Below are 72089 nucleotides of genomic sequence, written 5' to 3' on the forward strand. Positions count from 1 at the left end.
AAGAAGCTGGAGGGTCTTGTCTTGAAATTGTTCTGATTCCTCATCCAAGTTTTTATCAAAAAGAACTCGGATATTGCTTGGTCTGGGTTCTTTTTGACATGAGTCCTTGAAGTTGTTTGTCTTGAAGAAATCTTCTTGGTGACGTGCGCTTTTTTTCAAGGAAAAAAGTGCACTCACTGAGTGTAGCCCCCGAGCCTCTTGCTATTTGGGACAAGGAGCTGGAGGGTCTCGCATCTTATGTTGTTCAAAAGAGCTAAAAAACCTCTTCTGTTGTAGCCCCCGAGTGTATATCCGGGTTCTTTTACCCAAAAAGAACTCGGGTGTAGGGTCTTGGCATATTCTCTGGTAGTCTGCTGTTGTCAGATGTGGTTGTATGGTAGTGGTTGAGTGTAAATGCCGTTTGCTCACGAGTTGTACAGTGTTGGTATATCCTTTCGAAGATGCTTGTCCTTGAGTACTGTTCCTTCATGCTTGAGTTCTCTTTCATTGAATTCTGTCTTTTCACTGTGCCCTTTGTTAGGTTTGTTCCATTGGTGCTCCTGGTCCATGTGCATCGCTTCTTTGGTCTATAAATACCCTCCTGGTGTGCTATTTTGATTCATCGAGCATTTTGTTGAGTGGTCTAAAATCTTCGTAGCCATGAATATGATAGTTTCTGAAGTAGAGCAGCCCCCGGGCGTATCTCGTAGTTCTTGTATATCTTGTCGTAGCTAGAGGGAGTCTTGTGATAGAGATTAGAGGTAGACTAATCTCGCAGCGGCATTGTACCAGGAGGTACATTGCGGTAGTTGGAGGAAGTCTTGTGATGTGGGATACGTTCCTTCATCCAGCAGTTCTAGGTAAATCCCCCTTGCCTGCCCTGCGACTATCCGGTGTAGATCAATGCCTGATCTGTTGTCACATCGGACTTGGGTAGACAGATGCCTGCTGGGCTTCCCTGTTCCATGTTGTCCTGCCATGCTGCTGACTTCCGCCTCGGATGTTATGTATCCGTCCTTTGAAGAAAACAGTGTAGCCGAGTGCGGTTTGTTCTACCGAGTAGCGATTTGGAACACGTAGTCGTTCTAGAGCCTAGTTGTGCCTGGGTTCCTTTTTGCTACCTTGCTCATCGTAGTACCGAGTTTGTTGGGTCTTGTAAGATGTGTAATCTTGTAATTTTTGAAGTCATTTATAATGGAAAGAATACTATCTTCTGGGTTGTCATTCTTTTCTCTGCTGATTTCTTGGTTGTTTGTGAGATTCCCGAGTTCTTTCTATAAGATCTGAGTTCTTTTGTTCCTTGTTTGGCGACCCTTCATTGCTTCATTGTTGATGAGTTTTTTTGTAGCCATATGAAAACTATGCCTTGGTGCGGGATGGATAAGTCTGAAATCTGCCCGTTGAACTATACCGTTGTGTAGAAGTGTGCCGTCCATCATTTCAGCTTTATCAGTTGTGTTGGGAAATGAACCATTGTGCTCACATGCCGTGTTAAAATAGGCCTAATGGGCCGCATTTTTATTGCTGTAAAAATCTATTTAAAGGCCTTCTTTCTTCTTTTTCTTTACTGCCCTGCCTTTGCCTTGAAACCCTAGTTCTTACTCCGTCGTCGCCATTGTCGCTGTCATCTAAGCGCCGCCACCTGACCGTTGTCATTTCTCAGTTCCTTATTGCTTTCGCTAGTATATGGGTAGGAAGAAATCCACGAGCAAGTCCCAGGCAACCTTTGTAGATGAGGAGGCATCACTTTCTGTGATTGAAAATCAAGAATTCATGGCCATGAGGGCTGCTCAGAAGGTGTGGCCAGCTCTGACTACCACTGAGGATCAGTTGCATGAGCTGGTCAATGATTGCCTGATCTAGGACAAGGAGATTGCTGAGTGGAGAGCTCCAGGCCAGCATCGGGTTCCAACCTTAGGCTCTGGTGAGATTGTTCTTTTTGTCTCCTTTATCCGTGCTGGTCTTTGCCTTCTTGCCTCTGCTTTTCTTCATCGCTTTCTCAATTATTTTGGGATTAGCCTAAACCATCTTACTCCCAATGCTGTCCTTCATCTTTTTGTCTTTGTTCATCTTTGTGAAACTTTTCTTGGAGTTCCTCCTTCTCTTTCTCTCTTTTGTTACTTCTTCCGTCTGAAGCCCAACCTCACAGCGATGACACCCATGTTCTTGGTGGCTGTGGGATTCAGTTTCATCAGGGTCGTAAGATTAGATTCTTTGATTATGATTTGGTTGATTCTATGAGGGATTGACGTGCCGACTGGTTTTATGCCGCCAATATTATCCCTCCTCTTGCTGTCCATTCTTCTTCTGGTCCCGTGGTTAACGACCGATGGGAGGAGAATCCTATGATGGTGGATGAGCTCCAGGCAATCAAGCCATTTTTGGAGAGGATATGTGCTCTGAAATAGCAAGGCTTGACCAGCTTTGGCATCGTCTCCAGTTTCCTTCGCCGCCGTGTTCAACCTCTGAAGGAGCGAGAAAACTATGGTTTTGAATACTCTGGAGTGGAGGACCCTTCTTGTATGGTCCCTGCCCTTGAGCTGACCGGTGAGGAGGTGCTCGAGCTCCTTCAGAAGATGTTGAAGGGAGTAAGCGTCGTCCCGCATACTGTCTTTGAGTATTGTGCTAACAACCCGCCTCCTGCTGTGAGTTGTTTTTTCTTGTGCTAGTACTTTTCTTATTTCCTTTGCTATCTCCAATTTCACTTAATATTTCTTGTCTGGTTGCTTTACTCTTTTATAGGAATTGGGGCGTAACTTTGTTGACCCGATCCCCCTTGACGACTGCCCCGCTATTGTGGAGCTTGGGGAGAATCTTGCTGGGGCATCTTTAACCAGTAAGTTTCAAACCACTATGATGTTTCCTGGTGTTTCTTCCGCCATTCTTGACACATATGTAGAGTATGTTCCTCATCTAGTTCCTTGAGCTCCCCACAGTGTCGGAAAAAGGGGGCGAGCAGATTGTTCTTCTTCCGGATTGTCTGCCACCAAGAAGTTTATGGTGTCCGTCAACTTTTTGTATTCTTCTTAGTACTAGATCTCTGATTTGGAGTGATCGAGGTTTGGTATTCTTGTTGTAGTGGCGTCTTAAACCTTGGAGGTATCTGGCTAATTGAAGGGTAGCATTTACTCTAACTTCTTTCGTACTATCGAGTTCTAATCTCTGGGTGTGTTCTGCTTCTCCTTCGTCGTATTGTTCTATCCTTGGTGACATCCAGATTAAGTCAGCCAGTAGTACTGCTTCTGATCCATAAACTAGGAAGAAGGGTGAGTATCCGGTGGCTCTGCTTATTTGAGTCCATAGCCCCCATACTACTTTGGGCAATTCTTCAATCCATTTGGATCCATAGTCCACTAGCTCTTCGTATAATCTTGGTTTTAATCTGGCTAGTATAAGTCCATTAGCCCTTTCTACCTGTCCGTTGGCTTCTGGATGTGCGACTAATGCGTAATCTATGCCAAAACTGCAATCCTATGCCCAACTTTGGAATTCTATAGCTATAAAGGGAGAACCCAAATCTATGATGATTCGATTTGGCATGCCGAAGTGGTGCATAATGTCTTAGATGAACTCGACTGCTTTGGCTGCGCTGTATTTTGTGAGTGGTTTGTATTCAATCCACTTGGTGAACTTGTCGATTGCTACAAAGATGTACTCGAAACTGCCCTTTGCTTTCTTGAGAGGTCCTACTTGATCCAGCCCCCAGCAGGAGAAAGGCCAAGCGGGAGGGATGCAGATGAGATTGTGGGCTGGTACATGAGCTTGTCTTGCGAACATTTGACAACCTTTGCATTTTCTGACGAGTTCTTCTACGTCTTTCAAAGCGGTTGGCCAGTAGAATCCAGTGTGGAATGCTTTGCCAACTAGTGTTCTTGAAGCGGCATGATTCCCACAGCACCCTGAGTGTATTTCAATTAAGATCTCTTTGCCTTCTTCAAACGAGACACATTTTAGGAGTACTCCTTATGATGTGGCTCTTTTGTATAGCTTGTCCCCTACTAGGACGTAGTTCTTGCTTCTGCGAACAACTCTGGTAGCTTCTGCTTTATCTGTCGGTAACTTATTCTCTTTGATATAATCGATAAAAACCTGGGTCCATGAGGTGGTGATTACCAAAATCTAGGTGCCTTTTGCTGGGAGTTCAGGGGTTATCTCACTGGGTTGTTTTATAGAGGGAGCTGATAACTCCTCTATGAATACGCCGGGTGGGACCTTTGCCCTGTCTGATCCGAGCTTGACGAGTACATCTGCTGCAATATTAGAATCGTGCAGGACATGTAGAATTTCCAATCCTTGAAAATGTTTTTCGAGCTTTCGTATTTCAGCACAGTAAGCGCCCATGTTTTCTTTGGTGCAGTCCCAATCTTTGTAGACTTGGTTGACGACTACCGCCGAATCACCATATATGAGTAATCGCTTGATTCCGAGGGTAATTGCTACTCGGAGTCCATGGATGAGGGCTTTGTATTCTACTTCATTATTTGCAGCTTGCCATAGTATCTGAAGGACATACTTGAGTTGTTTTCCGTCTGGAGAAATGAAGAGAACGCCTGCACCGGCTCCACCTAGCTTGAGCAATCCATCAAAGTACATCTTCCAATGGTCAAGGATGGTATTTGGCATGGGTTGTTGAATCTCTGTCCACTCGGCCACAAAATCGGCAAGGGCTTAAGATTTGATTGCCTTCCGTGGGGTGAAATCGATATTCAGAGCACCAAGTTCAACTGCCCACTTAGATACGCGCCCTGTTGCATCTTTATTGTGTAGGATGTCTCCGAGTGGGAAATATGTCACCACGGTAATCTTGTGGCTTTCAAAATAGTGGCGAAGCTTGCGTGAAGTGATTAGGAGGGCGTAGAGTAGTTTTTGCACATGCGGGTACCGGATTTTTGATTCTGACAGTACCTCGCTGATATAGTATACGGGTCGTTGTACTTTATATACGCGCCCTTCTTCTTCTCTTTCTACGGCTATCGCTGTGCTGATCATAGTAGAAGTTGCCGCAATGTATAGCATCATGTCCTCGTGTTTCTTTGGAGGCGTGAGAACGGGTGAGGTTGTGAGGTACATCTTGAGTCTTTTGAAAGCTTCGTTGGCTTCTTCTGTCCACTCGAACTTGTCTGTCTTCTTTAGTAGTTTAAAGAAAGGTAACCCTTTTTTGCCGAGTCTTGATATGAAGCGATTGAGGGCCGCCATGCAGCCTGTTAGTTTCTGCACATCCTTGACACTTCGAGGAGGGCCCATCTCTATTATGGCTCAAATTTGCTTGGCGCTGGCTTCGATTCCACGATGACTAACCAAGAATCCTAGTAGTTGTCCTGAAGGAACTCCGAATACACACTTGCTTGGGTTCAATTTCCACCTCCACCTCTTCAGGTTTTCGAAGGTTTGCCTTAAGTCTTCAATTAGTGTGTCCGGGTTCTTTGTTTTTACTACTACGTCATCCACATATGCTTCTATGTTTTCGCCAATCTGATCACCAAGGCACGTTTGGATAGCTCTTTGGTATGTGGCACCAGCATTCTTGAGTCCAAACGACATGGTCTTGTAGCAGTAGGCGCCGAACGGAGTGATGAAAGATGTCTTGCTCTGGTCTTGTTCTTTTAATGCAATCTGGTGATATCCTGAATAGCAATCATGGAAGGATAGGGCAGATCCTACTGTCGAATCAACTATTTGGTCAATGCGTGGTAGCCCGAATGGATCTTTTGGGCAGTGTTTGTTGAGATCTGTGTAGTCTATGCACATGTGCCACTCGTCCGTGTTCTTTTTTTGTACTAGAACTGGGTTTGCCAGCCAATCTGGATGAAGGATTTCTCTGATGAATCCGGCTGCCATTAGCTTTGTGATTTCCTTTTTAATAGCCGCCTTCTTGTCGGGTGAGAATCATCATAGCCGTTGCTTCACAGGCTTTGAGCCTTCATTGACATTGATTCTGTGCTCAGCCAACTCCCTTGGGACACCTGGCATGTCGGCCGGCTTCCAAGCGAAGATATCTTTGTTGTCCCGAAGAAAGTTGGTGAGCGCGAGTTCCTATTTTGCCGAGAGGTGGGCGCTGATGGTTGCCATTCTGGAGGGATCACCGGTGCCCAGGTCAATTTGCTTGACGTCGGCTTCTTTTGGTGGTGCGAGTATGCTGGGCTTTTTAGCTGGTATCTCTAGTTCTTCTGGGCTCATTTCTACGGCAATAGTGGCTATTTCTTTTCTACCATCGGCGGCTTGTGCCTTGGCTGCAATTTGAATTGCCTAAACGTCGCAGTCAAAAGCGCGCTTCAAATCACTTCAAATGGAAAGGACACCGTTAGGCCCTGACATCTTAAGCAACAGGTACGGGTAATGCGGTATTGCCACGAATTTTGCTAGTGCTGGGCGCCCGAGGATTGTATGATATGATGAATCGAAGTCTGCAACTTCAAACTTGACGAACTATGTTCGGTAGTTTGAGGGAGTGCCAAAAGTGACCGGTAGGGTGATTTGTCCTAGTGGCATAGCTGCCTTGCCGGGTACTATTCCATAAAAAAGGGTGCTTGTTGGTGTAATCATCTCATCGAGTTGTAGTCCCATCTTCCTTAGCGTCTCTGAAAAGATAATGTTGAGTCCGGCTCCCCCATTGATTAGTACTTTAGTGACAGTCATGCCAACGATAGTTGGATCTAAAACTAGTGGGTAATGGCCCACATTTCCTACGCTAGTCCATTGGTCTTCTCTTGAAAATTGGATTGGATATTGTGACCAATTGAGATATCTTGGAGTAGCCAGTTCTGCTGCAATGATGGTTCATAGAGCTAGCTTTTCTTGATGTTTACTTCTGGAAGCTAGGGCTCCAGCGAAGATTACTGCTACTGTCCCCCTAGATTTTTGGAATCCTTTGCCTTCGTGGTTGTCTTCATCTTTTTTCTGATTGTCTTCCTTAGTGTTTACCTTATTATCTTTTCTCGTGTATCACTCGTTGAATGTGTAGCAATTTCCAGTGGTGTGATTTCCTTTAGGATGCAAAATGCAATGCATGTTTTCAATGTCGTCATACCCTCTGGGTTTGGAAAACTTTCTTGATTTATCAGCCATCGCCACGGTGTTGTCTGGTCCACGTTTTCTTTCCTGATGTCTGATGTTTTGATGATTTTGCTTGTCCGGGTTGTCTTGGTTGTTTTTATCCGGGAACCTTTCTCGCGTCTTCTCCTCTGCAGTAATCATCTTTTCTACTGTGCGTCTGAATTCTTCATTGCTTCTCAGGTTTTCTTTGCAGAAGTCTTGAAATTGCCACCTAGCCATAATTCCGTGAGAGAAAGCTTCGATTACTTCCCGTTCTGTGATGTCATGTACTTGAGCGCGTAGTTCGCCAAATCGTCGATAGTAATTTCTGAGAGTTTCGCCTCCTTTCAAATTGAGTCCTTTTAATTCTGCGTGGGTGATGGGGTGCGTAATGATACCCATGAAATTCCCACAGAAAACTCTTTACAAGTCTTCCCAATTTCTGATTGACCCTGGATTTAATTTGTCGAACCATTGGAGGGGCATGGTTTTTAGTGCCATGGGAAAAAATAAGGTCTTGATATCGTCGTCTCCTCCGGCTAGTTCAATCGACTGCGAGTAAATTCTGAGCCACTGCCTTGGTTCGGTCTTGCCATCATATTTAGAGTGGTTGGATGGCCTGAACTTGTGAGGCAGTCGTATTGAAGCAAGTCTGTTTGCAAAACAGGGGAATCTATCGTGCGTTCTGGCTTCTTTGTGTTCTGATTCGGCACCTCCTTCCTTCCAACTGTCGTTTTGGTGAGAGTAGTTTAGTGGGGATGTCTAAATAGGTATTTTGCTTCTGATCTTCCTTGGTTGTTCGATTCGGTAATTTTGACTGTGGTCCCTTCTATTTTCTCTGTTGTGGCTTTCGCTTGCTCCAAGTCTCTCGAAAGCAGATTTCTTTTGAATTTGATCTTCCTTTCTATGAGATGTTGACCTGGCGGGTAGTCTTGAGCGGGCCCTTCTGTCGTGCGTCCTTAGGGCTGCTGATTGGAGGAGGTCTCGGAGCTGTTCCTGTTTTTCACTTGGAAGTGATGTTGCTCCGAGTTCTTCTAGTGCTTCTCAGATCTTATTGTAGGGTGTATTCGCCGCATGTTTTTCTTCCACTTCTTGTTCTGATTTTTTCCTATCGTACTCAGCCAGATCTGACTCATACTTGATCCAAGCTTCCTTACGCTGCCTAGCGCGATGTTGGCGTCCTTGTTTTAATTTGTTTCTTCTTTCTCTGGCTTGTTTCTGATTCTCGGTCTCACCATTGTGCCCTTGGATAAATGGTGATATGTTGGACTCAGATTCATCCGATGACCTGATGTCGGGTGCTTCTGGGGGGACCAATGGTGATCGAGGATGGTGAACCATGAATACTTCTCATGCGTGAATTGTTCTGTTATCGGTGTTGGTTTCCATACTGTCGGGGTTGTTGATGACTTTAGTAGAGGCTTCAAGGTCATAGATCGAGTCTCCTTCTTGGTAGGGTAGAATTGCCGTCGTCGTTGTGCCGACTAGTTGGGTACCGCTGTCCTCAGGAACAGAACCTGGCCAGTGGATGATGCAGTCTTGAGATGTTATAGTCAGTACGAGACCTTCTTGAGCTCCTCTTAGTGGAATTCTAAGCACCGGATCGAGGGATCCTTCGGGCCGTGCTTGATAAGATTTTGCCATGTTGTGGAGTCCGAATGGAAAAAGGACCCGACTTCTTCAAAAGACTCTGAGTGTATTTCAAGTTGTTTTCTTGATAGGCTGAGGCCGCGCTCCGGAGCCCTATCAGAAAAGAACTCGGTTTCTCGAAAGAACTCGGTAGAGATTCCATCTCGGATGCGGCGCCTGAGTTTGAGTCGGATGCGGAAATCTGCAAAATCTGAGTTGGATCAGATATCACGAGCTGTGCGAATCTTCCGGCGATTTGATCGGTTGTAGTCGCCGAAATAGAAAGGTTTTCATGGTGATCCGAATCTTTGAGGAGATGGCCTTGAATCTTGCCGTTGTCGTTCACCTCGCAGATCCATGAACCGAAGATGAAGGTTGATCCCGTCGAGAAGATCATGTTGTAGAGGTCCGTCGAGCTCTCGGATGCAAATTCGCCGAAAGCCCCTACCTGGCGCGCTAGCTGTCGATGTTTCACCACCGATAGCCTGCCCCGGGGGTACCCGGGGCAGTTTGTTCGGGCTTCAGCGTATGCAGAACTCGACGGTAAATGCAAGAGACAGTCGATTTATCCTGGTTCGGGCCCTCGACCGTGATCGAGTAATAGCCCTACGTCCAGTCGGCGTTAGACTTTGCGTTGGATTGATTGTTAGTGTTGTGATGCGTTATGTTTCGTCTCTAGGAACTCCGCCCTCCTTTATATAGTCAGGAGGCCAGAGTCCTAGTCGATTTACAATGAGGTTCCTCGTAGGATTATAGAATAATACTACTACTAAGTTTACAGGGAAAGAAATCTTAGTTAGACTAGATCTTCTCCCTGCATTATGAGGTATCCGGTGGGTCTCGTATCGCCAGCGAGTAATGTTGATTTCCCCAAATGAAGCTCCAAACATCATTCTGCTCAATGTTCCTAGAGGCCAGCTCCAGAAGGTCCAAGCTTAGTTGTAACATCTCATTATGTGCCTGCCTTGTCATTGGAATCTGAAATAGCTCAACCACATATTCCTCTTCTCTTTCTTCCTACACTGAAGTACTTTGATCTATAGCAAACACGTATAGGTTGGGATATTTCTAGGGGAAAACACACCCTAGAATAACATCTTCCCACAGACTGACTGTGTCCCCTTTGTTTGGACTACAGATAGCTATGCCTCTAAAATTAGTGTGCAACCTAAGAATGTCTTTCCACTAGAAAGACCCTTTCTAACACCTTAGATGAGGAACTCCCTCTTGGTAGTATTTATTCCAGATTAGCTTGACCTATTGCACATCTTTCTTCTTATAGAACTTATCAAGTTGCTTGAGTAGGAGGGCCTCATTCTGCAAGGTGAGGTTAATCACACCCAGTCCCTCTATCCTTTGGCTCCATCACCAGATTCCATGCAGCAAGATTGTATTCCTTTTTTAAAAAAATCAATACCTCTCTAGAGACAATTTTTCCTATATTTGTTAATGGCCTCTATAACTGCAACTAGAGGTTTGAGAGTGCACATTTAGTATGTTGGCAAGGAGGAGAGGATATAATTTACTAGATGTAGTGGACCTGCATAGGAGAGAAATTGTGCACTAGCTGAGAACCTCCTCTCAATTCTGTAGATGAGTGGAGCATAGTCCTGGACTTGGAGTTTGGTGAGACCCATGGGCAACCCAAGATAGGTAAAAAGGAAGGATCCAAGCACACAACCAAATGCGTTGGTCAAAGAGGTAGCTGCATCTCTGTTTACATTGATTGGAACTAAACAAGACTTTTGGTAGTTCACCTTCGAACCAGTGGAAACACTACTAAAGATTGACCTATTACCAACGCCTATATCATCGCTGGTATAATTGAAACCGTTAATGATAATTATCACCAACAGTTCATAATACGAACCGTTGGTGATGAGAGTATCACCGCCGGTTCGTAAGAACGTCTAGGTGGATAACTATCACCGTCGCTTTGTCTTACCAACCGGCGGTGATAGTCCATCATCACAGCCCGTTTGCACCACCAACAAGCGGTGATGATGTGCTCCTCATCACTGCCGCCTCGCCATATGAACCGGCGGTGAAGACGTTTTCACCACCAACTTGTTATATGATACGGCGGTGATAACAATGTTGCAGCATAATAAAATTCATAATTTTTTCAAATAAAGTCGGATGAAAACAAACTTTATATCAAGCGAGATCTACAACTTTGTAGTTGATGACTTTTTCATTTGAAACCATTTATGATCCAAGAATTATGTTTGAAGTGCTTAAATTTTCAAATTCAATTTTTTTTGAATTGTACAAACGACCTTAGATGGAAAAATGACCAAACCAAAGTTGAGATCTACAACTTTGTAGTTGACAACTATTTCATTAGAAATCATTTATAGTCTTAAATTTGTATCTGAAGTTTTAAAATTTTAAAAAACCAAAATTTTCAAACAACTTTGGATGGAAAATCGACCAAAACCAAAGTTGTAGATCTCGATGAGAACAACAACTTTGTAGTTGATGAGTTTTTCATTTGAAATCATTTGAGGTCCCAAAAGTCTGGCTGAGTTTGACGTTTTGAAATTTAAATTTGTCAAACAACCTCGGATGACAAAACAACCAAAATCAAAGTTGTAGATTCCGATTAGAACAATAAATTTGTAGTTTGAATTTTTCATCTAAAGCCATTTAGGGTCCTAAATATTAATTTTAAATCCTGAAAAGTGAATACAGGGGAATTTATACTATATAAACACAAGTGATCTAGGGGTGGAGTCGTTAGAGGAGCTACGTGTGATTGTGGAGCGACCGTAGAGCTGGAGTAGCTTCCTGGAACCATGAAGCTGGAGCTAGTGGGGCGGGGGAGGGGGGCTTCCCAGGATCGAAATAATTTTTTTGCTATTTTTTGGCCTATTTTTAGGATTTTTGAAAATTCAAATCACTGCCGGTTGGTAATACGAACCGACTGTGATAAGCTATTATCACCGCCGGTTGCAAAACCGACTGTGATAAGAATGTCATCACCAACGACTACTCACTGTCGAGACCGAAAAGCGTTTGTTATGGGTTTTACGAACCGCTTGTGATAGGTCTCAATGTAGTAGTGAAAGAGTGAAAGCCTGAAGCATTCCTTTTAGATTGGCTTGCTATCTTTCACGCCCTTGCATGACCAAGATGGTGTCATCCACATACTGGATTATGGGAAAGGGGGGATGTGTACTCCTTGCTCATAGACCTTATTGACAATAATCTTTGCAAAAGATCAGCAGCAATGGCAATAGCATCAATGACAACACCTTGTCTGACCCCTCGTTTGCACTTAAACTATTTGCTAGCTATACCATTCAAAAGAACTGAAGAAGTAGAACTTGAGAGGATATCTTTGATCCAGACAATCCATTTTCCAAGGAATCCCTTTGTAACCAACATCTGAATGATGACAGATTGCTCTACCAGATCAAATGCCTTCTCAAAATCAAGTTTGAGGATGATAATCTCCCTTTTGGATTGATGGCACTTATATAAATACTCAAATGCTCATCCTAGACAATCCTGAATACTCTCTCTCTTGATGAAACCATACTGGTTATCATGAACAATTTGGGGAATTACCCTTTGCAGCCTGTTTGCAAGAAGCTTGGTGATTATTTTGATAGAAGTGTTCAAAAGGGAAATGGGCCTGAAATAATTGATACACTCGGGGTTCTCTTTCTTAGCAACTAAGGTGATGTAGGAGTAGTTTAGGCTCTTGATGTCTGCCTCATGATGAAACAAATCAGTGCAAAGAGTATAAAACTCCTGCCTGATGATATGCCAAGTTTTGTTCACAAAATGACCATTGAAACTGTCTGGTCTATGAGCTTTATCATTGGGCAAATCAAGGACAATGGCAGCATCAATCTCCTCATTACTGAAGGGGAGCAGAGGAAACACACAATATACCACTTTAATGAATACATGGTCTCATCTCCTCGTTGTTCTCCCACCATGATCACATCAACCACTAGCTGCATGGTGTTCTTTGGTGTTATCTCATATCTTATGGTTATTGAAACAACATCAACCACTAGCTACATGGTGTTTCCATCCATTCGAAGTGTTTAGGATGCTTCGACTAGGATTAGGAGTGTTAGTTCATAGTCCCTCTACCAATTGTAGTGGTCCCTTCCTATAGTTTAACAAGCTCTGTATGCAACAAATCAATGCATCTGCCATGTTAAATGAGCTACAACACCATCAACAATAGGTCCAAATTATCTATTCGAACGAATCAACAATACCATCAACAATAGGTCCAAATTATCTATTCGAATGAATCAACATTACTCTCACTATTACCTTTCTAGCTACTATGTAAATATCCTAGTTGTTTCCTTTTTGGTAGTACACCATATGATCTAATAAATCACTAATCCTAGCTAATGGAATTTCATGATCATTAATATGCTTTACATCAAATTGTAGGAAGAGAGGAATAGAGAGATAATTACATACCATGTCCTGATCGATGAGGTTGATCTAGTAGCGAGGATAAAAAGGCAGTGGCAAGGGTGATGAAGCAGGTCACTATTGTAGATGAATATGATGGTAGGGACAATGTTGTGAATACAACAAAAGCCGCAACGAGGCAGATCTAGTAACAAAGGCCACAAGGTGAGTGATAACTACAAGCATATTCATGTTAGAGTTGCTAGAGGGTGTGAAAAGACAAGATACTTCATCTTCCTATGAAAAATCAAGCGAAAGGAGAATATCGAAGAAACAGGATGCACGATACCTTAGGTCAAAAGATACCCTTCGACACAAGTATGGAGAATCTAACTTTGAGATGCCAAGGGTCAGTTGCCCCTCCAAAAGAACCCCACCATGCCCAACAAAGCTTGCTAGAGGGTTCTTGGCGTTGGAATTCCAAACCCGGTGGCGACAAAACTGGTGGCGGCTGTAGTATGAGATGAGAGAAAACCCTAGGAATTAGAGAAAGGAAAGAGGGGCTTGCTATATATAGCATATGTGGTAGTTAGGTCGACTTGAGTCACAAACAAGGAGTAAGAGCAATGCTGCCCAATAACCCCTTTTATCCCTCTTTTTATCTTTTCATTTTTCCCTTCATTGTTAGTTTATTAAGTTTATGGTTGTGTTCCTGTTAACAAATTTTCTCAATAGTCATATCAATATTTTTTCATCATACTAGGACTTTCAGTCTAAAGCTTACAAATGCCCAACCTTAAATAACATAATATTCTAGCTTCACAAGAAAATATTCTAGCTTAAACAAAAAAAGTTCCATCCTTGCAACGAATATTCTAGCTTAAATTTGAATAATTCCACCTCCATGTGACACCTAGAATGAGAACAACATAATGTAGAGAAGAATATGAAAATGCCTTTCTTTGGTAGGGGTAGTCAAGCTAGATGAAGTGGAAACAGGGTTTATGTAATGTGGAATAACACTGCTAGTTCCAATAAAAAACTGGTAGTGATATTTAAATAATAGCACTGCTGGTTCTAGCAAAAAAAACTATAGTGATACATTACTAGAAGTTGTTGACTGAACCAATACTATTATCTGTTTTCACTATCAATTGTCGCCACGAAGAATACCTCACCCAATAAAAAAAAACCCAAAGGTAATGCCCTACTATTTCACTCTATCCATGCAAGTATGCAATGGCCCAAAACACTCACCAAGAATGTCATCCTAAAACCCATCTATATGTACCAACACTTGATATGATTATTATCATAACAAACAATCTTATGTAAAGGGCATAACATAGTGAAGTAGAGCATGGAGTGATATATTCAAGTAGATAGGCTATACAAGTGGTTAAGCATTATGTAATAAACCACCTAAGAACCGTACTCCCCCCCCCCCCCCCCCCCCCCCCAATCACAATTTCAAAAAAAAAATCTTCAAACATGTCTGATGATGTGTCATGTAGATCAACTAGTCTAGTTGGGCCAAGGGCTAATCAGGATCCTAGACCTTTGAACTTGCTGACTTGCATGGCATGCATCTGCATATGCTGGAATGATCAGTACTGGAACGAAAAAGCAATCATCAGCTAAATTGACTGGTATCAAAATGATCATAGTGTGGGCTGCTAAATTGAAAGGCAATCATCAGCTCCGTGTTGGTTGTGTTTTTTTTAATTGGATACGGTGTGTTAGGCTGGTCTGATACCCTTACAATCTGAGATAATAATCAAACTATAAGATAACTGACGAGCCTGAGAAACCAATGCAAACGAGAAGGCAACGTGTGAAATCTCCAGCACAATCTTTTAAATGCTCAATCGAGTGGGTTGCCTAAGCCTTGTAACTTTGGCACTTTCCTCGATGCCATCTTATCACATAATAGTTTTTCCCTAGGTGGTTTGGACAAGACAGAAAATCGACATAATTAGGTCTTTTCTTTGGAAAGGAGATAAAAACGCAAATGGAGGTCATTGCCTGGTTAATTGGCGAACGATCAATAGACCAAAAGATATTGGAGGGCTAGGAGTGACAGATCTTGCCAAGTTTGGAAGAGCTCTGTGACTTCGATGGCTTTGGCAGGATGGGTTGATGATTCTAAACCTTGGGTGGGAAGTGTGGTTCCCTTCAATGAGGGTGATCGGCTTCCCTTTAACGTGTCTACCTAGCCTCAGTGGGAAATGGAAAGAAGGCGCGGTTGTGGCAGTGTAAGTAGCTTGATGGAGAAGCTCCTAGAAACTTGGCTCGACATCTTTTTGAGGTAATAAAGAGGAAGACCAAGTTAATTGAACATGATCTTGGAAACAATGCGTGGATCTAGCCACTTTGAAACAGCATTACAACAACCGTCCAAGTAGAGGAGTTCGTGTCACTATGGATTAGACTTCATAATATACAAATTGCAACCCGAAGTTCAAGATTCCATAATTTTGATGTGGACAGATGATGGCAAGTACTCCACGCGCTCGACATGTCAGATTTAGTTCAAAGGATTGATCCTATTTGTGGTACAATCTAGGCCAAATTTGAAAGGCACATACAGAAAACAAAAGCAAGATATTCGCTTGGGCACTGATACAAAGGAAACTTCTCATAGTTAACAACTTATACTCATGGGGCTGGCTGTACCATGCGAATTGCATTTTGTGCAACGATCAGTTGGAGACTGGCCTACACCTAGAATCGTCTGGAACAAGGTGATGGTGTTAGGTTTAGTCCTACATCGGTAATTGATGGTGTGGGCTCACAACAAATAAGGCAGGGGTAGCCCTCACCTATCAGACTAGTCTTTTTTGTTGAGTTAGGCCTAATGCCTAGTATGTTGTGGGCTACGATGGACCTAGGCCCGAGGGGCGCGGGCTCGTGGGTATAGGAGCTGAGCCAGATTCAACTACGCACTCTAACAAGTGGCATTGGAGCCCATGGTCGGAAAACATGGAAAATCTCAGGGTCACATGGTGACGGGGAGCCCGTTAACATCTCAGAGGTCACACGGGTTGTGTGTGACAGGAGCATGGAACTCGGAGCCTAGTTACGTCTTCTGGAGATCACATGGGGTTGTGTGATGTGAAGAGTTGGGTCCGATGTGTGACAGGGGAGATTGTTAGGTTTAGTCCGACATCTGTAATTGATGGTGGGGGAGCACAACATATAAGGCGGGGGTATCCCTCACCTATCAGACAAGTCTATTGGGTTGAGTTAGGCCCAAGGCCTTGGTATGTTGTGGTCGGGCTTCGGTGGACCTAGGCCAGAGGGGCGCCGGCTCGTGGGTATAGCGAGTTGGGCCGGATTCCGCTGCGCACTCTAACAGATGGCATGAAAAAACTTTGGCATACCTTTAATCCAGTAAGTAGATGAACCATTGGCTATTAGCATTTGGTGGGAAGCAGCAGCCTAGTCTATCTCCAAGGAACAACGGTGACAGTTTAATGGTGTGACAACTACGTAATGTGGAACTTATGGAAGAAATGAAACCGAAGGATTTTTGAAAACAGCTTCCAATCAGCTCTACAAGTGACCTCGAGAGCCAAAGATGACATCGACCAACGAAGAGGGTGTTTCCTTCAAGCATTTGATTTTCGCTGTCGTAACTCCCACTCCCATTCCTCTTCTCTGGGTTCTTTAGGCTCAGTTTTTTTCTATCCCCAGATCATTTCTGAGGAGTTGTGTTGCTAGATCCCTTTGGGTATGGAATTAGCCTGCACTGTGTGCTTTGAACTGTCTTTTCTCTCTTAATTGAAAGACAGAGTTCCTGCTAGTTTCGTTAAAAAAATCTTCTGAGAGGCTTAAGCAGCTTGACCTCAGCAGCCAAACAAAGGTTTAGAATGTTAGTGCATGTAGAATTCGCATGTGTTTCCCTCCTATCTATGATTGTACGTTGCTCCTTGAACCCACTTATCCATGTCCATCGACACCTCAACGAAGCATTGATTTATCTCATCAACACATAAAAAACTTTTGGTCGGCATTACAAGAAAGCCAAACATACAGGATCCACCAAACATGTTCATCCATCAAGTCCGACGGCTCTAATAATCTAATCTCTGATTCTCTGTGAATTAATGAACCTATAAGCAAAGCATAGCAATTCATTACAAGTATAAATGTCCGATACTTAAGTTCACAGGTAGTAATTACTACTACAGCCGGGCTCTATTGAGGCGGCTGGCTTGCCTCTATAGAGACGGTTGGCCTAGCCGCCTCTCATATTCCGTCTCTACAAATCAATACAAAGCAGTGATTTGTAGAGGTAGTTATCCAGCAGCCTCTATAAATATCATTTATAGAGGTTAAGAAAAAAGAACTGCTTCTACAAACAGATTTTTAGAGACCGCATGGCTGTTTAGCCGCCTCTACAAATAGATTTAGCACAGGAGGCCTGGAATGAAACCCGCCTCTATAATCCCATTTGCAGAGGCGGCTGAAACTTTCTAGCCGCCTCTGGTATATTTCAGGCCAAAATTCAAACTGTGTTTCTAAATTAATATGCGTACACTTATTCAAATGTACACCACATTTGGGTGCCGATCATTCATGAAACACGCTCACTTGAATGGACGAGGACATTTGATAGTATGAGATAATACACACGTCCATAATAATTTAAATTAAGTCAGTACACAATAAAGTATTTTTAAAAGTGGTTGGTAACAACAGTCGCCTCTACATAAGCATTTGTAGAGGTGGTACAATCCGCAGCCACCTCTACAAATGCTTCTTCAGAGGTGGCTAGTTTCGGGGGCCACTGCAGAGGCGGCTCAATCAGGAACCACTGCTGCCCTAAAATGCCACCGTTGCTACGAATCGGTTCTATAGTTGTGTAATAAGTAACTAAAGAAAGCAGTGTCATCTGTTACCCTTGGGACACAAACACTAGAATACTATTACCGGAGAAGATTACTGTCTATTGGCCAGCATCACCATACCTCCGGAGCAAAGCTTCACAGGTGCAAAACCAAGGGCATGCCAAGGCTCAGTTCAAGGTCTACTTCCATAATGCTGCTGGTTCCCACCCCGGGAGCAGCCAATCCCATCTGCTCCTGCGTGACCGGGAAAAGCTCCAGGCAGGCTTGAGAAGCTACCACATCAGGCTGAGGAGGCTCACCCTCCTCATAACGCTGCTGGTGATCGGTGCCAGGGTTCAGTCCAACTCCTACTGCAGGACTGTTACCTGAGACAGAATTTGTAGTCACCATCTCTGCCGTCTTTGAGACCACCAGAGTACCTTCAGTAGCCACATCCTGGATAAGTTCCTGTGCTCTCGACGGCTTCTGGGCAATGTCTACTCCAAATCCAAACAGCTTTGCGGTTAGGGGTTCGTAGCCGGAGCAGGACTGTCCATGGCCAGTCTTCTCAGCTAAATGTGCAGCAACACTTGAGACATTTGGTTTGGTTGAAGAAGAGGTGAAGGTGTCTCCTGGCTGGCTCACTTCTTCGGGATGATGCACTGAGCAGTTTGATACCGCTTTCGGAGAGGTTGGCTGCTTAGTGCCAGACAAACTGCTGCCTGGCAAGGTCGTCAAACATTCTCCTGTAACGGTTTCCATAACCTCATCAATTTGTGCCTCGCAGGTGCTCTCAACCAGCGGTGGATTCTCACCATGACTGTCATTCATAGCACAAGTTATTTGCTCTGAAGATGCAGGTTGTGCTTCATCTACTTGGTTCAAAAGATGTTGTTCTTGTTGTCCCCCTTCATCTACGGGCACGGCACATGCTGAACCATTTTGTTCTCCACCTAGAACAACTATGTCAGAGTCCATAGCCTCATCAATTTGTGCCTCGCAGGTGCTCTCGACCAGCGGTGGATTCTCAACATGACTGTCATTCATAGCACAAGTTATTTGTTCTGAAGATGCAGGCTGAGCCTCATCTACTTGGTTCAAAAGATGTTGTGCTTGTTGTCCCCCTTCATCTTTGGGCACGGCACATGTTGAACCATTTTGTTCTCCACCTAGAACAACTTCGTCAGAAATGTCTTTCCTTCGCCTGAACAATCCCCAGAGGTAATGTTTGCCATGGTACACTAAAGAAAAAAGAGAATTGCATTAGCAACAGGCAAATAGCAACAAAATACTACATATACATATTCACTGCAAAAGCTGTTGGAGTAGGAAAAATTCATAATAACTATGCTCAACTGAACAGGATATCAGAAGGAAAAGAAATTTTATAACATAATACTTACAATGATTTTGTTCTGGCAACACAACAGATGGGAAGATCAATAGATCAGCGATAGCAGCAGTTACTTTTAGGGCACTGTCAGTCTGAATTACTTCATTCACTAGTTCGTCTGATACTTCATTTGACCTGGAGTGCATTGATAATGTTTAGTGCATCATAATTGCATCAAGCAGAAGAAAAAAGATAATAGTTCAATATTGGTAAACACACCTCGAATTAGATGGGAAGAAATACAATCCAATGCATGCATCTGTAGGTCCTGAAGACTTCCATCGCTTTGGCCAGACTTGCAACCGAGGAAGCTTCACTACTTCTAGTACTGGTTGCAATGATCTTGAACATTCCTCCACTTTCTTACATGCTTTACTTGACAAGTGTGCATCCACCTTAAGACAAGCTTCACTTATCTTGAAAATTCCACTATTGACACAGAAATAAAAAAAATCAAAATTTATACAAAAAGCAGTGTCACTTTGATTTGCAGAACGTAAAGACCATTGAACATACCTCCAAATAGGTCTGCTGCTAGCATAAAACATGACCATGGGACTAGGCTGCTTAACACTGTCCAATGCATGAACAGAGTTTTCTTCTCTATCCTGCTGGTTCACACCATCGTTGGTGGTGAGGTTACCCAATGGTGTCTTAGTTGACTTCCTTTCGCTGTGGTTCTTTCTTGAATAATACTTTCCATATCTATTAACTGCACTGTATTTCATCATGCCGTTGACATCATTCATCACACAAAAGCTCCACTGATGACCTTCAAAAACAGTTTCCTCTAAACAGTATCTGCATACTGATGAATCATAATAAGAAAAATGTTAATTGCTACTTCTATTTTGAAATCCATTTAAATATAATAATAAAGAAAAGTTGTACTAACATAATCAGAAGGTAGAACGCTTGATGTATTTTCGAAAAGGAAACAAATATATTCTTTAGTGTCCAAAGATGAGCCAAGGTTTTCCTAGACAAACTGATATTTCACATAATTCAAAAATAGATAGGCCTAGTAATCTTATTTGTGATTTTGTGAACTAAGCTTAGCTCAACTTGTTTGATTCCTTGTGATGGAATCTATCTTCCCGGGTTTAAATCCTCAGCTTGATATGGGTGCATATTTGTTTCGATTAAGGAGACATGTCAATCAATAGCGATACACCTATTATGAAATTTGTCATTCGCAAGATTTATCATCTCATTAGGATAGGGTGGCGCGTGTATGAACAACTTTTTTAATTGAAATCGTTTAGAGGCCCACATATTCGTTTGAGTTTCAGATTTTGGAATTCAAATTATTGTATCTTCAATGGCCTCATATGTTGACCTGGTCAATACCATAAATGTAGTTGATTTTTCTTTATTTGAGGTAGTTTAGAGTCAAAATATCTTTAGAAGCTTTTAGATCAATTTTATTTTTGTATCTTTTCAACAGGCCTGCTGCTTATAATTTCTCACCAAAGCTAAAAAAGGAAAGGTTATCCTATTCCAATCACTAATATGCTTTGTAATGGGATGGTAAGGAAGGCTTGCTTGCATTGAGCGTGGAGATTTTGAATTTGAATCTTAGGAAACACACATGTATATTTTTTCGAAAAGGAAAGATTTTATTAATTCACAATCATTACACACATGCGTATTTCTCATGACAAATCACACAGCATCTGACTTGCAACCACATAGTGGACTTTTCACATAATAATAAAAACTTTGTCTCTATGTTTTTGTCATTTTTTTTGTTTCCTAAAAATCATTTACAGAGGGTTACCTAAGTCATCCGCCTCTAAAATCCATTTATAGAGGAAGGCCTACCTCTGTAAATGATCACTAAAGGTAGGACTTCCTCTAGAAAAGCATCCAGTTTACAGACTTTTGAGGTGCGGTAGGTGAAAAAAACACATCTCAATATTGATTTCATCCGTCTCTATAAATATATTTTATTGTAGTGTTGTACGTAACATATCTCTTGTCAAATCCATTTTGTAGTAGTGTGCTAAGTAACGTATCCCTTGTACTCTCTACAACAAACCAGGAATCATCCAAAACCAACGTATCCACACACTCCACAAACAGTGCCAGCAAAAAGTTACAAAAGTTTTCTTCCAAATTTTCGTTTGTAGATGTATGCCAAGATACAATTGCCAAACTATTCATCTACTAGGGGTGTGTTTGGTTTGAGAAATGAGATGATCCATCTTCTTCTCACTATGAAACTCTTTTGTTTGTTGTGAAATAGAATGGGTTAATCCATCGCCACATCATTCCTCACATGCTAATAATTAGTATATGAATAAGGAATTGGTTGATTCTACCAAAATTTGTGGGCGATGATCTTATGATGCACCACCTCATGAGCATGGAGTGATGCACCACCTCATGAAGCATGGAGCGATGCACCACCTCACGAAGTATGGAGTGATTCGATAAACCAAACACACCAAATCTGCAATCTATTACTGTTTCATGCTAATTTCCTTTTTTCTGCTCACAAAATTCTATTTATTCTCAAATTTTGCATGAGCATGCATCTTTGTACCATCTACCCATCCATATTTTTGGTTTATCTTTTTATGCACATTTTGATGGATTTTTTGACGTGGGAGCATGGGAGCACCTAAGGAGGTTGGAGCACTAGATATAGGGGGTGTTTGGTTGAGCTGTGGCTGTGGGCAAAAGCTGCTGTGGGCTGTGAGCTGTGAGAAAGCTGCTGTGGCTGTGAGCTGTAGAAAAGCTGAAAGCTGTTTGGTTAAACAAGTATAAAATATATCTTCTATCTTTATCTCTCTTAAAACAACTATGGAAGAGCTTTTTATTCCACCAATTTTAAAAAGCAGAAAGCCAAAAGCCAAAAGCAGGGTCAAACCAGCTTTCAAAAATGAACTACGGAAAAGCAGCTGCTTCTGAAAAAGCAGCATCCAAAAGCACGCCCTTTGGTTGAGCTTTTGGCTTTTGGGGCCAAAAGCCAAAGCCAAAAGCTCAACCAAACACCCCCATACTCTCCTGGGCCACACAAACTCAATCAATATCTATATCTATATCTATATCTATATCTATATCTATATCTATATCTATATCTATATACTATAACAAAATTAATCCCCACTACATGTTCTATCTCTTCATGCAAGGTGTCCACATCATTCCCACTAAGTCCCCCCACTACTTTGCAATCTTTTCATGCAAACTAACTATCCATGTCATCCTTTATTAATTGAAAAAATTGCTAGGCTGGTTCTTCACCTTAGTGAATTGGACACAGGCCTACCCTAACACCTTGGTTCTCCCAATGGCTAAAATAATGTCACACCACATTCCTTGTAAGGTAATGATATAGGGACCAAGATACCAAAATCCAACATCTTCTGCTTTGAAAACTTTAAGCTAAACATGAATGGTTTATGGAAAGAAGTCCAGAACACATGGAGTCAACCATGCCATTGACCCAATGTTGTTTCTATTCTCTCTACTAATCTCAAACTCTCAGATACTCACTAAAGTCTTGGAGCAAAAGCTTGTCTAATCTCAAGCTTCTCATCACAAATTGTAATAAAGTGAATTTTTACATTGACTCACTAAAGGATAGTAGAACTTTGTTCAGCCCAGAATGGAACCTAAAGTATATAGTCAAAGAGCAGTTGACTACCCTTCTGAATACAAAAAATGTCCATTGGAAGAAGAGGTGCACAATGAACAAAATCAAGTTTGGAGATGAGTGCACTAGGTTTTTTCATGCAATGGCCACTATATCTTATAGAAAGAACTCAATCTCACAACTACTGAATCACCAAGGCATTTGGATCCAAGATCATGATGGCAAAGCATGACTCATATGAAATTCTTTCAAAACCAAAATGGGAGTAACCTCAAACTCATTAATGCATTTTGACCTCTCTGCTCTCTTCCATTCAGCCATTGATCTACAATAGTTAGTGGAACCTTTTCTAAAGGAAGAAATTGATCAAGTAGTCAAAAAAATGTCCCCTGATAAGGCACTAGGACTTGATGGTTAATTTCAATGGCCACTTCATGAAAAAATGCAGGAGTATCACAAAGAATGATTTTTATAGACTATGTGATGACTTCTATAATGAAAGTGTGAATCTTGAGAGCATTGACAGTTCACTCATCACTTTGGTCCCAAAAACAAATAGCCCTATGACACTAAAAGATTTTAGGCCAATTTATGTACTCAATGATAGCCTGAAACTTCTAAGAATCTCCTACTCGATCATCTGTAGCTAGTCATTACTAGATTAAATCATCAAAATCAATACAGTTTCATCATGACAAGATCTATCCAAGACTACCTAGTATGGTGCTTTGAACATATACATCAATGTCCACAACCAAGAAGAGAGGTAGTCATCCTCAAACTTGTTTTTGAAAAGGCTTTTGATACTGTGGAACATGGTACAATTCTTCAAGTGATGTGGCGCATAGGTCATCCAAATAAATGGATGAGTTGGATTGAATCATTGCTTTCCTGCTGAACATCCTCAGTGATCTTAAACAGAGTCCCATGTAAAAATTTTAAATGCAAAAGAGGAGTGCACTAGGGCGACCCCCTCTCCCCCTTATATTTGTCTTAGTGGCTAAAAACTATTATAGATATTTAGTAACAAAGCGTAAATCTAATCCTCATCTAAGCACCAATTCCATAGGGAACAAGAGATTTTATGATTATTAAATGATGACACACTCCTCATTTTACATGTTGATGCGGCAATTAGCTTGCCTCAAGTCTCTTCTACATACCTTCACAGAGTCCACAGGCCTAAGAGTAAATTACAAGAAGTCCCATATCCTACCTATCAATGTCTCAAGGGAGAAAATGAGTATTCTAGCGAACACATTTGACTTTCAAATTGGTAAAATACCCTTCACCTACTTGGGCCTCCTGATAGGAACAACCAAGCCATGCATGGAAGACCTAACTCCTTTTTGATGGATACAATTAAATGCCATCTCACTGCAAATGATCAACTCCATCATCACCCAACGGTGACTTATGCCTTAAGCTCCCTCAATCTACATTTAGTGGTAATAGATAATATTAATAGATCTCAAAAGCAATGCCTATGGAGAGGAAATGATACTAGCAAAGAAGTAGGGAATATGGATGCCTGGCCATTAGTCTGATGGTTTGTGCCATGACATGGCAATGGTATAGGGTGTAGGGGCCTCCTTTTCCTATACACTTAAATTGAAAACAAAGTGCTAAGGGGACCTCCCCCATAGTTTTTTACTTCAAGAAAGTGATATGGGGAGTATCATTGTTGGGTTAGGCTACAACTCGGCAATGGTATTCCTCTGATGGTTCATGCCTTGTTTTGGCAACAGCTAGCAAGACCCATCATTGCTGAAATCCCTTTGCTAGCTCTGACTCTAGTAGTGATGTTAGGTTTAGTCCTAACAGTGATCCATGGATCTGAAGTAATGACTATCTAGAAGGCATCAACTTCTCCAAAACTTCTACTCTTGTCATCAAACAAGCCACCATCCACATTATGCCAACTTTATCCCAATCCTAGAACTTGGCTTCTCATCAATTTAATCCCAAAAAGTGTCTTCATTTATGATTTTGTTATTGAGATTGTTTACACTTAGAAACTTTGGGCTTCCTTAGGGCCTTGAGTCCATGAATGACATGAAACAAGAACCTTGTCTATAATTCAATCATTTCACCTCTCATACCTTCTCCCTTGGCTTTAACTGAGTCTAAATTTGGCACCTCCATGTTCATCCTTTTGCAAGAATTTTGATCTGACACATATGGTTGGCTTCATTATTGTCATGGTTGCCATGTCATCCCTCCTCATTAAGTTACCACCTCGTTCACTCATGAGTTCATTATGACTAATAGGAGCATGTGATTCACTTCTTTATCCACATGTACCTCACACATAGTATTGATATCTACTACCTCTCTCAATGCCATGCTAGAATGACTTCTTACAACTCATATACCACTCCTATTGACACCTAGGTCAAGCTACCTGCTTCGGATGCCCTCTATTTTTATCCTACTCAGTGTTGTAGCATCCCTAAAGCCATGTAGTATCTCACTTTCAAAATGTCCAACATTTGCTTATGTTGTACAAGTCTTGTAGCCTACACCTATGTCATACCACCCCCTATGTACTTCATTGTTTACTTAGATGTCAATTGGCTTGGTTCTTCCAAGTCAATGTCAATCTACCACATGGTGCTTAGGATACATCCATATAGACTGTTCATGATGATCCAACTAAAGTTGCGAGTGTTGGCACATGCTCTACTAGCTAGCTAGCTAAAGTGGCCCCTTCTTGCATTGGACCCATGCTGGATGGAACAAACCAATGCCTGTGGGATGCCAGAAAAGCTACAACACCACCAATGATAGGTCCACATTAACTCCTCAAACAAACCAGCAACGGTTCTCACGGTTACGTTACCATCTATTATGTAAATATCCTAGTCGTTTCCTTTTTGGTAGTACACTATATGAAATGAACTAAAATGACACCAATATCCTAGCTAATGGATGGAATTGCTAACTAGTAATACAATTCATATCAAAATATATGAAGAGACGGGTGGCAATAATAGTTACCATGTCCTGACAATGTGGATCTGACCTGGTTGTATGGGCGATGAAGTGGGTCACAATTGTAGATGAATACTATGATAGAGGCAACATAGTGGATATAGCAAATGGGCGACAAGATGGATCCGGTAGACAAGGCCACGAGGCAGCCAAAGCTGTAGGAAAATTGGCATTAGGGTTGCTAGAGAGGGTGACAAGGCCAAAATGCCTCATCTACCTATGTAAAAAGTAGGCGAAAGAAGAAGACCGGTCGTTTGTACAATACCTTAGGGAATATGGTCCCCTTCAATGCTAGTATGGAGACAGATCCAACGCAGAGGCGCCAAAGGTCAATCGCCCCTTCTAGCAAACCCCACTGTGGTTCAAGGAGCTTGGAAGAGCTCTGGACACCGAAACCCAAACCCGATGGCAACAATAGCGATGGCGGCGGCGGCAGTGGCGATCAACGATGAAAGAAACCCTAGCAGCGAGAATGGAAAGGGGTCCCTTCTATATATAGCATATAGTATGAGAGGATTTAGTCACATACCCCCAAGTGAGGCCTTTAATACGGCTGTCTACCTAATTTGGGTCGCCACATGAGGAATAAGAGCAATGCGGCCCAATAAACCCATTTATCTAGTTTTCACATTTTTCTCATCGTGGTTAATTTATTATAGCCTAAGTAACCTAATGTTCTAGTTTCATAGGAAAATATTCAAATTAAATAAACTACTTCCAACTTAGAAATCAAAACCATTCTAGCTTAAATTAAAAAGAAAAATTGGTTCTATAGTACTGAAAGAACATCGTTTTTGAAAAATACCATCGAAAGACTACCATATCATCGGGAAAAACTCTCTGGCAGAGGCTGGGCGGAAGTCGTCGCTGGGGTCGCAGCAACGCTCATGCAACTAATGGCCGTTCTCAGCATTGCGGGTACTGTAGCTTCCACAGGGCCACATGCTCCTGTGTCGTGTCCCTTCTCTCTCCGTGGAAGTCAAAGGTTCAAAAAGCAGTGTGTGAGTCCATCTCGGAGCTCCACAGCTTTCCTGTGGCACAGAATGGAGCCCGGCGGCCTGCAAAACCAGAGCTCGCGCTCGGCAGCCCACACGACCGGACGTTCCCCACGTTGTGGAGCTCGTGCCCAGCAGCAGTGTCATGCGTCCACCGCGCTGTCGAGCTCGTGCCCCGCGTCCGGTCCTTGCTCCCAGCAAAGCCCACACCGGCGGCCGGCGCTCGCACTTGGTGGAGCCTGCGTGCTGCAGCGCTCGCGCCCGGCAGCACACGCCCATCGAAGCTCGCTCATGGCCTCGTCAGCAAGCAGCAGCAGCCCACTGGCGCCCCAAGTGCCACCGCCTCACCCTCGTCCGCGATTCACGACAAGCTCTCCAGCCCGCCGTGGATTCTTTGCTCAAGGAAGAAGAAGGGGATTTGATTGTCTATCACGCAGCCTGGCAAAGAAGGGAAGGACGGATGACTAATCACGGTGCTATCTCCAAATGTGACGGAATGCTAGTTAACGGACTATTCTTGCAATGGTAGTTTACGTGACAGACATCTTTGTATTTTCTGAAAACGGTGTTCTTTTCGGTGCTCTAGAACCAATTTTTCCTTTCGACCCAACAGTTCTATCATATTTTGCTTTCCGTTTTTCTCCTTGTCTTTAAGTGTATTATGTTTATATCATAATCCTTTCAACATATTTTCTAATAGCTACAACAATTTTTCCCCATCCTACTAGTAATTTCAATTTAATGCTTTTGAATTGATGTAACTTAAAAAATGTCTCAGCTTTCACTAGGAAAATGTTATGCCTTAAATATGAGTATTCATGATAAATATTGTTACATCAAAAATAAAAAATGTCAGGAAAAAAATTATAATGTGGCCATGATTCAAATAATTTCATCATTAAGTTGAGTTAGATGAATACCTCTGTTTACTACTTCTATTTCGGCATCAATTTGGCATTTGTTTATTTCTCGCAAAAGTGAGGCCGAAATTGGATCATCACGAGGCAAGACTTGGCTAAGTCATAAGACACCAAAATTGGATCATCACGAGGCAAGACTTGGATTCCCCGAGTGCCCTTATTCCCATATATATGTAGTGTAGTGATTTGGCAAGTCAACTGCTTCTCCCCTTCCAACCTGGAGAAACAACTCCAGAAGGGGAATGAACATCTCGGACCATAAAGAGTTGGAGAGCAAGTCCTAATTCACCTCCCACTCAATTTTAGCCACAATCACGTGAAACAAAGCACCCCTGAATTCCCGACAAAGTTAGCAAGTACTCATACTGTATCACTCACTGCAGTCAGTTTAGCCACGCTGCGGCAGCAAGCACAAGCCTTAACATGTCAAGTTCTCAGCAAAACTATTTGTCCCAATAAAGTTAACAAACATTACGCTCAATTTCGCCCTATTGATTTCCAATTGTTGCCAAAAGGCCAGACAACAGACAAGTGCCCAAATTATAAAGAGTTCAAGTACTCATACTGAAAGCGAAGTTTCAAACAATGAACAAACGGCCTTTGCCAACATCAGACTCCCTTGCAACAAAAATCCCTACACTGCAATGCAAAATTTACAGGCCCTGGTATCAATCACTGATCAGAGAAAAACCAGTCATCATTGGGAGTTAGGGAGACAAGGCAACACAACACTACATTACTATTATGAACAAAAAGTTGCCTGCTCATGAGTCCTGTACAGAGCCTGAAACTCTGAAGCAAGTCTCAGAGCAGCGGTGGCGAGGAAGGTGCTGGCGGACGCTTGCCAAGACTCAAGTTAAGGTCCACTTCCCCACTAACTTCTGCCCTTGGGGCCCATCCAATCTGTTCCTGACGCACCGGAAACAGCTCCAGGCAGGCTTCAGAATCCACGCCAGGCTCGCCATGTCCCACGGACACGAAATCAAAGGCCTGTGAGGCCTCACACCTGGCGTCAGGGTTCAGTGCAGAAGACACAACAACAGTGCTGCTGCCTGTGACAGAATCAGTCATCGCAATCACTTCTGGCACTGGGAATAACACTGCACCTTCATTGACCATCTCCTGGATAAGTTGTTGAGATCTGGGTGTCCGGGCAGTGACAAATCCAAAAAGCTTTGTGGTGGAAGGTTCTGAGTCTGGGTGGGCTTGTTGGTTGCCATGCTCAACAGGTATAGCAGCACTTGATTGTTTGGTAATACTTGTGGCATCCCACTGAGGTGAAGAGGTGAAGTCTTCTTGCTGCTCCGCATCTCCAGGAGCATGTAATTTACACTCAGTTCTTGGATGCACAGAGCTGTTTGATCCAGCTTTTGAAGAGTCCGGCTTAGCAGGGGACCAACCGCTACTAAGTGAGGTAATGCCTTCACTCGTGGCAACTTTCATAGTGTGATTTTGTACCTCAGGGTGACCCTTCACCTGCAGCTGATCCTCAGCATCCACAACATGCTTCACATCAAAAGTTTCTTTGTCCGATACCTCATACAATGCTTCATCTTGTTGGTCCAAAAGATTATGTTCTTGATGTTGCCCTTCCCCTGTCGCATGCGCTGAACCATCTTGCTCTTCAACATGAGCACCATTGTCAAGAATATCTTTTCTTTGCCTAAACACTCCCCACAGGTAGTGCTTCCCCTGGAAAACTGAAGTTCAAAAGAATTTGATCAGTAATAGGAAAAGGTCAGCAAAATATTCCAATATAAGACAAGAAAATATCAAAAGCAATGCTGGTTCATATGAAAAGGGTTTTGTTGACAACCAAAAATGTCCATTTTGTGAAGTTGTCAAAATGTGAAACGGACTTCACCATTGCGTTCCTCTCGTCGAGACGGTCAAAAAACATATATGGAACGTCTAATTCGAAGTCCGGATGAAGAAGTTATGCCCTCGGAAAGATGCCTCGTTGTCGGAAGTTCCGACCTAAGTCGGGACTTCCAACTGTCGGAAGTTCCGACGGGTGTAGGGACTTTCGGGAAGCCTGAAGAAATTTGCTCGAGTGTCTGGGGTTATCCCTACGTCGGGAGTTCCGATAAAAGTCAGAAGTTCCGACTGTCGGGAGTTCCGACCCAACTCGGGGCTTCCGATATACCTTACAGAAAATCATGTTCGGATCTAGTCTTTTGGATTCTGATCCGAACTGTTCCAAACTCATAGGAAACTTGGAAAATAAGCCTTAGAGAGGTTTCCTACTGGGATAAGACCAACCCCCTCTATATATATGAGAGGATCATGGCCGACTGAGTTCCCATCTATCCAATCGTCAAACAAATCAATCTGCTACCTCTACTCCAACCCTTTTGCCCTCTTCTCCAACCCCCATGCTGTTCATCCCTTGATCCGACGATCAAAGATGGCGTCCTAGGCTTGCCGGCCGACCTAGGGCAACCCGACGACGTCCTTGCCCTGACGGGGTCCCTCCCGGGCGAGAGCTTCTACGGTTTCTTTGCTAGTTTGCCGGAAAACTAGCCGGTTCTTCGTCACGTAAGCACGTTGGTTATCCTTTGGTGGTTTGCTTGTAAACCTCTCCATTCTTCACCACGAAAGAGTGACATCCTCGCTGCGTTCTTCGGTCTGTAGCGGCCCGGGCGTCCAAGGCCCTATTGGTGTTTGATTTGGATCACTTCCGACGTCAACACACTTTTTGGCGACTCCGCTGGGGACGATTGGTTCGGCTATCTCTTATAGCCGATCTCTCTGACCTAGCCTTACTCCTCGTTGATCTATCTTCTTGAGCTCGCCATTACCGGTGCATCTGGCCCAAAAGGCCGATCGCATCTGGTTTTGACCCCTTGTGATCATGTTTGCGATTTTACAACAAGTTGCGCTGCTTATCGAAAAATTCAGCAAGGCGGTCAAGTTATAAATCATGAAGTACCAAGGTGTTGCATCACAATATTACTACAATCACCCTGAGGTACAACTTGCAAATGCATCTTCTGATCCTAATAGTTATTTTGCAAGTTCTATGAGCTCTCATGTTGGTGTTGCTAGCTGTAATGATACTAGATATGTTACATCAGCTAATACCTTTGTTAATGCTCCTCATCATACACATCATAATTATGAATATTATGGTCAAGAGCCAATGCATGTTGTAAATTTTCGAGTTTTGATGCTTTTAGCAACATAGAACACGTAAATTGTTATTCATCGGCTATAAGTTCACAATATGTGGTTCCACCACAAGACATGTCGATGAATGAGAGAATTGGCTATAACAATGCTAATTATTTAGCCAATTGCTCTAAAAATTCAGCACCATATGCCAATGCTCATATTCATAATTCGACTCCATATGTTACTCCCAACTCGAGCCGGATTAATGAAAATTCAGCAAGGTGTTTAAGTGCTAATACTTATGATTTGGCTTCACATGTTACTAGTAACCATAGCCGAATCCACAAAAATTAAGCACCTTATGCAAAGATCAATGCTCACAATTCGGCTTTGTATTTCGCTCATGACCATAACCGAATTAGTGAAATTTCAGTAAGGCATTCGAGTGCTAAAACTCGTGATTCGGCTCCACATATTGCTAATAATTGTAGCCGAATCAATGAAAATTCAGCAATGTGTGCACTTGCAAACAATCATGAATCGGCTTCATTTGTTGCTCTCAAATCAAGCCAAATCGATGAAGATTTAGCCCATGCTAGGAATCCATATGGTTCCTCTAAATGGAAGATACCCACTTATCATAGACCGTACCCATTATGCTATGATTACTTAAAAACTCCTAATGGTTGGTGGGTACCTAACTTTTATGAATTTAGTGGTGAAGATGATAAAACCACTATGGAACATATTAGTATATATCTCTCATAGATGGGTTTTGCTGGTAAAGAAGACTATATGAGAGTGCAAAATTTTCGTTTACCTCTCACCGATATTGCCTTTGCATGGTTTACATCTTTGCCGCGATGTACTATTGGTTCATGGTCTCAATTAGAGGAGCAATTCTATGAATACTTTGGAAAGACCAATGAGAAAAGGCCGATCACAGTTGAGTCATTGGCTAAAAGAGGATTGCTAGTGGGCATGAAAGAAATAATTGATTTGGATGTAAGCAAAGGTTCGGCTACAAAAGCCAAACAATACAATATCGTTTCCGAATCAATCACATCTCAAAAAACAAGTCTTGCTACAGAAAAGCATGGAAAACGTCAGAAACCAGTTAGACTTGATTTTTCACGAGCCAAAGGGGTTACACACTTATCTAGTGATTACCGCATCATTGATGGAGATCAAGCCCCTACAAGCAACAAAGGAGGGCTGCCTGCCTGCTCAGAATCAGCTGAGCCGATTTCAAAGTCAGTTGAGCCGATTGCTGCCTGCCCTGAGTCAGCTAGGCCGACTACCTCCGCCGCCTTCCCTGAGTCGGCTAGGCCGACTTCCCAATCAGCCAAGCCGACTGCCCCTGCTAGTGCCCAAGTCGGCCTAGCCGACTTCCAGTCGGCTAAGCCAACTTTCTCGGTCTCGGCAGCTGCCAATGCATCTTCAGATGATTCGGCACCTATTGTTGATCATTCTCTAGAGATGAAGAGCAACATCATGCAAATCAAGGACGTGCACTTTTCCAACATGATCAACAAGGTAGAAAATACAAATATTTTGCTCAAATTCCAATCTAGTCATACTATTTCAATTTCTGCATCTATTAGAGATATCCTTAGTTATTGTAATAGACCGATTGAGAATAGCAATTTATTTATTGATGATAAAATAAGTTCAGATTCTATCAGCCAAGACATTGTTCCATATGGCAAGGCCGATAGTGGTAATTCGTCAAAGCTAAAGCTTCCTGTAAGCAATAGCAAATGTGTGGCCGAATGGATTGATAGTAAATCCGATCCATTCGTTTGCCTAGCTTTAAAGCCGACTCCACAAAAGAATCGGCTAAAGAAATCAAAGTACACCTTTGACTTTACTTTTTGTGATTTGACTTTACTTTTTGTGATCATGTCTTTAATGTCTTGCTCAAGAATTATTTTATTAGAATCATTGATCACAATGCTTTGCCATCTGTTAAAAATTTAGAAGAGCTTACATATTGCAAATGGCATAATTCATCTGATCATAATACTTCTGATTGCAATGTGTTTCGTTGAGTCATCCAATCAGCCATTGATAAAGGACGATTGAGATTTTCTGAAGCTCAACACATAGACCAATTGGATTCAATTGGTCTTATGGCAAACAGGTTTCGAATCGACTTGCATTAGCCGATTCACTCAAAGCTCAAAGCTTGAACGCCCAAGAGAGAGATGTAGAGCCCTCAAGTGAAGGCAAGGTTGTTGTTGATGAATTGCAAATAGAAGATATTCCAGAGGACAACAAAGTTATCACAGTTCCAGAAGACACTGGGGGGCAGCTGAAATATCTCCAAACAAAGCAAAAGCCGATTGATCTCGTTGAGCAAGGGGAATCGGCTAAGGATCCTCCTTTGGAGCATGTCTGTCAAGATGGGGAGGAGGATGCTAGTAAAGCTAATGGAGGTAAAGGTCGTGGCAAACAAAGAAGTAAAAGGCCGAAACTTATCTTCGAGGAACTTCTAGATAAATATGAGAAGATAGGAGAAGCAAATATCACCAATCGGCCAAAGGTCTATTCATCAAAATTGCCTCCAAAGTGCAAGTCTCAAGAGTGAAATGGGCAAGGAGATAAACCTCACGCAGCAGTAACATATTCTCCTTTTAAGCAGCCAATTCCCATGTCGTATGGACCACAACCCACATATTTTCATCCTTATTTATCTTGGGGCTGGTTTGATCAAGAGGCACATGTTACATCACATTTTAGGCCACAATATCTAGAGTATGTAGCTCCTAGACATTTAAAGAGATCATCATCTTCTAAAGACCGTTTTGATCAAAATCGATCTGGAGCTCAACCAAAGAAGGTGGTAAAACAAGTTTACCATGTGAAGTATGATGACCGAAAGAAGAAAAGTTCAGATCTGAATTCAACTATTGAAAAACCGATTACATTGCTGAAAAATTCGACTATTGATGACAAAGAAGTGAGAAAATCATCTATTGATATTGTAGGTGCCAAATCTGAACAAAAGAAGGTGGGAGTGCCCAAAATTAAGATAGATTTGCCGCTGTCCAAAACAGAAATAAAACCGATATGCTCAATCGGTATACCAAAGTGGCAAGAAAACAAGCTACAAAAGCTTAGTGCTGAGAAGCTAAAAGAAAAAAGCTTGACATGGGTTCCCAAAGCAAGTATTCAAGCTCAGAAGGATGACGTTCAAGCAAGTGGTGCAACGAAGGCAAAGAAGAGAAAGAGATTGAAGAAACAATTGCCAAGTTGGAGGTTTGCACCAAATCATCAAAATCATTTGGTCATGGCATCATCCATACTCTCTGCCTATGCCTATGTGAAATTCATCCCCTGGTATGCATGGTTATCCCTCAGCTCCTTATTTTGATACTTGGTGCGGATCTTTATGTTATAGAGGGTTGCCAAATTATTTTACCTACCAATAATCGAGAGCCGAAATATTGTGTTTTGGCTATGCATATTTATGTGGATGAATTCATATGGCCGGTATTTTGATATCGCCCTTAGTGTAAAATATAGTCGATGAATGCTTGCAACCATCGTGCTATTAGAAAGCCCCCATGGAATTTACTTTGATGGCCTTAAGGCCCGGGGGGCATGATATATGCATTTTGATTTACTTCATGGATGTGACAATATGATTAGTCGGCTTGCAAATAAGGCCAAGGTGTTGGCATAATCATTATTTCTCACAATGGTGCTATTGGAGACATCAAGCCATTAAAATTATATCTGCACCAACATTTAAGCCGAATGTGAAGTTTTCTTATTCGGTTTGGTCATATTGCAATCCATGGAGTATAACATGTTGAAGCCTATGGTGATTCCTTGCTGGTGGTACAGCAAGTTGATAGTGAATTTCAATATTTAGAAGGGTCACTAAGAACTTGTCTTGATATTATTGACTATTTTGCTAAATTCTGAATTCGGCATATTCCGAGGCATGAAAATCAAAGGGCCAACATGTTAGCTCAACAAGCATCTAGCTATGATGTCAGTGGACATAATTTCCATATTCAAGATCAGCCGATGCATGAAAATTTTAATTTTTCCTGCGTAGGTACAGGCCAGTCGGCTAAGCCGACTGACCAAGTCAGCTCAGCCGACTACTCTTCTGCTATGGCCAAGTCGGCTAAGCCGACTGCCCTAGTCGGCCAAGACGACACCTCCCAATCGACTAAGCCTACCAGCCCTGTTGGCTCAGCCAACTCCCCTGTGACGAGCTCGGTCAATTCGCCCGAGAAGCTGTCAAATCAGCCCGATATAACTTCTAGTGATGTTGGGACCGATTTAGAAGATTGGAGGACTCCCTTGTTGAGATATCTACGTGATCCACGTGCCAAAATTGATAAAATTGTTCGGCGGAGCGTTTTCAAATATGTATTGCATAATGAGCTCTATCAAAGAACCGCCGAAGATTTGCTGCTTAAGTGCTTGGGATCAGATCAGGCAAGAGTGGCTATGGGAGAAGTCCATGAAGGCATCTGTGGTATGCATCAATCGGCCCCGAAGATGAAGTGGTTATTGCATAGAGCCGGTTTCTATTGGCCTACTATGATGGCCGATTGTTTTCGCTACTTCAAAGGTTGCGAAGAGTGCCAGAAGTTTGAAAATATTCAGCTTGTGCCTGCTGCTGTGCTTCATCCTATCATCAAACCAAGACTTCATTGGCCAAATATATTCCCCATTTTCGAAGGGACACCGATTTGTGTTAGTTGCTACGAATTACTTTACTAAGTGGACTGAGGGAGTTTCTTTGAAGAACATGACACACAAGGAAGTAATTGAGTTCATCACTAAGCATATTATTCATAGATTCGGCATCCCTCAAACGTTAACTACAGATCAAGGGACATCGTTTGTGTCCAAACGAGGTGAGGGAATTTGCCGAATTATATAAGATCAAGTTGCTCAATTCATCTCCATACTATGCTCAAGCCAATGGCCAAGCTGAGTCTAGTAATAAGACTTTGATCAAGCTCATCAAAAAGAAAATTGAGGAGAATCCAAGAAGATGGCATGAAGTTTTGTTTGAGGCTCTATGGACACATCACATTTCAAGGCATGGTGCTACAAAGGTTACTCATTTTAAGTTAATATATGGTCAAGAGGCCGTGTTGCATGTTGAAGTAAATTTGGATACATACAGGCTTGCTAAACAAAATGATTTATCAGCTATTGTGTATTATGATTTAATGATGGATAATATCGATGAGGTGACTGATGTGAGATTAAAAGCTCTCAAGGAAATAGAGAAAGATAAAGCCCGAGTTGCCAAAGCATACAACAAGAAAGTCAGGAGCAAATCCTTCCAAGTGGGAGAATTGATGTAGAAAACCATACTACCAATTGGATCGAAGAGCAATCAGTTTGGCAAGTGATCACCGAATTGGAAAGGTCCTTACAAAGTGGTCAAAGTTATATTCGGAAATTTATAAGTGCTAGAGACATTGCAAGGTAAACATCTCACGAGAGCATTCAACGAGAGGTATTTGAAAGGGTACTTTCCAAGTGTTTGGTAAGAAGCCTAAGTGCTCTCCAAACAATGGCCGATACATGTATCGCCCTTAGCCACTAAGCAGCCGATGAGATGAGTATCGTCGCTGTTTGGTTTTAATTTATTTGATTAAGTGTTTTCAGGTTTATGCATCATTCACCTGAAAACAGGGGCACATGTTGACAACAAAAAAATGTCCATTTTGTGAAGTTGTCAAAATGTGAAACGGACTTCACCATTGCGTTCCTCTCGTCGAGACGGTCAAAAAACATATATGAAACATCTAATTCAAAGTCCGGATGAAGAAATTATGCCCTCGGAAAAATGCCTCCTTGTCGGGAATTCCGACTGTCGGAAGTTTTGACGGGTGTCGGGACTTCCGGAAAGCCTGAAGAAATCTGCTCGGGTGTCTAGGTTATCCCTACGTCGGGAGTTCCGACAAAAGTCGAATGTTCCAACTGTCGGGAGTTCCGACCCAAGTCAGGACTTTCGACATATCTAACAAAAAATCCTGTTCAGATCTAGCCTTTTGGATTCTGATCCGAACTGTTCTAAACTCGTGGGAAACTTGAAAAATAAGACTTGGAGAGGTTTCCTACTAGGATAAGACCACCCCTCTCTATATATATGAGAGGATCATGGCCAATTGAGTTCCAATCTATCCAATCGTCAAACAAATCAATCTACTACCTCTACTCCAACCCTTTTGCCCTCTTCTCCAACCCTCATGCTGTTCATCCCTTGATCCGACGACCAAGGATGGCACCCTAGGCTTGCCGGCCGACCTAGGGCAACCCGACGACGTCCTTGCCCTGACGGGGTCCCTCCCGGAGCTTCGACGGTTTCTTTGCTAGTTTGCCAGAAAACTAGCCAGTTCTTCGTCACGTAAGCACGTTGGTTATCCTTTGGTGGTTGCTTATAAACCTCTTCGTTCTTTACCACGAAAGAGTGATATCCTCGCTGCGGTCTTCGGTTCATAGCGGTCCGGGCGTCCAAGGTCCTATTGGTGTTTGATTCGGATCACTTCCGACGTCAACAGGTTTTAAATATGAAAAGAAACGGGTGTTTGCATAGCAAAATTTTTTTTGGAGGGGGGGGAGGGGGATGGCATTCTCTAACTGCGACACTTACGATGATATTGTTCTGGCAATAGGACAGAGGGGAATATCAGTAACTCCGCAATACCAACAGTAACCTGTAAGGCATCATCACTCTTGATAATTCTGTTAAGTCTGCTTAAGTCCTCATTTTGCCTGGAATGAAATGACAATATCAGTAATCCACAATCACATTGAGTATGGGAAGAGGAAATAATTAGTGAGAAACACACATCGGACTATGTGGGAGGAAAAATAACCCAATGCTTTCATCAGTAGGTCCCGAAGATATCCATCTCTCTGGCCAGGCTTGCAACCGAGAGAGCGTCCTTACTTCAACTACTTGCTGCAACAATCCTGACAATTCATGAACTCTTTGGCACGCTTTGTTTGACAAGTGCGCATCCAACTTAAGAAACACTTCGTTGTCTATCTTAAAGACACCACTGTTCAAATTAAAAAAGAATGCATCACATTTTTTATACAAAAAAGAAGAATATCACTTTTTTCAAAGAACAAACAAATATTACTATGATTCACAGAAGAAAAAATAGTGTACAATTCATCACATGTTATACAAGAATATTACTTTGGTTCAGAGAAGAAAAAGATCATCTAACATACCTCCAAACAGGTTCATCAAGGGGTTGCAAACAAATATGATATTGTTGATCGGCACGTTCTGAATCAGGTCTGGATTGGTGACAATGGTAGGCTGCAACTGGAGTTAGTGACACCATCTTTGCACTGTCATTTGAAGACCACTTTGAGGCATTGTTCAGAGCATACTCATCACCTTCGATATCCTCTTCATCTTCATTTTCAACTATGTATCTTCTCCTCTGCTTCATTGGCCTACCATTTATGAGATTTTGGTCATTTATGTCTCCAGTTTGTACAGCCTCTTCCACATAATATTCAGTGTTTATCCGATGCTTCACCATTGGTTCATTACACTTAAGAGGTTGATGATTGACATTTTCCTGCTGGACGTCTTCAGCCTTGTCTTCTTCTTCATCTTCATCGTCATCAGTTAGAATGAGACGTCTACGCTTTTTTGGGCTGTCCTTTCTCAAGTTTTGAACAGTATCTGAAATTTCAACTTCTGTAGCACTAGCCTCATGAGCGAATTCAGTTTTTGAAGAGATCTCTAAGGATGAAGTTGAATACACTTGATCTGTTGTTAGTGATTGTGGAGTTTGCATTGATTTGCGGACTAACCCTTCCAATGGTTTCAACACATGAGATTGACCAGTGTCTCCTAATGTATAACCCAGGGCATTCATAATTACAGGGGTAGGCTGCTTAACACCTTTCGATAACGAAGCTGAGCCAACCTGTCCTATTGAGAGGTTCAACTGCTCTGTACAATTCGAAGAATGTTTAGACCTTATACCTCTTCTATTGATGCCTTTGCCTCTCATATTTGACTTGTTCCTAATGCACTTCTTTCGCAAAGACTTTGCCCTAGAAGAATGTTTTTTCTTTAGATTTGCACCTACAACCGTAGACTTCCTTTTTTGTTGTCCCGATGTCCCTACAACCGTAGCTGACTCCAGTCTCTTGGTAATTGGCTGCTGTGATGTAGAGTCAAATCGAGCATGATTTGATGGCCTTTCACTTGACACCTTCTCTAGAGACCTGCTGTGAGAACCTTCATTATGCCGTTGTTTGCATTCATCACAAAACCAGCCCTCTAAAGTTGCATGAAAGAGAACTTTGTCCAAACAGTACCTGCACCAATGATGAATTCATGAAAAGGATGGCCTATCTTTTAGATTCAGAAAAGAAAGCTAAACATGTAGTACTAACATAACTAAACTGCAGAAGTAGCGCATTTAATGTGATCTATGATAAAAACTTTCAAAAGAGAACAAATCTCTCTACTTAATGAAATGACCTGCAGTTCTCCTGCTTAGTTCGAGGGGAAAAAAAGAAGAAATCTATTGTTGACTATGCCCATTAACAAGGCAAACACAAATATTGGATTCAACAAAATATGTTCAAAGGTACAGATATGGCTTTTTATATATCAAGTGGTAATAGCACACTTCAGAAAACAGAGGTACCAGGTAATTATTTGTTCCTATTATTGCAAAGTTAATAATTAGGTATCCTTAGTATGAAAAGGCACATACTGGTGTGTATGACCTCCCTTGCAGTCACTGCAACATAACAGGAGACGTTCAAAACCAATAGCTCCACACACTTCACACACAGCATTCTGCAGAAATGCCAAGGGGTTAGTTAACAAACGATTAAACCATAAAATAGTCTGATAGCATTATCATATTTTCTGATACAACATCCAAGTTCACTAGTTATGATATACTAGATGCGTATGCCATTGATGATTAAAGACCAGTTGCAACCAATAACATTTGGATGGGTTGTTTGTGTGCAACATAAATTAAGAAACACTCAAGATAGGTGCCCTCCATTGAACCTTTTAATGGCCACATAGTTCACAAGTGCTAGAAGTTAAAGTCTCGGAAAACCATAGCCCAGTCCATTGAATCTAGCTGTGTGTATAGTAACAATTAGTTTGATCTAGTGTGAGCATAGCAGTGAGGCCATCATCTAGATAGATTTTGTTTGAGTGAGCTAGAATATAGTTACTTGTACAATCTCAAACTTAAGCAAGCTCAACACAGCAAATTTAGAAACCAAACCAGATGTAAAGACCAGGTACTCAGCCAACAAAATCTAGCTGATCTCAAGTATATCAAACCAAATATAAATAAAAAAATAGTATAGTAATAGGGACTAGAATGTTGGGAGTTAGATAAACATCACATTGAAACATTTGTCTGATACTGAATATAACCTAGTTTATAAAAACCATATGAAAATATAATAATGACTAATTTGGAAAGAAAAGATGGTTGCGCCGCTGCGGCAGTAATATGCAAAATGGAAACACTCTACCATACAAAGCTCAAAAAGATCATGAGGCCATATCAGTGTTATCAGATCGGACGACTAATCATGATTAGTCGTCCTTATTGTAACATGAGGCCAGATAAGGGTCCTCGATAATTACCTCGACTACAAAATTAGTCGTCCGACTAATGGATGACTAATCATGATTAGTCGTCCGATAAGGCCATCCAAACGACTAACTGAGTCAGCCCAAGAAATTTATATGGTGGGAAGAATTTGGCCCACCCTTAGCTGGCCCATTAGGTTTATAGTATATATGGCTCCTGTTTTTTCCACTGCGAGGGCTATTTTTATTAGGCTCTCGCTTTCGCTCGCCTCTCCCTCGTTGGCTCCTGCCCCTGCCCCCGCCTCTCGACCACCAGCGCCTCCACCACCACCTGCGCCTGGGCTCTTGGCTGCCTACAGCTCCACCCGCCTCTACCCTGTTGATGCCTCCGCCTCCGCCCGCTTCTCCCCTACCAGCGCCCTCTGCCTCTCCCCCGTCAGCCCTCATGCCTTCACCCGCCTCTGCCTGCTCCCCCGCCGGCGTCTAGAGGACCTGACCTGAAGCTACAACTTTGAGCATCCTCCACGATCATCAAGATGATCCCCCACTCTTCCATTTGCCAATTTATGATCACCTTAAATAATATTTTACTTTCCATCATAAAGCCCCTTCATTGAATTCCGTTGCAAGGGTTGGTAGGTCCCAAGCCCTGGTAAAGGAGGAGGGTTATGATAGGCGTGGCGAGCCAACGTTAAATCTAGCCATTCTAATGGAGATGAAACCCGAAAGAAAACCGTTGGGGCGTAACCCTCTTAGCGACGCGCCATATCGGAACCTGGGTATGGTGTTAAATGGGCAAGGGCCGGGTCGACACCCCCTTGGTGACGTGCCGTGTCGCGATCTGGGCATGGTGTCGAGTGAGCAAGGATCGGGTCGTCGCTTCCTTAGTGGCGCGCTACATCGGCGCTCGGGTGTAGTGAAAAATGAGCAAGGGTCTTCGCATCTGAGTACGGGTGCGAAGAGTAAGGAAGCTAGTCGAACCAACTAGGATCCGTTTAGGTAGTTGGAATGTAGGGTCGCTTACAGGTAAGTTAAGAGAATTAGTTGATACCGCGACTAGGAGGCGTGTAAATATATTATGCGTTTAAGAGACTAAATGAAAGGGTCAGAAGGCGAAGGAGGTGGACAATACAGGTTTCAAGCTTTGGTACACAGGGACAGTCACGAATAGAAATGGAGTAGGGAGTTTTGATTGATAAGAGCCTCAAGAATGGTGTGGTGGGAGTGAGAAGGCAAGGAGATAGGATTATCTTAGTCAAGCTTGTCGTAGGTGATATGGTCTTGAACGTAATTAGTGCGTATGCCCCCCAAGTAAGCCTTGACGGGAGTGCTAAGAGACAGTTCTAGGAAGAATTAGATGGCCTGATTAGAGCTGTACCTAGTAGTGAGAAGCTTTTTATAGGAGATCTTAATAGGCATGTAGGTACTACAAGCGTATGTTTCAAGGCAGTTCATAGAGGTTTTGGGTATGGTAGTAGGAATCAGGAAGGGAAGGAAGTTCTGGACTTCGTGGTAGCTTTTGACCTGATGATAGCCAACACTTTCTTTAGAAAGAGAGAATCTCATCTAGTGACCTTCAGTAGCGGACAACACTCTAGCTAGATTGACTTTGTCCTCGCAAGAAGGACAAACAAGCACGCTTGGAGGGACAAACAAGCACGCTTGGGTTGCAAGGTGATACCAGGGGATTGTGTTGTTTCTCAACATAAGCTTTTGGTGGCAGACTTTCGTTTTTAGGTGCATGCCCATAGGAATAAACAAGCTAAGATTGAAAGAACAAAGTGGTGGAAACTAAAAGGGAAGACGTCAGAGGTATTCAGGGAAAGGGTTATCAAAGAGAGCTCTTGGAAGGAAGAAGAGGACATAAACAACATGTGAGAGAAGATGGCAACCAACATTCGGAAGGTGGCCTCAAAGGTGTGTGGAGTAACCAAAGGAAGTAGAGGCGAGGCTAAAGATACTTGGTGGTGGAATGAGGAAGTCCAATGGGCTATTAAGGAGAAGAAAGAATGTTATAGACGCTTGTACCATGACAGGAGTGTGGACATCACAGAGAAGTACAAGGTGGCAAAGAAGACTGCAAAGCGAGCTATAAGTGTGGCAAAGGGTTAGAGCGTGCGAGGATCTTTACCAACATTTGAGTACGAAGGAAGGAGAGAAGGACATTTATAGGATGGCTAGGGTTCGTGAGAGAAAGACAAGGGACTTCAACCAAGCTAAGTGCATTAAGGATGAAAGGGAGCATCTCTTGGTGAAGGAGGATGAGATCCGACATTGATGGCAAAAGTATTTTGACAAACTGTTCAATGGTGAGAATACTGACACAACCTTTCAGTTGGATGACTCTTTTGATGACACCAATAGACGCTTTGTGCGTAGAATCCAAGAATCTGAGGTCAGAGAGACGTTGAAAAGGATGAAAGGAAGTAAGGCGATGGGACCGGATGGTATCCCAATCGAGGTGTGAAGATGCCTCAGGGACATAGCTATAGTATGACTAACCAAGCTTTCTACCATATTTTTCGATCGAACAAGATGCCTGACAAGTGAAGAAGTATATTGGTATTGATCTACAAGAATAAAGGGGATATTCAAAGTTGTACTAATTACCAGGGAATTAAGTTGATGAGCCATATTATGAAGCTATGGGGGAGAGTTATCGAGCATCGCTCGAGAGCAATAACGCGGGTCTCTATGAACCAATTTGGTTTCATGCCCAGAAGGTCAACCATGGAAGCCATTTTCTTAATAAGACAAGTCATGGAGCGGTATAGGAAGAAGGACCTACACATGGTTTTTATTGACTTGGAGAAGGCTTATGATAAAATACCAAGGAATGTTATGTGGTGATCTTTGGATAAACATAAAAACCCAACAAAGTACGTCAGGCTCATTAAGGACATGTACAACAATGCTGTGACTAGTGTTCGAACAAATGATGGAGACACGGATGACTTCCCGATTAGGATAGGACTACATTAAGGGTCAGTTTTGAGCCCTTATCTGTTTGCCTTAGTGATGGATGAGGTCACAAGGGACATACAAGGGGACATCCCTTGGTGTATGCTTTTCGCGGACGATGTAGTGCTAGTTGATGAAAGCCGGACATGAGTGAATCAGAAACCAGAGTTATGGCGGGAGACTTTGGAGTCCAAAGGTTTTAGACTCAGTAGAACTAAAACTGAGTACATGAGATGTGACTTCGGCACTACTACTCGGGAGGAGGAAGACATTAGTTTGAAAGGTCAAGTAGTGCCTAGGAAGGATATCTTTCGATATTTAAGATCAATGCTACAGATAGACGGGGATATTGATGAAGATGTTAGCCATAGAATCAAAGCAGGGTGAATGAAGTGGCGCCAAGCATCTGGTGTCCTATGTGACAAAAGGGTACCACAGAAGCTAAAAGGCAAATTTTACAGGACAGCGATTAGACCTGCTATGTTGTATGGTGCAGAATGTTGACCTATGAAAAGACGACATGTTCAACAGATAAGTGTCGCGGAAATGCGTATGTTGCGTTGGATTTGCGGTCATACAAGAAGGGATTGAGTTCGGAACGATGATATACGTGATAGATTAGGGGTAGCACCAATTGAAGAAAAGTTTGTCCAACACCGGTTGAGATGGTTTGGACATGTCCAACGGAGACCTCCAGATGCACCAGTGCGTAGTGGAATCCTAAGCCAGGATAGTAACGTGAAAAGAGGCAGAGAAAGACCGAAATTGACTTGGGTAGAGGCAATAAAATGAGACTTGAAAGGATGAAATATACCTAAAGACTTAGCCTTAGATAGGAGTGCTTGGAAAACAGATATTCACGTGCCTGAACCTTGATGGCTTCTGCTGGGTTTCAACTCTAGCCTACCCAACTTGTTTGGGACTTAAAGACTTTGCTGTTGTTGTTGTTGTTGATTGAATTCCGTTGCAAGTCAGATTCAAAACCACAGCCTGAAGAGCCAAACAAGACTCCAGGCACCGAAGGCTACTTTTACAGCATGGAAGTATTTATGTAACAAACAAACTATGCAACACGCACACACACAAACAAATGCCTCTTATGCCTCCCCTCTAGGGCTCGCGTAAATAAATGGCTCTCGCACATCTTCACCACCTCCTAGAGTCTCACCATCTTCTGCGCATTTACTTAGCACCTCCTTGACACCTCCTCAAAGCTTGCCTCCCTATTTAACTGACCCATCACTCTGACCTACACAAGTCCTAGTCCTTTCCCCATACTTTACCTTCTTGATACTATGAACAAAAAATAGTGATACAAACTTTTCTACAAACACATGTTGATACCTAACCTTAATCATCGGGGCTGCTATCATTAGTAACTATTAAGTACTGTTTGGTTATTTTCGACAATGAACCACTCACGTCAGTAAGCTTTCACATTTTATCAACTAAACTGTAGTCGTTTTGTGTCAGGATTTATTTTGAACAAGACCAATATGTAGAAATTAAACCATACTTCATTTGCACGCCTCACTACAAAGTTAGGAACAAAAGAAAGTTGCTCTGTTTGTTGCAAAGGTAGCACCTGATGCTCTATTGGCCCATCTGTAGGCTAATGACATGCGGAGGCATGAACTTGACTCCACTAATCATGGTTCTAATAGAGTCCACACCGAATGCATCGATGGGAAGTCGATGCCCATACTCCATAGATTCAATGCCAGAGTACAAAAACTAAAGGAATAGTACAGGACAACAATGCTCCTCCCAACAGTGACCGCCAAATCCGGGACCATCCAAATCAAGGTGGGGACCATGCTCAAATGTCCGGTGTCCACGCACAACCAGTCCGCAAGAATTCGTCTGTCGGCTCCGGGACGACATCGGCAACCAAATTCGCCCGGTCCACCATTTTTTTCGGGAAGAAGCAATAATTAACAAAGACAGGCGGAGGAACCGCGAGCGAAGGGATTGGAAACGTACCATTGTAGCCCCGACCAGCCTCTCCCCTCCGCTAACAAGCACCAGTTAGCCTCAAGACGGAATCCCCAAGAAATCGAATCCGGCGGAAACCCCAAAAGCCCGAGGGCCTAGTGGAGGCATGAAGATATTTCGAAGGCACCACCAGCTCCACCCCTCTCCGAGCGCAATGCTTCCAACGGCCAAAGATCCTCTTGAACCCTACTGCTCGGCGTCTCGGCCACTCTCTCTCTCTCTACTCGAAAGAAACCAGGAGAGGCAGACGATGGGGGAGAGGAGGAAGGCAATAATGGTGCCTCGGCGGTTTTCTTGGTTGTCAGAGGGAGAAGGGCCTCGCAGGTGGCGCAGTAATCGGAGGATTAGTAACGGGTGTGGCGGCGTGGTTAAGGCGGTGCGAGGAGACAAAGCGAGAGAGACAGGGGTGGGCGGCGTGGGGGGGTCTGGGTCGCTGGCCACCGTCGGATCCGGCGTGGGACGGTGATTACTGATTAGGGCCTTGTTTACATTCCAAGTTTTTTCACTCTCTCTATCACATTAAATCTTTGGACACAGGCATAGAGTATTAAATGTAGATAAAAAATAATTAATTACACAGTTTGATTGTAAATTACGAGACGAATCTTTTGAGCCTAGTTAGACCATGATTGAACAATATTTGTCAAATACAAACGAAAGTGCTACAGTGCCCAATACTGATTCCCAACCACCGTCTAAACAAGGCCTAGGCACGGGATATTTCCGCATTTGTGGTGGGCTCGCGATGCAATGGTTCTGGAGAGTTCGCTCCCCATCTGAAAATAATAATAAACAATTGGAGGTAGATAACGAGCGAGGAGGTTGCCCGTTTGGGAAATACGTGACCCATCTTCCTCTTTCGTGACGCCCTCTTATGTTGTCTTTCCACCGTGCTAATGTTGTCCTCTCTCTCACCCCCGCCCTAGCTTCCACCGCCCGCGCCCGTCGGCTCCCATTGCCTCGCCGCACCGCCTACCTCCTGCCACCATCCCTCCCTCCCCTAACCTCCGTAACGACGCCTCCACGTCCTCGCCCTCGCCCCCACCACTGGCGCCCGACGACTCCCGCCACCTCATCGTGCCACCCGTCTCCCGCCGCCGTGCTCTCAACCCTACCTTCCCCTAATCCCAGGGCATGTCGCTATGACCTCCACTGCGAGTCCCGCCTAACCGCCTTCTCCCGCCACCCCGACGGGCGGTGCCCCTCTCACCTCACCCAACCCCACTGTCGTCTCGCCCGCCTCCACCGTTGTGTCCCCCCCCTAAACCTCCTTCTAAGTTCGTCAACAACGGATCCCCTAACACCCCCCCCCCCGGAACCCTAACCGCCACCGTCTTCTTCTTCGTCTCCGGTGGGGCACGGCTGCGGTCCGAGCGGGGTCGAGGTGGGAGCAGGGTCGCGCCATCACGCTGTAGCACGATAGCCACGTAAATAGAAATTCCGTAAAATTTTCGTTTACCAAGCAAACAATCTTAAATTTTAAACTACTAGTAAATTTACTATGCATAATAAGTACTACTAAATTAATTTATATCTTTTTCTCTATTTCTATCTCTGCACCTAAAACACCTCTACTCATACATCTACAACATATGACCCGGGGCCATGGTGAATGCTACAGGTGATACAACCACTTGAGCACCATCTCAGTTTTGCTACGACACTAGCGGCTCCTCCACATTGATGGCAAACCGGGAGCAACCTCTTCTTCTCAACAAACCTCAAGGTTAGTTGCAGCACGAGCCCGATAGCCGCAGCACCACCACGATGAGCGTCGTGGGCAGCCCCAGCATTGCCACACACCCGGCAGTCCCGAGCCCCGAGCGGGACACGGTATGGCCACGGCGTGTCGGTCTGGCGTACGCGCAGTAGCACGAAGGCAATGAACTCGATGCGGAGAAGAGGACGCCCACCCAGCACGAGAGCTCCATTATTTTTAGAGTAGTAGGATGATTTGTATGGTTATTATTAATTAGAATGTCAACTAAGTAAAATAGCGTGTGGCTGAATTTTAAAAATAAGATGAAGAAGCGGTTCTCAGCCAACAAAATAGATTTACATGGGAGTATATCAAGAGATGTGATAGATATGTTTGAACAAAATTTATTTTTTTGAGAAAACAATCCATTGAAAATAGGGACAATTGTCTTGCGGACATCTAAAGTGATGATCATTTGCTGACGGACACCCCGTTTTGAGCAGTTTACCAAAAGACACTCTGGTTCGGTGAAATTAGGCCATAGCACACCGCGGACCGGTTGCAGCCGGTTGAGGAGAAAGAACAGCGGTGAAATGACATTCTTGCCCCTGCCGCATTCTTCTTCCTCTCTCCCTTTCTCTCTTTTTTCTGTTTCCTGTCCCCGCCACCCTCTCCGCCTCCCGCACCCGTCGTCGGACATCACGCCGTCGCGGGCGGCTGCGCCTCCGACAGCCCGCTTCGGCACCGCGCCCCAGCCTCGCGCTTCTGGTGGGCCACGCCTCTGACGTCCGTGCTCCGGCCTCGCGCCCTGCGTGCCCAGTGGTGGACGTCCTGGCCACGGTGTTCGCGGCGTCCGCCAACACCAAGTCGGAAGGGACAGCCGCCGCCGTCTGCGACGAGGCGCTCGAGGTCATCTCCTCGCTGCAGGTCCCGGAGCAGTGCCTGCATCGCGTCGCGGAGACGAACGAGGCGCTCGTCTCCGCACTGTAGTGGTCCAGCGCCATGTCCAGGGCGCGTGCGGCGCTACTCTTGGAACGCTTCACGGCCGCGCTATCGCCCAGCAAGCTGGCGTCCCTCCCGTAGCAGGTGTTCAATGAGGCCGTGGAGCTGCTCCGCGGCAGGCTGGCCGTCTCCAGGCTCGTGACAAAGGCGGTGTTGCAAGTGCTCGTGCGCACGGCGGCGTGGGGACGCAACCGCATTAAGGCGGTGGACGCGCGGCGCGGTGCTCGTGCTCGTCGACGTGCTCTTCGACGACGGGGTGGCGCGCCGCTCATGCGAGCTCGTCCTGGCGGCGCTGGACCACCTATGCGGGTGCGCGAAGGGGCGCGCTATGCATGGTGGCGAAGTCGAAGCAGTACGTTGCTGCTAACCTCGCCTCCCTCCCCCGCACGCTCAGAGGTCGGAGCTCACTGACCTCCATGGCCGCGCTCCAGCATGGCCGACGACCCAGCGCGGCTCTAAGCCTACGGCCGGAGATGGCCTCTGCTCACCATGGCTCCGCGCCCGTGGCTCATGCGCCCGCACGCACGGTCTGCTTCCCCTGCTCGCTCCTACGGCCAGAGACAACATCCGCGCCATGGCCCATGCGGCTTTGAGCCTGCGGCCAGAGATGGCCTCCGCTCGTCATGGCCTCACCCGCAAGCCCGCATGGCCGTGGCTGCGGCAGCTCGCTAGCTCGTTCGTGCGCCTGCATGGCCGGGGCTGGTCGACGGCAGTGGCTGCTGCTCATCAATGGAAGAAGAGAAGAGGAGAAGAGGAGGAAGAAGAAGATGACAGGTGGGGCTGCGCGTCAGTGAGAGGGAGAGGGGCGGACCCAACTGTGGCTCAGGGGCACCAGATGTCCAAAACGAAATTTTCTCTCTTCTCAACCGGCTGCAACCGGTCCGTGGTGTCCTGTGGCCTAATTTCACCGAACCAGAGTGTCTTTTGGCAAACTGCTCAAAACAGGGTGTCCGCTAGCGAACGACCATCACTTTAGATGTCTGTCAGACAATTTTCCCTTGAAAATATGGTTTTATGTGTAGTGTCCACATGACTTGATAATTATTTTGTATGTAGTATCCATATGACTTGATTAAGGGCATGTACAACACTCGAATAACCTAATTAGGTAACCTACCATCTACCGAATTCTGACCATATCATACACTTCCTCATGCTTCATTGTAATGAATAAGTTAGCTTTCACTACCACCTGAAAGATGAATGCATAACTGTAACGAGCCAACACTACAGATTGATTTTTTGGTAGCCTTGCATTTACTAATATTGGCATCGATGATGGTGTAATAAATATCCTCACATGTATCATGTTCCCCTTCATAATGACTTTTGGATTTTGTGCTCCATTTCCTATCTTTTTGTGAGGGTGTAGGGTATCCAGAGCAGACGAGGGGATTGCTAAAACAATGGTGATACTGGTGTTAGGTTTTGATTGCTTGCAGATGGACTTATAAAACATGGTTTGCATCGAAGTAAAAGAGGGGACATCTAGAACGTTTGACACCAAAAAGGTGGATTGCAGCTGCTTATGGATGGACTTTATTACGCAATGCGCTACTGGTGGATTGCTTTTCTTGCTAAAAGCCTTAAGGGTCAAGGTATCTATCGGGTCAAATGAGGGGATCCCTGAGACATTAGAAACCATGGTGGAGGGTTGCAACAAGTGAGGTTTGTTAAATATTGGGCTCTGTCATGTTGGATTGTGAGGTGGTTTACACTTTTTGAGTTTTGTAGCCTTCTAAGGCTCGTTTTTGTAATGACAAGAGGGTTTTTATGATGACGGGAGGAAGAAGTTGGTAGATGCAAGTGTAGTGAAGGTTGGGATCCATCTCCATAAATGAGGTTATCAATTTGTAGGATGGATGGCACATATATTCCTTTTTACGTGCAACCGATGTAACCATGATGGTGTGCTAGTGGCGGTCACATTTGTGGAGATAATCGCATCAGGCATCAACTGGCAGCATGACATCTTTCTTCTCTCCCACCAAAACAGTGGTGGAACTAGATGACTAAGGAGGATGGGAATGAAGCGAGGCCAACTCTAGAAAATAAAGGAGGAGATATATAAGGGAACTTATAAATAACAGCCAAAGACCTCGTAAGATGGGTCCTCCAAGAAGACCCTACTTGTCTTTTTTGCATTAGCACATGTCAATTGGTTTGTTTTCATGCAGTACAGAAAACATAAAATAGCACTAGAATGAATAAAATAAAACCATAATAAATGGTTAGAATATAATACCTTGAGCGGGCCCACTGCTGATGGCACCAACAATGCGAGAGGTTGCGAAAAACTAACACACTGACAATGCAGTAAAGAGAAGAGGAAAATCTTACTTACTATCATAGGGTCATGACGATGGAACTTACAAGTGAAGCCTACATGGATGAATCTCCATTAAGGGTCTTGCTAAAAAATCCCTTGAAAATATGGTCTTATATATCTGTAGTGTCCACATGACTTGATAATTATTTTGTGTGTAGTGTCCACATGACTTGATTAGTACTGAAACTATCTCACAGTTCTAGGTTACAACTGTCTTAAGGGCATGCATTGGTGGTGGGGATTGCTAGAACATTGGTGATACTGGTGGTGGGTTTTGGCTGCTTGCAGATGGACGTATAAGGCATGGTTTACATCAAAGTACAGGAGGGGACATCTAGAATGTTTGACACCACGAAGGTGTATTGCGGTTGCTTATGGATGGACTTATTACGCAAAGCACGGCTAGCGGATTGCTTTTTCTAGCTAAAAGCTTTAAGGGGCAAGCTATTTATTGGATCAAAGTAGAGGATCCTTGCTTGAAACATTAGAAACCATGGTGGTGGGTTGCGACAGGTGAGGTTTGTTAAATCTTGGGCTCTATCATGTTGGAAAGCGAGGTGGTTGACACTTTTTGATCTTAGGAGCCTTCTGAGGCTAGTTTTTGGCAATGACAAGAGGATTTTTATGATGACGGGAGGAAGAAGTTGGTAGACGCAAGCGTAGTGAAGGTTGGGTGCCACCTCCATAAATGAGGTTATCAAATTGTATGTTGGATGCACAAATATTCCTTTTTTGTGTGCAACCCATGCAACCATAATGTTGTGCTAGTGAGGTATTATTTGTGGAGATAATTGTATCGAGTATCAACTGGCAGCATGACATCCTTCTTCTCTCCCACCAAAACAATGGTGGAACTAGATGACTAAGGAGCTTGGGAATGGAGGCCAACTCTAGAAAATAAAGGAGGAGATATATAAGGGAACATATAAATGGTTCAAATATAATACCTTCAGCGGGCCCACTACCGATGGCACCAGGGATGTGAGAGGTTGCGAAGACCTACTCTCCCAATCACTGGTGCACGTTAGCTATGTAGAGAGAAGAGGAAAATCTAATTTACTATCAAAGGGTCATGACGATGGAACTTACAAGTGAAGCCTACATGGATGAATCATCTGGTAAGGGTCTTTCACGACACTCCATTGAAAATATGGTCTTATGTGTGGTGTCCACATAACTTGATAATTATTTTTGTATGTAGTGTCCACATGACTTGATTAGTCCTGAAACTTATCTCATAGTTCTAGGTTACAACTGTCTTAAGGGCATGTATTGGTGGTGGGGGTTGCTAGAACATTGGTGATACTGGTGATGGGTTTTGGCTGCTTGCAGAAGGACACATAGGCATGGTTTGCATCAAAGTACAGGAGGGGACATCTAGAACGTTTGACGTCATGAAGGTGTATTGCATGGGTTTATGGATGGACTTATTACGCAATGCGCTACTAGTGGATTGCTTTTCCTAGCTAAAAGCTGTAAGGGGCAATGTATCTATTGGATCAAAGGAGAGGATCCGTGAAACATTAGAAACCATGGTGGTGGGTTGCGATAGGTGAGGCTTGTTAAATCTTGGGCTCTATCATGTCAGATTGTGAGGTGGTTGACACTTTTTGGGCTTAGTAGCCTTTTGAGGCTTGTTTTTGGCAATGACAAGAGGGTTTTTATTTCGGGAGGAAGTTGGTAGACGCAAGCGTAGTGAAAGTTGGGATCCATCTCCATAAATGGGGTTATCAATTTGTAGGTTGGATAGCACAAATATTCCTTTTTGTGCGTGCAACCCATGCAACCACAATGCTGTGCTGGTGGCGGTATCATTTGTGGAGATAATCACATCGAGCATCAACTGGCAACTTGGCATCTTTCTTCTCTCCCACCAAAACAATGGTGGAACTAGATGACTAAGGAGGTTGGGAATGAAGCGAGGTCAACTTTAGAAAATAAAGGAGGAGATATATAAGGGAACATATAAATAATAGTCAAAGACCTCGTAAGATGGGTCCTCCAAGAAGACGCCACTTGTCTTTTTTGCATTAGCACATGTCAATTGGTTTCTTTTCATGCGATACACAATAAACCAGAATAAATGGTTAGAATATAATACTTTGAGTGGGCCCACTGCTGATGGCACCAATGATACGAGAGGTTGCAAAGACTAGCATGCTAGCAGTATAGTAGAGAGAAGAGGAAAATCTTACTTACTTTCATATGGTCATGACGATGGAACTTACAAGTGAAGCCTACATGGATGAATCTCCAGTAAGGGTCTTGCTCGACAATCCTTTGAAAATATGTTCTTATCTGTATGTCCACATGACTTCATATTTATTTTGTATGTAGTGTCCACATGACTTGATTAGTACTGAAACTGTCTCATAGTTCTAGGTTACAATTGTCTTAAGGGCATGAACTGGTGGTCGGAATTGCTAGAACCTTGGTGATACTGGTGGTGGGTTTTGGCTGCTTGCAGATGGACGTATAAGGCATGGTTTGCATCAAAGTATAGGAGGGGACATCTAGAACGTTTGACACCACGAAGGTGTATTGCAACTGCTTATGGATGGACTTATTGCGCAGTGCGCTGCTGGTGGATTGCTTTTTCTAGCTAAAAGCCTTAAGGGGTAAGGTATGTATTGGATCAAAGGAGAGGATCCTTGAAACATTAGAAACCATGGTGGTGGGTTGCAACAGGTGAGGTTTGTTAAATCTTGGGTTCTGTCATGTTAGATTGCGAGGTGGTTGAAACCTTTTGAGCTTAGTAGACTTATGAGGCTCGTTTTTGGCAATGACAAGAGGGTTTTATGATGACGGGAGGAAGAAGTTGGTAGACTCAAGCGTAGTGAAGGTTGGGATCCATCTCCATAAATGAGGTTATCAATTTGCAGGTTGGATGGCACAAATATTCTTTTTTTGCATGCAACCCATGCAACCACAATGGTGTGCTGGTGCTGGTATCATTTGTGGAGATAATCACATTGAGCATCAACTGGCAACATGCCATCCTTCTTCTCTCCCACCAAAACAATGGTGGAACTAGATGACTAAGGAGGTTGGGAATGAAGGGAGGCCAACTCTAGAAAATAAAGGAAGAGATATATAAGGGAACATATAAATGGTTCGAATATAATACCTTCAACGGGCCCACTGCTAATGGCACCAGGATGTGAGAGGTTGCGAAGGCCTGCTCTCCCAATCACCGGTGCACGTTAGCTGTGTAGAGAGAAGAGGAAAATCTAATTTGCTATCAAAGGGTCCTAACAATGGGACTTACAAGTGAAGCCTACATGGATGAATCATTTGGTAAGGGTCTTTCTCGACACTCCATTGAAAATATGGTCTTATGTGTAGTGTCCACATAACTTGATAATTATTCTTTTTGTAGTGTCCACATGACTAGATTAGTACTGAAACTATCTCACAGTTCTAGGTTACAACTGTCTTAAGGGCATGTACTGGTGGTGGGGATTGCTAAATCATTGGTGATGCTAGTGGTGGGTTTTGTTGGCAGATGGACTTATAAGGCATGGTTTGCATCAAAGTACAGGAGCGGACATCTAGAACATTTGACACCATGAAGGTGTATTGCAATTGCTTATGGGTCGACTTATTGCGCAATGCGCTATGGGTGGATTGCTTTTTCTTGCTAAAAGCCTTAAGGGGCAAGGTATCTATTGGATCAAAGGAGAGGATCTCTAAAATAATAGAAACCATGGTGGTAGGTTGCGACAGGGTGAGGTTTGTTAAATATTGGGCTTTGTCCTATCGGATTGTGAGGTGTTTTACATTTTTTGAGCTTAGTGTAGCCTTCTGAGAGGCTAGTTTTTGGCAATGACAAGTTGATTTTTATGATGACGGGAGGAAGAAGTTGGTAGATGCAAACGTAGTGAAGGTTGGGTGCCACCTCCATAAATGAGGTTATCAATTTGTAGGTTGGATGCACAAATATTCCTTTTTTGCGTGCAACCCATGCAACAAAAATGTTGTGCTGGTGGCAGTATCATTTGTGGAGATAATCGCATCGAGCATCAACTAGCAACATGGCATCTTTCTTCTCTCCCACCAAAACAATGGTGGAACTAGATGACTAAGGAGGTTGGGAATGAAGGGAGGCCAACTCTAGAAAATAAAGGAGGAGATATATAAGGGAACATATAAATGGCACTAGTGATGCGAGAGATTGTGAAGACCCGCTCTCCCAATCATCGGTGCATGTTAGCTATGTAGAGAGAAGAGGAAAATCTAATTTACTATCAAAGGGTCATGATGATGGAACTTACAAGTGAAGCCTACACAGATGAATTGTTCGGTAGGGGTCTTTCTCGACAAAGCCTTCTTCCCTCCTCGTTTGGAGGCTCTGTCTATGGTTCGTCCGCCTTGATGGCGTCTATCCCTAGCTATATACCAATTTACTTCCATATAGGAAAGAAATTACGCGTAGAGATTTATACAAAGTTAGTTGGCGCCTTGGCAGCAGCAGTGACTGCAACTAAAACTACATAATAATGGATAAGAGCAACTCCAACAGCCTATCTAAATTCTTCTGTGAAGCACGTTTTAGGAACTCTATGGTTTCCTTCGCAGGTAGCCTCTAGCATGCCCCCTCTAGCCAGGCTATGGCCATACAAACCATTGTTGTTTCGTTGCGTTGATCTACAGAGCCAGGATGCTTAGAGGAGTTGTTTGGTTACCCTGCCATAGTGCCTGCATCACTGCTCTCTCACGTGCATGCTCATACCGTTCGCGTGAGCCAAGCCAGCTAGAAATGGATTCCCTTGAGCTAGGATGTGGAGAGCTGGTTGCACGCGTCGGGCTAGATCCAGGATAGAATACAGGCAACCAAATGACTTGAACGCGCATCTCTGGAGCCAGACTAGGCTATATCAAGCCAACTGCAAACCAAACATGCCCTTGATGATTATGGGCCAAAAAACGGGCCCAACTGCATGTGGGTCCTGCTTTCGTTTCTTTGCTTATCCCGACATTCTCGCTAGTCATTTTATTGAGGCTACGCCTACTCGCCATGGTGATTTCTACGTGCGTGGAGGCCAATTCCCGTGCTCCCCTGGCTTTCCCACGGGCCTTCGTCACCATGATGCCTATAATCTACTACTCAAATAATATCCACGAAAAAAATAGCGCGCTATTTTACCGCTATAGCGCGCTAATAGCGTCCCAGATAGCTCGCCGCGACGATATCTTGCATTTTCACGCTATACGCGCTATTGCCGCTATAGCGCGCTATAGCACCGCTATTGCCGCTATAACGCCATAGCGCGCTAAATCGCCGCTATTGCTGTTTCATGTGCTGACAAAAAAAAACGAGGCAGAGTCAGATTTAGGCCCATCTTGAGCCCTCTAACCCTAATCCAGAGTACCCTCCGTTATTGTTGTTTCATGTTAGCTACTAAATATTTGAACCTTATGGATGTTTAGACTGTATGGAAGTATGAAACTATGAATATGTTGCCTGTTTGGACTGTTTATTATTTTTTTGCCTGGCTGTATATAAATAGCGCGCTATAGCGGCGATATAGCGTGAGCAGCTATCTCACGCTGCGGCGCTATAGCGGTACTATAGCGCGGCTATAGCGGCGCTATAGCGGCGCATAGCTCCCAGGAGTGGCCGCCGCTAAATTATATAGCGCGCGATTTTTTTCATGGAATAATATTGTACATGTACTTTGTCGGCCAGATGGATCCTTGTGCTCTTTTGTTGCACTTTACTGTTCTGTTGATTTTTAGCCATTAAATATTAGTTGTGTGATCTAAATAGAACTAATACTACCATAAACGTGTGTGACACATGCCAAACTCATGGCTACCAATTGTAAACATTTGTGGCTCCTACACATGCTAAAACGTAAATTGAATATGTTCAACACACACCACAGTAGATCGAGAAACCCTCCAAACCAGCACACACATACAAAACCACACACATATTTGATACTCTCTCTCCCACACCTGAATTTCATTGGAGAGTATAAAACGTTGTACAGAGCATGTAGGAGTATTAGTGTTTATCCACATAGACGCTCTACGAGCACAAGATTCTAATCTTGGTGAGAGATTAAAGCTACACGCTCCTCACTAATTTTGTGACAACAAAACTTCGGTACCTCTTGGATCGATTCCCTTTGGCATCTTTGGTGAAGAGTTCAAGCTCCAAGAACAATGCATGTTGGGGACTGTGACGCCTAAGAGGGAGGTGAATTAGGCAACTCAAGAATCTACTTCTAAACAATGGCCTCTTTTTCTAACCTTAGCAAAACCTATGCAAAAGATAAACTATCTAAATATGCAACTACGATTTTGCTAGTGGGTTGCTATCTCTACCGAAAAAGTAGCAATACACTCAATGTAAATGTGGAAGCTAAAGATCAAGGTAGAGATATGCAAACTCCCATCGATGACTCTGGTATTTTTATCGAGGTATTGAGAAGCACGCAAGCTTCCCCCTAGTCCTCGTTGGAGCCCCTCACAAGGGCCAAGCTCCTGGTTGGGTAACTCCATGATAGCCTTGGGCCTTCCCCATGCGCAAGTGGGTCTCCGACGTGCCTTCCAGCAAGCCTCTCCCGGATGCTCTCCTCCATCTTCACTATCAAGCTTCCGGCCAAAACGCCGCAGGCCTTGTTCCCTCCGATACACGGTGGCGGCTACACCACAACCATGGTTGGTGTGATCTCGCAAGACTACAAGCCCCTCCGATATACAACAATGGTGGGCGCAAGCACCGAGTGGTAAGAGGTATGCAAACCTCACTAAACACTAGGCCTAAACCTAGAGCAAGTGCATAAGCGGTGGTCTAATCAACCTAAGCACTTCGCAAAGCATCTATGCTAATCACCTAATGAATCACTAAGCACTATGCAAGTGGAGAGCACTAAAATGGTTTATCAACACCCTTGATATGTTTCCTTAGCTCCACACGCATCAAATGGCTGGTTGGGGGGTCTATTTATAAGCTCCACTGAGAAAGTAGCCGTTGGGGATGAAATCCCGCTTTTCTGCTACTGACCGAACACTGATCACGTCTTGACCGGATGCATCCAGTCGTCCTAACCGATAGAGCTGTGATCAACTGATCGAACGCTGCCAGCGTTCGGTCACATGCCACCGGGCGCGTCCGGTCACAATTTCACTGCTCTGGAACCTTTCTGTACTCGATCGGACGCTGCAGTTCTGCGTCCGGTCAATTTGCCGCCAGCATCCGGTCGCTGCTGCTGATGCCTGTTGTTGCTGAGCCTATTGATCGGAGCGTCCGGTCACTTTTCGCCAGCGTCCGGTCTAGCGTCCGGTCACCTCTATGAGCTCATTTCTTCGTGATCTTGCGTACGGCTTGGTTTCTATCTTCGTTCTTGGACTTTGCTTGATATTTTGGTCTTCTATTGTGCTCCTAGGGTCTTGCTTATGGTGTTGATCATCGGATCATCACGTCGCCTTCGTCCAAGTCACGTCTTGCACCCTATTGAACTACAAAACAATCACTTGCAAATTCATTAGTCTAATTTTGTTGTGTTGGTCATCAAACTCCAAAATCCAAAGTAAATGGGTCTAGGGTCCATTTTCCTTACAATCTCCCCCTTTTTGGTGATTGATGACAACACGACCAAAGCAAGCAAATAATAGAATTTTGAAATTTGAAAACTACCTACTTGCTAGGATGCAATGCAAGGGGCAAGGTTATATGATGCTAAAAGATACTACTTGTAAGACTAAAACATACTATATAAAAACTTATCTTGCCCTTGCAAATATCCCCATGTGGCATTATGGATTTAAGCCTTGCTTCCTACAAATTTTCCCATTACATGGACTAATCCATAATCCACTATCCCCTTTCTCGGACCATTACCACTTGTAGATCATTACCACTTATAAATTATTATGATCTAGCTTTTGGTCCTACAAATTAATGCTTGCTTTTGATCCTCTAAATTCTCCACCTTTGGAATCAAACACCAAAAAGGAAGACATTAGTAGCACAAGGGATGATCAAACTTTGTGATCCTTTGTGTGTAGAGTGGAATAGGTCACAAAAATTGACTCTCACATTATATAGATTAAGCTCCCCCTAAATATATGCATACATATGGTAGAAGGCAAAGCATATGCATAATTGGTAAATTATTGCTCAAGGGAATTTAATCTATATAATGCATGGAGAAAGCATATAAATATAAAAAAGAAATCAACATGATGATATCGGTTTAGAAATACCACATGTGAAAACCAATTTGATTTCTACCACTTGCAATAGGTGGTGGATATTTGAAGTATGATGCTTAACTCTGGGGACTCCATTTCCTTGCAATGAGACTACTACACACATGATAAGCTTAAAAAGGTGTTAGTCTCAAGGCATCCAACTTATAGAGTAACCTCCCCCAAAATTTGTGCACACAAGTATGGAATACTTGTAGGAAACATGCACATTGATTTTAGAATAAAAAATACCACTTGAAAGATGACATCACATGAATGTGAGAGTCATTTTTGAAGGCGATATTCGGAAGAAATTATCTATAATTTGGACTTTGGCACATATTAGATGAATAATCAAAAGACAAGCTATGTGCCGTGCTCCTAAACAATTTTAAACCATGTAGAATTGCTCCAAGGAATAAGAATGAAACCGAGCAAGCCTACCATAAGATATACCTAGTGTATGCATGACAAAAGATATAAGCATGCAAATACAAACCTAGGCATGAAGAGTAACTAGATGCTTAAAGATGCCACTAGTTAGGAAATTAAATCTAATAATACTTGAAGAAAATTGAATCTAGTTACCTAACATGGGAAGAGGAATTTGGGTCCATAGTATTCACTAACCCACTTGGCAATGATTTTTTCCATCATGAAGCACCCCATAAAATGCATCCACACTTTGCCAAGTCTCCAAATTCCCCGTCGTCCATTGGACCTCTCATTTCCCTTTCGGGATCCAAACCTTCTTGGTGCTCTTCATGTTGGAAATGATTTCGTTTGGCACCCAAAAGTGTTTGACCCCATTGATGGCTTTTAATGAGTCATGATTTTAGCAATTGGGAGGCAACAAGTTTATTCACAGCCCATAAACACATGATCAGGTAAACATGAATAATGAATAGCATAAACAGTAATCATTAGTGAGCATCTTCATCATCAGTGTTATTAGTGTTCATCATCTATTCCGTAAATGTTCCAAGGCCGCTCGTGACCGTGAGCACGGCTGATATACCAGTTTTACACTCTGCAGAGGTTGTACACTTTCACTGTGAGTCGTGATTTACCCTTTCACCCGAGGTGATTAGCCTCTTGACCCACTACCAAGGAAGGTCAGCAGGGTTCACTATGAAGCATTTCAAAGGTTCGTCTAACAAGTTAGGGCCATTAGATTCACTCAGCAAACAGATATAGGAACCCCCTGTCGAATGGCACAATTCTATCACAGCTATATACATAAGAATAGAGGCTGTCCTATACCCGATTCGGCAAGCCATTCTTATGCCAATAAAGGTAGCCTTTAACAAGCTAGAAAAGGTCATCATACTAAGCTAAAGTCAGAGCCATGTAGCCCTCACAGCTGTACTGTAAGTCCTGGATGATCACTTACAGATAAGTCCTTAGAGAGAGGAATCTAGAGCACCATAATAATAGCCCAATGCTCTAGCCCCCTTGTTCCATGTTGCTAAAAAGCATCTTTTAAATGTTTATTGCATATACCATTAGTCAAGTTACAAGATCACGGTCTTTAATTGAGCACTAGCATCATACTACCTAATGCAATACCCCAAAAGTATCAAGGTACAAGGTACAAAATACTAGGAATTCCTTAATGGCAGTCAAGGTAGACACATGCAGTATGAATTAAATGATTAAAGGTGAATAGGTAACAAGGAAGATCCCATGCTATACTTGCCTTTCACTTGCTTTACAACTAATGGTCAACTCCTCGTAGAACCTTCGATCTTCTATCCTTTCGGTCTCTGGCGCTTACGGACAGCTCTTCTACTCACAAATCGTAGCACACCAACAAACATACAAGCAAACAAATAGAGACGACTAAGAGCAGTACACCACACGAGAGAAAACAACATCCTAAAAGAAAGCTAGTTGCTACGGTCACGAGATTACAAGAAACACCAATAACGAAACTATCGTTAAAAAGATACGACTACTGGGAGTTTTATATTATAAAAGAAAAGAGACTACAAGCTTGATTTATTTTAGTTAAACAAAATCATGAGAAAAGTAATTATTTTAGATTAGACAAATCATATTTTAATTAATAAAACCCAGAGTTGAAGCTAATCATATTATATCTAATAAATATTATCACATATGAAACGTGTTTGAACTAAGCAACTTATAATTTGGAAACATATTTTTGTTAGCAATTAATCATGAAAGATCGATATTGTCCTATGTTCTTTTTACATTAAAAAAAACTAGTTTGCATTAACATTAAACAATTCAATATTTAAATTATTTACAAACGTTATAAACACACGACATGATGAACGTTGATTCTTACACGTAGGTCGTATCCACACTAAGCTAACCCAAAAGAAAAGAATTAAAACGGATAATACACTATGAAACTGTGGTATAAGATTTAACTACTTAAACCATAGACTAGATAGGATATATACTTATACTGATATGGTGACTTCATAAGTTGATAGCTCGTGAGGAAGTAAGCTAACAGATGCATGTCAGATTGTAAGCTCCAAAAGACACGAAGAACAATGAATGGATTACAAAGAAAGAGGGACCTAAAATGCAAAGTGATAGAAACTCACATGCAAGGTTTTGGTTGGAGTTCTGTGCTGATCAGACGTGGCACCTGTGGATTTGATCGATCTTACAAGCATGAAGAAGAAAAGAACGCATAGTCTTTGCTAGCTGAACTTCATGGCCGATCGACACTGCTGCTGGAGCAGGGGGTTGGACGGCAGCTATGCTGCTGGGGCTCATGGGGCGGTGGAGCAGGAAGGTTGCCGGCCCCATGGACAGAACAGATATCCACTGACAATACGTCTGCTGCGAAACAAACAGAAGTTTCATGCCAAAATCTGGGTTCATGCGATGTATGACAGGGAATAAGATAGAGAGGGTTCGTGTGGATGCGCTCACCCATGTCGAAGGACAAAGGCAAGGTCGCATAGCCTGGCTGAAATCCTCTCTGACGATGGACGTCGCCAGTGCCAGCACGTAGGGCGGCGCGGCACCGGGTGATTGTTGATCAGCAAATAGCAGATTGCCGGGAACAAAGACTCGATCAGACGAGCCATGTTGGAGATCGGCAGAAACATGGCAGACGGCCTTACTTGTTGCCGAGGAGAGTATAGCTGGGCTAGGCAGCGCGGCAGCGACGACGACGGCGACGAGAGAAGATGAGAAAAATATAATTTACTACACGAGGGATTTCCCAAACTAGGGGCTCCCCTTATGGTAGTTTTGGTGTGCTTTGTCCAAGGGATTGGTACATATTTATAGGAAGAAAAACTCCTCATATCTATATCAACTAGCAATATGGTACTAATTGATATTGCACTCTCCACATTTACTAATGGGCCTAAATAATTATTAAAGCCCATTAGTAAATAAATGCATGGGCCTTTAGGATTTATTGGGATTATTGCACATGGGCTTTGAGCATTGGGGAAAATGAGAGATTTATTATTTTTGGAATTAATTAATTTCGTGGATAAAATAATTCTAGAAAAGTCTAGAATTGATATTTAAGCCACGAAAAATATTCCGAGACCTCCGAAAATTTGGGAAAAATTCTCAGAGACACGTTGGAACATGATGAACCCTATAAAGTATTTGGAGCTCATAAAAATATTATTGGGAACTTGGAACATAAAGATTAAGGTGAAGGAGGTAGGGATTAAATTCCAGAAAGAAGCTGGAAAATTCCTAGAGATAGATATCTGTCTACTAAACGTATAAAAACATACATTTTGCACATAGAAACATGAGGTGCCACCGGCATGAATGCAACAAACACGTTTCTACCTTATGATAAATTTTAAATTAATGAAAATTTTTATTTTCCTATGTTTTCATGTGCACAATAATTCACAAATAAATCATTTTAACTATATTTTCAAAAGTGGCAAATTTTGGGGCGTTACATTCACTCCCTTGACTGTGTTATTTTGATGAAGTTGGGCTTGCTTTGCCTTGCCTTTCACTTAAGTCAAGTCATTGGTGAGGCGAGCTACTTCTCGCTTGAGTTGCTCATTCTCCTTTGCAACCTCTTGTGTGCATGTATCTACAACAACTTTCTCAACACAAACTTGGTTGCACAAAGATGAGTCTAAACATAAATCATCACAAGAAGTAGAGGTATCCTTTTTAGACATGTTAAAGATATAACTTTTCTTTTTAGATGCCTTGGTAGGGGTTGTACTAATGGCTTCAAGATTAGCAACTTTATTAGTTAGCTCATCACAATGTTTGCACATGGTTTCCATTTTAGCAAGCAAACTTTTATAAGCATCTTGTGAGCTAGCTAACTTTTCTTTTAATTTTTTATTTTTGTTTACAAGTTGCTCATCATTGATTGTGCATGCATTTGTTGTTGCACTAGCCTCAAGTTGCTCAATTTTAGTAGATAGTTCAACATTGAGATTAACAAAGTTCTCATATTGTTCAAGCAAAGTTTTGTATGCTTCTTATAAACTATCTAGCTTTTCTTTTAACTTTTCGAGCTTCTTTTATTGACTAGTGCAAACTTTAGTATAATTAAGATTTTGTTGCACAATTTCATCATAAGAAGGCATTTTATCATCACTATCACTCTCACTAGAGGATGAGCTTTCGTTACCTCGTGCCATAAGGCACATACGAGAAGAGCTTGATGATGAGTGCTTGCGCCCTCACCTCTTGTGATGGTGTTCTTCTTCACTTGAAGAATCATCCTATGACCTTATTAATGTGAGGGCTTGGTTCTTGCATGCCTTCTTCTTTGTCTTGGGTGTGGGCTTGTTTGGACAAACTTCCACAAAGTGCCCCAACTCGCCGCATCCATAGCATCCTCTCTTTCTTTGCTCATTTCTTTAATTGGTGAAAATGAGATCTTGGATTTGGATGGGCACACCCTTGACATTGAGCCTTTGGATCATCTTCTCCACCTTGTTGATTAGTTTGATTGATTCTTCATCAAGATCAGAGGTGGAGGAGGAAGATTGATCATCTTCACTTGAATCTTCATCATCATCATCATCGTCCTCATCTTCTTCTTCATCTTCACTTGAGGAGCTTGAGTTTGAGCTTGTCTCAACTTGCTTGTCCTTCATCTTCTTTTTCTTGCTACATGCGAGAGCTTTGCCTTTGCTTGATGAAGAGGCTTCATCTTGACCCATCTTACGTGATATTTCAAATGTCACTATCTTGCCAATAACTATGCCCGGGGTCATGGTGCTCAAGTTCTCCATGTTGTGAATGATGGTGATGATGCTTGCATATTTCTTTTGTGGTAGCACAGAGATGATCTTCCTCATGATGTCCACATCATCTAGCTTTGTTAATCCTATTGAATGGAGCTCATTGATAATTAGATTCAAACGAGAATACATATCACGAACAAGCTCATCATCATTCATTGTAAAGGAATCATAATTTTGTTTAGCTAGACAATGTTTTTGCTCACGGACATTAGATGTGCCGTCATGGAGCTCTTGAAGTTTTAACCAAATTTCATGTGCCGTATTTAAAGTGAACACTTGGTTAAACACATCCATGCTAAATGATTCAAACAAGTAATTTTTAGCTCTAGTATTGAAATGAATTTTCTTTTCTTCACTCTTCGTGGGTTTATCGGGATTCTTAATGGGTTCATCCCGTCATGAGTGACTCTCTAAACACCCAAATCAACCGTCTCAAGGTGGCAAGCCATTCTAGCTTTATAATAGGGGAAGTTAGTGCCGTTAAAGTGCGGAGACCTAGAGGTATCCATCACAACCACTCTAAATAGCGTCGGCTCAACGGCGGTTAAGCCAAAGGTCCAAATTGAGCTAACCGGCTCTGATACCACTTGTAGGGGACCGTGACGCCTAAGAGGGGGGCGTGAATTAGGCAACTTAAGAATCTACTTCTAAACAATGGCCCCTTTTTCTAACCTTAGCAAAACCTATGCAAATGATAAACTATCTAAATGTGCAACTATGGTTTTACTAGTGTATTGCTATCTCTACTGCAAAAGGAGTAATACACTCAATGTAAATGCGGAAGCTAGTGATCAAGGTAGAGATATGCAAACTCATGTCAATGACTCTGGTATTTTTACCGATGTATTGAGAAGCACGCAAGCTTCCCCCTAGTCCTCAATGGAGCCCCTCGCAAGGGCCAAGCTCTTGGTTGGGTAACTCCGTGGATAGCCTCGGGCCTTTCCCATGCGTAAGTGGGTCTCCAACGTGCCTTCCGGCAAGCCTCTCCCAGATGCTCTCCGCCATCTTCACTATCAAGCTTCCGGCCAAAACACCGCGGGCCTTGTTCCCTTCGGTACACGGTGGTGGCTACACCACAACCATGGTTGGTGTGATCTCGCAAGACTACAAGCCCCTCCGATATACAACAATGATGCGCGCAAGCACCGAGTGGTAAGAGGTATGCAAACCTCACTAAACACTAGGCCTAAACCTAGAGAAAGCGCATAAGCGGTGATCTAATCAACCTAAGCACTTCGCAAAGCACCTATGCTAATCACCTAATGAATCACTAAGCACTATGCAAGTGGAGATCACTGAAATGGTTTATCAACACCCTTGATATGTTTCCTTAGCTCCACACGCATCAAATGGCCGGTTGGGGGGTCTATTTATAAGCTCCACTGAGAAAGTAGTCGTTGGGGATAAAATCCTGTTTTTCTGCTACTGACCGGACGCTGATCACGTCTTGACCGGATGCATCCAGTCGTCCTAACCGTTAGAGCTACGATCAACTGATCGGACGCTGCCAGCGTCCGGTCACATGCCACCGGACGCGTTCGGTCATAATTTCGCTGCTCTAGAACCTTTCTGTACTCGATCAGACGCTGCAGTTCTGCGTCCGGTTGATTTGCCGCCAGCGTCCGGTCGCTGCTGCTGACACCTGCTGTTGCTGAGCCTCTTGATCGGAGCGTCCGGTCACTTTTCGCCAGCGTCCGATCTAGCGTCCGGTCACCTCTGTGAGCTCGTTTCTTCGCGATCTTGCGTACGGCTTAGTTCCTATCTTCGTGCTTGGACTTTTCTTGATATTTTGGGTCTTCTCTTGTGCTCCTAGGGTCTTGCTTATGGTGTTGATCATCGGATCATCACGTCGCCTTCGTCCAAGTCACGTCTTGCACCCTATTAAACTACAAAACAATCACTTGCAAATTCATTAGTCCAATTTGGTTGTGTTGGTCATCAAACACCAAAATCCAAAGTAAATGGGTCTAGGGTCCATTTTCCTTACAATGCCCACCATCCAGATTAGGCAAATGCCTTCCTTTGCATGACGATCGATCATGATCTTCGTTTCAATCTTTGACCAATCGGTGTGACAACAAGCCTTTCTACGGACACCAACTAGCAGGTCCGTCAGGCCGATCTATCATCCATTTTTCTCTCAATAAACTCTTGAATACTTCTCGGGTAGACCTATCGAGAAAGACACAACAATGTTGCTCTTGGATCAGCAAGTCCACCTAGAACGCCACTAAATCTCATCGAGATACGTGAAAATAGAAGGGATCATGAGAGGTAGGGTTAAGAGTAAAGGGTAGTATAGATTGGTTTTTTTGAGGATTGGAAGTTGGAATCCTCAACCGACTGTGGTCCTCCAATATATATATATATATATATATATATATATATATATATATATATATATATATATATATATATATATATATATATATATATAGAGAGAGAGAGAGAGAGAGAGAGAGAGAGAGAGAGAGGATATAGCCTTATCTTAGTAGGAAACATTTCCCAAGCGAATTCTACGAGTTTCCCATGTCAAAAACCGAGTTTGCAATGAGTTGGATCAACTCTCAGAAACCTAGTGGTGAAGTCCATTACACGTGTCGGCATAGTTTATTTTTGCTGTCAATAAGAGTATTCGTGTTTTTCCACATAGATGCTCTACGAGCACAAGATTGTAATCGTGGTGGCGAGATTAAAGCTACACGCTTCCCACTAATTTTGTGACAAGAAAAGTTTGCTAGCTCTTGGATCGATTCCCTTTGTCCTCTTTATGGAAGAGTTCGAGCTGTGTGAACAACGCCCACTATCCGGATTAGGCAAATGCGCTATGAAAATGGAATATACATGGTGCGTTTTATGCCTTCCTTTCTTTGCATGGTGATCGATCTTCCTTTCAATCTTTTGACCGCTGACGACGGCCTTTCGGTGGGGCATGGGGGCCCAGCCCCTTTCGCTTTTGCCAACCTGCTGCTGGCTGCTGCAGTCTCTGGAGCTGCCTGCAGCTCATCTCTGGCAAAGCATGTGTTCTTCTGATCTTAATAATGTACCTATATATATGTTATCTCCGTTCATCCAGCCCTGGTGTCCATCATCAATTCATCATCGATCGACACCTCGGAATGAAAAGATGCTCTTGCATGCATTGATCTCTTGCGTGATAGTTAGTGTTTTCTTGTTCCTTGAGATGTACGTATTCCTGTTCACTTTCATACACAAAGTCAAATTGGCTGCTAGATTGGAATCGATCACACACATAATCAAGACAAGTCTTTTTATCTCCGTCAGCCATGCTTTCTAGCTACTACTAAGCTTTCTCAAGAGGAATATATGTAACCGCATGGATTTCAACTTTTCGTAACTGCCTATATATAAGGCTTTTCCCTAGATTTGGTGCTTTCAGCTTTGGAACAGAACGATCGCACATGGACTTCAGCTTTTGTGACTGCCTGCCTCAAGTGGTACAAGCACACATGCAATTGGTGCAGCTAATTAAAGTAGCACTAGCTCCTCATGTTCTTGCATGTTACTCAATAGGAGGGTTGAATGAAATGCCGGTGTTGTGAGGGATCCAACGCAGTGCAACCCAATGTGTAGGCACAACAACACAATTATCAAGAGCACACTCTATCATTAGGCTTAACCTGTGAGCTATGGCAAAACTGAGAAAAAAAAGTTTGACAAAGATTGTTCACGGTTGGGATACCTAAAATCCATCTAGAACTCAGGACAAAATGTTGGGCAAATTTTGCCCTTCGACATTCTTAAATAAATTTTATAAAAGTGTGGATTTTGCCTTCAATATAGCATCTATTTTTTTTTCTATTTCTAGCTGATGCAAAATTATGGATACATGCTGCTAGAAAGACCATAATAATTTCGGTAATGCTATGTGCAGGGCGTCCATTCGTCCGGACGCCTCTTCCCGGGCTTAGGGACCAGCCCAATAGCGCATCCCTTTTTTATAACTGTGCCCGTATCCATCCCTTCCGTTGCGCCGGCCAAATAAGGAAATGAGACGAGAGACCTCCCCTGTTCATCGTCCATGGCGTTCCGTTACTCTCCTTCCCTAAAACCTACCGCCACCACCTCCACCGCTCAAGCCCCCATGCCCCACCGGACCTCCCTTGTTGTTGCTCATGCTCCGCCGCCCGCCCTGCCTAACGGTGCAGGTACCGCTGCGCCCACACGTGGGGACCGCTTCCTCGGCCTTCGGCTGACCATTGAGGCCGCTACGTGCGTGCTCGCGCTCGACGACGCCGATAGGCGCCGCTGGGGCAAGGAGAAGCGCGGGGCCCTAGCGTATAAGCGCTCCAGCCTTGCCTCCTACTACGACTGCGGCACCCCACTACAGACGGCTGAGGAGGCCACACTCGGATGTGTCATATATGTTGCAAGCGTATGTTTCAAGTGTTTTAGATGTTTCAGAGGTATATGTTGCAAGTGTTTCGTACAGATGTTGCAAAAGTAGATCGAGATATTGCATACGTTGCAACAGTTGTGCACGTATGTTGCAATCGTCTGTTCCCAATGTTTCACCTGTTTTTTAGAAACATGTTGCAAGTGTGTTTATCAGGATGTTGCATGTGTTTCACACATATGTTGCAAGTGTTTTATCTAGATGTTGTGTATGTTTGTAGTGATTTTCAAGTGTCTTTAGGTGTTTTGCAAGTGTTTCAGACGTATGTTACATGTGTTTCATCTGTCTTCAGACGTATATTGCAAGTGTTATATCTGGATATTTCAAAAGTAGATTGAGTGTTATAGATGTTGCAATGTGATGAGTGTAGCACCCGGTTTTATAGGACAAAACCAGATACACACCATATGTGAGCCCAGGAAGTTAAACTCATATATATCTACAAATGAGGGTAATATCAATAGACAATGCTCAATATATAACGTTCTTAGTATAAAGAATATAACCTTAGATAGCAAACAACGGAAAGACAACTCCGATCTTTGGGTGAAGACTCTAATTCTATAGGGACAACTGACTGGTTGATCACAAGCCTAATTCCTCCAAATTTTAGCAATTTGGTACCCATCCGAGATTTTTATCCAAATATTTGAAAAGTAAAGCAAGCGTAAGTACATGTCGTACTCAACAAATATAACATGGGGTTCATGAGGCTCAAAAGGCTGACACTGATTTAACTACGGTTAGCTTTTAATGAGTCATCTTTTAGCAATTGGGTGACAACAAGTTTATCACAAGCCCATAAACACATGATCAGGTAAACATGAATAATGAATAGCATAAACAATTAACCATTAGTGAGCATCTTCATTATCCATATCATTAGTGTTCATCAACTATTCCGTAAGGGTTCCAAGGTCGCTCGTGACTGAGAGCACAACTGATATACCAGTTTTACACTCTATAGAGGTTGTACACTTTCACCATGAGTCGTGATACCCATATGCCCGGGTTTGCATCTCCCAAAACACTTCCAAGGTGAGCAGGCAGGGTACATTGCGAAGCTTTTCCCCAATCGTTCTAATAAGGAGCAGCCACTAAGGATTTCATCTCCCAAGTGTTATGGAGTCATATCTAGAAGTGGCACTTATACACGCAACATAGTACACATCCTAGGGATGAGGCCCATACCCAGCCTAGTATGCCCCTCTTGCCCTTTCGGTAAACTGCTACAAACTAGAAAGAGCAAGGTATTAGACAAAGACCAGAGCCATGTAGTCCTCATGGTTATACTGTAAGTCCCAAATGATCACTTACAGATAAGTTAAGGGAGAGGAATATAGAGCACCATAAAATAGCCCAATGCTCTAGCCCCCTTGTTCCATGTTGCTAAAAAGCATCTTTTAATGTTTATTGCATATACCATTAGTCAAGTTACAAGATCATGGTTATAGTTGAGCACTAGCATCATATTACCTAATGCAATAACCCATAGAAATCAAGGCACAAGGTACAAAGTACTAGGAAATCCTTAGTGGTAATCAAGGTAAACACATGCAGTATGAATTAAATGATTAAAAGTGTATAGGACAACAAGGAAGATCCCATGCTATACTTGTCTTAGAACTCTGATGTTCTTCTAGTCCAAACCTTTAATGGAACTCCTTCTTGATCAACACGTAAAGCTGACCGACTGGACATGATCATATAGCACCACACAAACATCCATGCAATCATACATGAAGCAAACAATAGATCTAAATTAGAGCATTACACCAATCAATGAAAAAGAATTTGAAATCAAATCTGCGCGTTACTACGATCACACAAACGTGAAGAGCACGCTAATCGAAGCTATGGTGAAAAAGATACAACTACCGAAAGATTTGTTTTATACGTGGAAAAGGAAACTATAGGCTTCATTTATTTTAACTATATAAATTCATATATATAAGATATTTTATAAATACTACAAATTGAATTAAGTCAAATTTAGATTTGGATTATAAAACTAAAGTAAAACAAATCATATTTTATTTATAAAATCCAGTTGCATAATTATTAATCAAGATATGATTTAAACCATGATATTTCAAATGAATAATATGGAAAACACTGTTACTAACGCGTAGATCTCGTCGCTATGAATCTAACGCAACTTGAACATGTCAAATCAGAGCTAAAACGTAGAAGATATGAATTAAACAAGATTTCCTTTAATAAAATGATAGGTTAAATCTAACCTCAAATTTTAAAAGTTGAAAACATATCTAAAAGTGGTATAAACATGTAGACAACGTAAATACGAACCCAACGCAAGTTGAACGGGTCAAATCGGAGTTAAAACAGAGAAGTTATGGCTAAAACAAAATCAGTGGCAAATCTGTAAATAAGTGAAAACGTATTTTGGATCTAAACCGAAGAAACTACGCTTTCTAAAGAAGAAAACTTAATATGTGATTGCGCTTTGGACCGTGGGTTCTATATTCAAATACTCGAGGGACTCTTTAGAAAATATGCTAGGCGAAAGGGTATCATGCAATCTCGACCATCGGATCTATTTTGGATAGCTGAGAATAGAAGCAAGGGAGAGAGAGGGTGCACGCCAGCCGAAATAGAAAGAGAAGACGGCGGCGGTGGTCGGCCACTGCCGGCGATGGAGCTTTGTCGAAACAGTGATTTCGGGCACGGTTGCTTCAACGAAGGACTTGGGGAGGTGTAGAAGAGAACGCGAGCTCACCTAGCTACTTCACGCGGACGAGAGCGGATCCATGGCGGCGTGGAGAGGACGGGGCAGCGTGCGGCTTGGCGGGGCGGACAACGTCGGCGGCGGCAACCGCGACAGCGCCGACGAGAGGAGGAGAAAAATCTAATTTACTATACGAGGGATTTCCCAAACTAGGGGCTCCCTTACGGTAGTTTTGGTGTGCTTTGCCCAAGGGGTTGGTACATATTTATTGGGAGAAAAACTACCAACATCCACGTCAACTAGCAATATGGTACTAATTAATGTTGCACCCTCCACATTTACTAATGGGCCTAAATAATCATTAAAGCCTATTACTAAATAATCATTTACAAAAACTTGAGTCAAGAAACAAAAAATTTTGATTGTAGAAAAAGATAAAAATGTGCCGGAATTATTAAAAAAACTTGAGCCAAGAAGGAAAATCGACCTACTATTGCATTTTAAAAACTTTGCTCACTCTCAACGCATAAAGAAGCAACAAGCAAACATCACATCATCCAAAAGCCCGCCAAAATTAGAAAACTTTGTAAATTCACATTTTTCTTATAACTGAATTTGCGCTAGCTCAAACTAAACTTGGTAAATTTTATCCAAATATTAAAATAATTCATTTTATTTAGTGTTTTCTACGCACAACCCAAAATTAGAAATTTTGGGGAGTGACAATGAGCCGCCTACAACAGTTGTAGGAGGGGCACAAGGGGTCAGGCGGGGCGCAAACATCGCATGAGGTCGGGCATGGCACAGACACCGCGTGGGGTCGGACGGTACGCGCAGTGCAGGTGCGGGAATAGGGTGCAGGCGCGGGAGTCCGGGTGCTGGTGTCCGTCTAGACATCCGCGCGCTAGCACTGCCGTAATAATTTAGGCTTTGTTTCGTATAGCTTGAGCTTCTCTCTATGAATGGAGAAGTCAGAGAAAACCACATTTATGCGCCTTCGACCTCTAGGCTTTCTCGGTTTTCGGTTCACAACACGTCCTCGTGTGCATGTATGGTAAGACTCTTGATTAAGCTGGTGGGGA

General features: G+C 43.0%; 1 protein-coding gene across 1 annotated transcript; it reads right to left on the bottom strand.

Moving 5' to 3' along the window:
- Positions 1 to 28226: 28226 nt before the first annotated feature.
- Positions 28227 to 45776, bottom strand: LOC136504771 (ASI1-immunoprecipitated protein 2-like). Its single transcript, XM_066499767.1, has 6 exons — positions 45418 to 45776; positions 39623 to 39708; positions 38109 to 39218; positions 37718 to 37930; positions 37519 to 37640; positions 28227 to 29467 (listed from the first exon to the last, which is right to left on the bottom strand). Exons 1-6 carry the CDS (start codon positions 45418 to 45420, stop codon positions 28572 to 28574), a joined length of 2430 nt encoding a protein of 809 aa, XP_066355864.1. The 5' UTR covers positions 45421 to 45776; the 3' UTR covers positions 28227 to 28571.
- Between the last annotated feature and the right edge of the window lie 26313 nt (positions 45777 to 72089).

The sequence above is a fragment of the Miscanthus floridulus genome, chromosome 14 (genome assembly GCF_019320115.1).
Source record: "Miscanthus floridulus cultivar M001 chromosome 14, ASM1932011v1, whole genome shotgun sequence".
Classification (NCBI taxonomy): domain Eukaryota; kingdom Viridiplantae; phylum Streptophyta; class Magnoliopsida; order Poales; family Poaceae; genus Miscanthus; species Miscanthus floridulus.

Bases quoted from the DNA above. Each gene is read 5' to 3' on its own strand.
- LOC136504771 (XM_066499767.1), bottom strand. The intron at 37,931-38,108 runs GTATGTTAGATG...TAATTTGAACAG, and splicing joins CTTGATGAACCTGTTTGGAG to TGGTGTCTTTAAGATAGACA. The intron at 29,468-37,518 runs GTAAGTGTCGCA...TTTGAACTTCAG, and splicing joins ATTGCCAGAACAATATCATC to TTTTCCAGGGGAAGCACTAC.